Below are 66,657 nucleotides of genomic sequence, written 5' to 3'. Positions count from 1 at the left end.
ACCAATGGAAGTCTCTCAGCTATAATTCCTAACCTAGGTGTAAAAACCACAGGTCATCTCCCACTACCACCTTTGTGATCTCATCATTCCCTTGTAAATCAAGACCCTCTAACCATGAGGGTGTGCCCCTGGGTGGCCTGAGGGGCTTTGACCAGGCACCAAAGGTGCCCTGGGCCACCCGGCTACAGGCACCCGTGTGGGTCAAAAAAACCCTAACCTCCAGGATGGGGTGGTCCTGGAGGCCCACTGAGCCTCCCTCTCCCAAGGGAGCCAGTGGACTCAGCTGTTAGTACCTGGGCTGTGGTTGAAAAGCCTCCAAGCAGGGGGTCTTAAAGGCCTACCACAAGAGCCCCTCTGCGCTCCCCCCAGGGCAACACGCAACCCATTTACTAGTATTTCTTTTTGTTACTGTTATTTCAGCGGGCAGAGTGCAATTCCTAGTCCCTGTTTAAAGGAAAGATAAAGGAGGAGCCATAAGCATTGTGTGGTGCAGTGTTAAGTTTTGCCACTTGGGACACCTGCATCCAAAATGGGAGAACCAGTTCAAGTCTCAGCCACTGCACTTCTGATTCAGCTCCCTACTAATGTGCCTGCAAAGGCAGTGGATGTTGGCTTAAGTATTTGGGTCCCTGACACCCTCCTAGGTTATACAGTTGTACGTGTTTGTGTCTGTCTACCTTTCAAATAAAGTAAATTCTGTCTCCCTTACCCCACGTTTTTTGTCAGTAAGGGAGACACTCTCACAAAACTCCCTATAAATACAGCCATGTTGGCCACATTGTGCTGTGTCATGCTTAAAACACTTTTTAAGAAGATTTATTTATTTTTATTAGAAAGGCAATTTATAGAGGAAAAAGAGAAAGATTTTCCATTTCTGGTTCACCCCCCAAATAGCTGCAACTACCAGAGCTGAGCTGATTCAAAGCCAGGAGCCAGGAGCCATTTCTGGGTCTCCCACACAGGTGCAGGGTTCCAAGGCTTTGAGCCATCCTCAATTGCTTTCCCAGGCCACAAGCAGGGAGCTGAATGGGAAGTAGAGCAACTTGGGCATGGATCTACACCCATATGTGATGCTGGTGCTTTGAGGTTGAGGATTAGCCAACTGGACTATTGTGTTGGCCCTTTGCTGACTTCTATCTCCTTGAAATACATTCCTGGACACCTGACATCATCCTCTTTTAGCTTTCTACTTATTTTCCTAGAGTAATCCTTTCCCATTTTCTTTGCCAGCTTCTTGTCCATTACCCAACTCATAAAAGATAAATATCTCAAGAGTTGGTTGTGAAACCACTTCTCTGTCTCCAGCCAGTTTTTCATAGGGGTACCATTCATATTTTATGTAAAACATTTCTTCATTGGGCAGGATTTCCTGTGCATTACAGAATGTTTTATATTCCTTGGCCCTACCTATTAAATGCCAGTGATATCCCCTGGTCCCACCAGTAAATGGGACAATTTAAATTGCCCCAGACAATCTCTAGATAAGTGTTTCTCTAGGTTTAGAACCATCTTATGCCTCATTTCATATTGCCTGACAGTCCAGGACCTTAAATGCCATATATATGCTAATGTTCAGACCTCTCTGGCCCAAATATCTCTTATGAAATTTAGACTGCCTCTAACCATCTACATTTCCATTTGGATGGCCCACTGTGAAAGCCGAGTGTTTCTTTAATGAATAAATGATTTATTTATCAGACCCCTCTGGTCTAAAACTGAATTCTTAATCTTTTTTGCCTATTGCTCTCTGTGGGAAACATGGAAATATGTTCAGTTTCCACTTCAAGAAGTGCAAGTGACCGCCTACCTGTGAGGAGTATGGTTAGCTGACAGCTTCCAACTGTCACCTGCCTTGGGTCCACTTTGGTTTTAAAGTTAAAGCCACCCTTTTCCTTGGGGGTGGCCTGCTTAAACCATATTCACCTTGAGTCAGGTGATTCTTTTGGATCTGGTCCTGCAGAGACCTCCTCTGACTGGCAATGTTTGCTCTTGACCCCATTGGGTCAGCAGAAGTTTGTCAAGTTTGTCTCACTGTCTGAGGACTGCCCCTGGACACTTCTGCTTTATTTCCCGTCACAGACATTATTTCATAACAAGCCAGTTCATGTTCTGTAGGATCCTAGAAGAAGAAGTGAAGAGGATACAAATTGAAGCATTAAAAAGTTAGAATTTCCCCACGATGATTGAGTCTACACAGGCATACATCTCTCCCAACTATATAAACAATATTAAAAATAAAATAAAATGAGAAAGAAATTGAAGAAAATTTCCTTAACACCATTCCCCTCTCTTGAGTACCAAGAAATATATTATGGGACAGAGTTGAAATTAGCTAGCACTCTGGTATTGTGCTTCTTTCATTTAATCGTAGCCTCCAGAAAAAGTTTCTCAGCTGAACAACAATAACAAAATCAGTATTTTCTTGGGATAAAGGAAACCAAATAATTGTTTGAATCAGGTTGAGCAATATCCTCTTGAAGGCAGTGGCAGCAATAATCAGACGGGGTTTCCATGGGTACAGGGTGGTCTTAGGGGTGCAGGTGATGGAATGCGTGAAATCTATTGAGCATCCTTGCTCTAGCACCTTACACCCATCTGAACCCTTACATTAACTTCATTCTTCTGAGCTCAAGTTACTAATAGAGAACTGAGACACACCCTCTGCCCTTGATACTGTAGTAAACATTAAGATATTGGGCTTTGCAGTCAAAATTCAGGTTAAGATGCCTGTCTCCACAATGGATTATCTGAGTGCATTTCCCAGGCCTGGCTCCCGAGTCCAGCTTCCTGGCAATGTAGTCATGCATGGGAGGCACCAGATGATGCGCAAGTAGTTGGTTTCTTACCACCTACATGGGGAACCTAGATGATCCCAGCTCTGGCTGTTGCAGGCATTTGGAGAATGAAGCAGTACGTGGGAGCTCCTTCTTCACCTGCCTCTCTTCAAAACAAAACAAGAAAGTTAATGAACCAGGCATCCTCTAATACTTTATAAATAAATATTCATTTAGTCTTCAACAACTCTCTGAGACTGACCTATGACTACTTCCATTCTTCAGATGAGGAAGTTGTGGTGGAAGGAGGTTAAGTTGCTGGTTGGAGGATATTGCCTAATAGGGGTGGTGCTGCGTTCTTAATCCAGGCGGAACAGCTTCCTTGTACATATTCTTAAGCACAGGATGTCATCTCTCGGAAAGGTTCCCTCATTTGGCACTTATTAAACATTGACTCTTCCAGAAAATGCAGCTGGCCTAGAGTTAGATCTAACTAATTCAAGGCCAGACACAGTAATAAGTGATAAATGTCCAGTTGTGAGATTTATCTGGTTGAAAACCCAGTGTTCTTTCCCTGGGCAATGAGGTGACTGCAAGTATACTCTCTATTAGTACTAACATTGTAAGTTTTGGGTTTTACTTAGGTGAGGTAGTATTTCTTTCTTTTTTTTTAAAGATTTATTTATTATTTTTTTTTATTGGAAAGGTGGATATACAGAGAGGAGAGACAGAGAGGATCTTTCCTCCGATGATTCACTCCCCAAGTGAGCGCAACGGCCAATACTATGCCTATCCGAAGCCAGGAGCTTCTTCTGGGTCTCCCGCGCGGGTGCAGGGTCCCAAAGCTTTGGGCCATCCTTGACTGCCTTCCCGGGCCACAGGCAGGGAGCTGGAAGGGAAGTGGGGCTGCTGGGATAGAACCGGCGCCCATATGGGATCCCGGGTGTGCAAGGCGAGGACCTTAACCACTGCGCCACCGCGCCGGGCCCGGTATTTCTTTTTTAAAGATTTATTTTATTTTTATTGGAAAGGCAGATATACAGAGAGGAGGAAAGACAGAGAGGAAGATCTTCCATCTGATGACTCACTCCCCAAGTGAGCGCAATGGCTGATGCTGTGCAGATCCGAAGCCAGGATCCAGGAACTTCCAGTTTTCCCACACAGGTGCAGAGTCCCAAGATTTTGGGCCGTCCTCGACTGCTTTTCCCAGGCCACAAGCAGGGAGCTGGATGGGAAGTAGAGCTGCTAGGATTAGAACTGGTGCCCATACAGGATCCTACCCTGTTCAAGGCGAGGACCTTAGCTGCTGGGCCACGCCGCCGGGCCCGAGATGATATTTCTTAATGAGTCTCTAGGAATACAGGATATTTCTAGATCTCATTATCAACATTCCTTTTTCTGTATGATTAAACAGACTTTATTAGTTTATTAGCCGCTGTTTTTTCTTTTTTTCTAAAGATTTATTTTGTTTTTCTGGTTCACTCCCCAAATGACCACAGCAGCCATAGTTGGGCCGATCTGAGGCCAGGAACCAGGAGCTTCTGCTGGGTCTCCCACATGAGAGCAGGGGCCCAAGGACTTTAGCCACTCTTCACTGCTTTCCTGGACTACAAACACAGTTTTCCATTCATTTTTTAAAAAAGATTTATTTATTTTTATTACAAAGTCAGATATACAGAGAGGAAGAGAGACAGAGAGGAAGATATTCCGTCCAATGATTCTCTCCCCAAGTGAGCACAACGCCTGGTGCTGCACCGATCTGAAGCCAGGATCCAGGAACTTCCTCCAGGTCTCCCACATGGGTACAGGGTCCCAAGGCTTTGGGCTATCCTCGATTGCTTTCCCAGGCCACAAGCAGGGAGCTGGATGGGAAGTGGAGCTGCCGGGATTAAAACCAGCGCCCATATGGGATCCTGGTGGGTTCAAGGCAAGGACTTTAGCTGCTAGGCCACTGCACCAAGCCCCACTAGAACTTTCTATAGTGTTGGGATGTGATATCTTATGATTTGATATGAACAAGGGTTATGCCACTAACATTTTCTTTTCTTTTTTTTTTTTTTAAGATTTATTTATCTTAAAAGAGTTACAGAGAAATTTTTCATCTGCTGGCTCACTTCTCAGATGGTTACAATGGTCAGCGCCGGGCCAGACTGAAGCAAGGAGCATCATTCAGGTCTCCCACATAGGTGGCAGGGTCACAAACACTTGAGGCTGTCTTCCATTGTGTTTCCCAGAGCATTAGCAGGGAACTGGATTGGAAGTAGAGCATCTGGGACTTGAACTGGCAAGTGTATGGAATAGTAGCATGGAATAGTAGCACTATACCACAGCACTGGTCCCTCTCCTACACCATAATCTTCAGGATTTCAAGTGCCTTTACTATTTTATCTCTCCATCAGAGCTGGTTATTTTCCTGATAGTTCCTTCTTCCATTAACCCTTTAGTGGAGGCAGAGTCAGACAGCTTTTCTGATGTTGATAAGGTAGCTGGGTAGAAATTTGGATTTAAAGTACGTGGACAAGTATCCTCTTCCTCACTTTGAGGTGCTGGTCTAAGTCTGTTTATGAATGATGATAACTCTTCTTGGAATCTAGAAACTTGAGAGTTGCAGTCCTATCTCATCCACTTACCTGAGCATGGCTAGCATGTATAAGACACAATGTGCCAATCCCTTTTCTATTAATTTATTCTGCTCTATGTAGAAGGGTATTATACTATTTCTAATTTCAGGCAAATAAACAGAAGCGCAGAGTATTTCAGTCACTCACCACAAGTTGTGACAGGGTGAAAAATTAGAGTGAGTGCCTCCAACGGTAACCAGTTGGGTTAGAATGGCCCTCTTCCTCTAAGAAGAAGTAGGTCCTGGGAACCGAGGCCCATGAAAAGTGGAACCAATTTCCAAGAAGCTAAACTGCAACTATAACTATAGAATTACTCTTCTTGGCTCTAACCTTCTTATTGTAGCTTTTGTATCCTTGCTTGCTTGCTTGCCAGCATAAAGGTCACCAGAATGTGTTTTTTGTTTGTTTGTTTGTTTTCCTTTAAAAGCTCTGTGCCCTGACAGCTTGGGGCTGTCTCCTTTAGACCTGTTCTGAGTGGGAACAGTCAACAGCTGGCTAATAAAGACTTCCCAGAATCCAGATTGGCTTCGGTGGTGCACCCCATAATGCAAGTCAAACAGTCAAGGGCTAGGGAAGTCCAGTTTTTCAAGATAGGCAGTCTGAGGCAGCATGAGTTCACTTCACCACTGGCAAGTACCACTTCCTGCTGTCAGGGACCTTCTGTTCCAGCCCACTTCAGTGTCCATGAGTAAAAGTACTGTGGTTCAACCAGCTGTGGCTTGAGGATATTTGAAAGTTATCTTTACTGAGCATGAATAAACTTCCCCCTTGGGATTGTTTAGTATAAACAAGGTAACAAATATCCACATAGTAAGATCTAATGCAATGTAACAAATAGTTACAGTGTATTCAGCACCATAAAGCAATCCAGAGGTGATGTAAAGTATACTAGAAGTATCCAGGAGGGATATGTGTAGATTATATGAAACTCCAGGTCATTTTATGTAAGAGATTAGAGTATCTCTAGATTTGATAAGAGAACCAACCCTCCCTGACCCCCAACGGGTACCAAACTGTGGACTGAACCAACACCTAGTGTGGCAGATTCTATACTGTTTTTCTTTTTTAAAAAAATAGTGTAAGTTATCTAGTCTTAACGAACATTAAAGGTAGAGAAAAATGCCATTTTTTCAGGCAAAAAAAAAAAAAAGGTATTAATTAACCTGTTCAGCTTTGAAACTTGCTTTGGGTCGTGCCCCAGGGTAGCAGGATAAGCCTCCACAGTTCCACCCCCTGGAAAAGATGCCAAGGACAGCTCAAGTCCCTGAGCTCCTGCATCCATCATCAGGCCAGCCCAGTTATGGCTGATGCAGCCAGCAGAGGAAAGCTCTGTCAAACAAAACAAAACAAACAAAACAAAAAACCTATTTTGAGGTTCCAAAAGGTTCTGGAAGCCTCAAGGTACACTCATCTTCGTTCCTCAGTTTCCCTGTCTTCAACGTGAGGAGTTTGGAGATGTCACCGTGGTACTGGGTACTGGGGGAGGAAGTAGCACTAAGATGGGAAGTCTGAAGATGGGTGCAAACTCCACTAGGGAAATGGGGTTGGAGTGCGGTCGCAAACGCGTGTGATTCCCGACAAAGAGCAGGTCCAGCAATAGGACCTGGGCGAGGCCTGTGGAGTGAGAGGGCCTGGTAGCCCCTCTCACCACAGGAGCTGGCTGGGAGGAGGCATTCCAGGAGCACCTCGCCCGCCCAAATCTTGCTCCACAGGATTCTCCAGCAAAGCCAGGGAAGGAAGAGGCGCGGCCTGACCACGCGCTCGCCGAGCGCCACGTCCCTCTTGGCTGAGCCTCCCCGAGGCTTCCTCCAGCTCGCTCCGTGCGCCGCCCACCTCTCGGCTCTCTAGAGGGGCAGCTTCTTTCCTTCTGCCAATCGGCGCCCTCCGCGATCCCGAGCGCGACCAATCCGCGGCGGCCTGGGGGCGGGGACTGTCGCCATGGCAGCCAGGGGGCGGGCGCGCGGCGGGCTGGGGGCTGGAGAGACAGGTCTGTGCGCTGGAGGTTTTCAGCGGGCGGAGCCTGGGGAGCCGATACCCCGCAAGGTAAGGCCGGGGGCTCGCGGAGCGTGACGAGCAGCGAGGCTGCGGTCCCGGGCGGCTCCAGAGATGAGGTTCAGGTCTACCCTGGCCTGCCAGGGCAGAGAGGATGGCCGGGGCTGCACAGTGTGCTGGCACTAGGGAGGGGTCTCAGCTCGGGACTGAGGCGCGGGGTCCCCTCCTCCGCCTCACCAGCTGCAGGGCGCCCTGGCTTTCTTCAGGGTTGCTAAGGGAAGGGGGCTCTTGGCGGGTTTCAGACTAGGTAGGCAGAGGACCGAGACCCAGGCGGGGTCCAGCTTGGTCCTGGCAGATCGATGGGCGAGGGAGGAGTCCCCTGGTGAGGAGGGTGCATGCACCCATGCCGGGCTGATGCTCAGGACCCCCGGTGCCGCGAGACACAGCTAGGCCTTTCTGCCGCTGCTGTGGAGCCCTGACACTTAAGAGAAAGTTCGCACCGTCGGAGTAGGCTTTTCCCTAAATGGCAAATTAGGCGCAAGATGAGCTCTTTCAGCTTCTGGAGATGAGAAACATTTTACTTCCTTGTTGCACCTGCTAAATGTTACTGAGCAAATGTGGTTAATGTGGTTGCTGGTGGTAACTGTTTCAGAAGGTAGTTATTTTGCAGAATCAGAGAACGGTGGGGAGAGGAGGAAAGACAACATTTGGGGGAAAGTAGAGAATGAGCTTGACTTTGGGGAGAGAGAATCTTTTGAAATTCTCAGGTTCCACTGTACTCTCAAGTTCTGTAGTGAGCCCTTTACACTACGGAATCAGCGCTACCCTCCAAGCCTTTTATCTTAGGCTCTGCTAAGTCCCTGGATGAATCAGAATACTAGGCGACACGTTGTTATCTTGATTTAAAAAGGTCAGAAATGAAGATGTTTCTGATAGTTTTGTTGGAGACTGTGGCCTTTTCTTAAAGGGAAGTTTAAAGGATTGATGGGCTAGTGTTACTGGGGAGTATAGATCTGGACCAGACAACCTGTACCTTATTTTCTGACTTGTTTATTTCTTTAGTCTTTGCCTTGTGAATCCTCTTAAGTGATGGGATTCTACTGATACCAGCTGCCTCTGTCTTGGTCCTCATAGGAATGGCCTACGGATTCATCCTGATGTCAGCTGAGTGTCTAATGAAACTTGAACAAGTTCCAACTGTTGAGCAAACAGATGTTTCCACACATGTTCTTCAGTTAATATGGTTGGAAATTAAAATAAAATAAAGGGAATTTAGAACTTTAGAGATCAAATCTAAAATAGTATCATTTGTTACTGGGGTAAATAGGAGGATGTTTTGCTCAGTTTAATCTCCCAACTCTGTGGTCTTACTTTCCTAGAAATTTGCTTATTTCTCCATGCGGTTACTCCACATTCGCTATCTTAATTTCACCTTTATCTTCTAATGGTCTGATTTCTATTGTGTTTGCCTTTTTCTGCTTATTGTACATATTCTACACTTTGTATACACCTTTTCTGCATGCTTTTAGCCAAGGTGTACTTCAGTGAAAGTGAGCATTTAGGGAAATTAGGACACTTTGCAAAACACTCATTCATTTTGGGCAGTAATACAGAGTCTCAATAATATGGTCAATTCCAGTGTTTTTTGAGGGTGGCTGGGGTGAGGGATTTGTGTTTTGTATCTCAATGGATATACCAATCTAGTTTTATGTTATTTAGAATAATTTGTTTTAAAATTACCTCCCAGCCTTCTAAGGACCCTCTTGATGACTGGGATATGTAAAATATACCTGAGTATGACTTAATAGAAAGAATCAAAGGTAAAATTTTACAGTGTGTTGAAAATTATCTTTAAGGCAGATATTGTGAAACATTGAGTTGATGTTACTTGACGTGGTACATGATTAGCTTTTCCTAAAAGACTTGAAAGAGGAAATTCACCATTTTCATATTTATTAATATGTGAAATTAGTTGTAAGCCCTAATGGGGCTGGCACAGTGACTCAACAGGCCGATTCTCTACCTGCCAGCGCCAGCATCCCATATGGCCCTTGGTTTGTGTCCTGGCTGCTCTAGGCCATTGCCCTGGCCCAAAATAAATAAATCTTAAAAAGAAAAACAGGTTTCTAACAATTTCAGAAAATTTACCCAAAGATAAACTTCAATCACATTAATGAGTTTTAGTCTGAAATTTAAAAAAATTGACAGTATGGGTGCATTAGAATTTCACAAGTAGATTCCAATTCTAATTCCAAGATCTAATGATCTTGGCCAGGGATCTGGCTAAGTCGGTGAACTTCTTTGTGTTTTTTCAAAATGTTCTGTAAGTGTAAAGGCTGAATTAGATTTGCTCTGAGACTGTTGCTGGTCTAAGAACTCCCTGATTCTAAAAATTCTAAAGCAACCTAATAGAAACTGAGAAAGTAGTCCCATGCTTTTTTCTCTTTTTTGTTTTGCCAGAGCTTTTTAATGTATTGTATTTAAGTTATCTGAGATATAGTAAATGTAAGTAATGGAGACATGCAACTTTGTTAAATGTTTTTTAAATGATGAGAAACTATCTATTCTTTATAAGCCTGTTATCAAGGGTATTACAATCTATTTCAAACAAGGCTCTGTGATAGGAGTGGCAATTTAATGTTCTGTGCCATAACACCTGCAACCTATTATTCATACTGCAAAAAAAAGATAAAATAGTTTCCTTGATTTGTATCCTTTTCTAGTGATGTGGACATCAAAGATGCTAAGTACAATACTCAGGCTTCCACTGGACAGGTTGGAGCCAAGCTCAGTTGGTTGCGTACCTGATATTTTGTTTTGAACCTCACATCCCCATTGACTTTTATTTGCAAAGGGAAACATGGAGTTGGGCACCAGGTTACCTGTCGCTTCTGTAGTGCTGTCTTTGAGAAATTCAGAAGCCATTTATTTTTCTCTTTTTGCCATCAGAATTATGATACTGACAATAAGGAAAAGCAACCCAATTCTCTGGTTTAGGGTAATGCCTTAGGGAAGGAATCCCAGCTCTCTTGCCGCAGCTGAGCTTTGATGGCTGAGGGGAAGATGTGTTCCTGTCTTATTAGAAGTGCTCACTTCATTGGCCTCTGGCTTCCTCAAGGCCTTGCCCACGGTGATCACGGGAGAACTACCATAAAGACTTTCAAAATTAGTCTTGCTTTTCAAGATCTATAACTTTGTTTCTAGAACAGATTTTTATATATGTGTGTGTGTGTATGTAGTTCATGTTCAGAATAAGGACATTGCTGTTTCTGAGTTTTTATTATTGTCTTACATTGTGCAAGTTGCTTTGGGCACCTCTTTAGTTCTGACCTGTGAAGAAGTAATAATTCAGATCTTATGGGAAGGAAACTCAAGACCCAGAGAAGTAAGCAGTTTGTGAGTAAAAGGGAAAATCTGCAGCTGATTTTTTTCAACTGTACTGTGTTTACAAGTCATATACCTTTCCAAAATAAATTGTATATATGATCATTTCTTCTGCATACATGACTTTGTTGAATATAGTATCTAAAAATGAACATGTAAGTTTTTAAAATTTGTAAATACTACATTGTTAACTTATTTAAAAAATGGGGGGAGAGGAGTTCCCCATCTGCTGGTCCATTTCCCAAGTAATTTTATTTATGTATTTATTTGAAGATTTATGTATTTTCATTGCAAAGTCAGATATACAGAGAGGAGAGACAGAAAGGAAGATCTTCCATCTGTTGATTTACTCCCCAAGCGGCCACAATGGCCGGAGCTGTGCTGATCCGAAGCCAGTAGCCAGGAGCCTCTTTCAGGTTTCCCACACAGGTGCAGGATCCCAAGGCCTTGGGCCGTCTTCGACTGCTTTCCCAGGTCACAAGCAAGGAGCTGGATGGGAAGTAGAGCAGCTGGGAGTTGAACAGGTACCTATATGGGATCCCAGTGCCACTGAGTGGAGAATTAACTCACTACACCAGCCCCTCCCCAAGTGATTTTAATAGCTTGGGCTAGAACAGACCGAAGTTATGAGTCTGAATCTCCATCTGGGTCTCTTTCATGGGTGCAGGGACCCAAGCACTTGAGCCTTCATGTGCTGCCTCTTAGGGTGTGCAGAAAGGTAGATTGGAAATGGAATGAAGGCTTGGGACTCCAATATGGGATGGAGGCTTCTCAAATGGCAGCTTCACTGCTGTGCCGAACCTCTATCCCAGAGAACATTAACTTTAATTTACAAACTGTGGGCCCAGCGCGGTGGTGCAGTGGTTAAGGTCCTCGCCTTGAACGCGCCCGGGATCCCATATGGGTGCCAGTTCTAATCCCGGCGGCCCTGCTTCCCATCCAGCTCCCTGCTTGTAAGGCTTTGGGACCTTGCACCCGCGCGGGAGACCTGGAAGAGGCTCCTGGCTTTGGATCGGCATAGCATCAGCTGTTGCGCTCACTTGGGGAGTGAATCATCGGACGGAAGATCTTCCTCTCTGTCTCTCCTCTCTGTATATCTGCCTTTCCAATAAAAATAAAAATAAATCTTTAAAAAAAATAATTTACAAACTGCTTAGAAGTAATTGATTATGCTTACTAATAAGTTTGCATGTAGGCTAGTTGTCTATTTTACAGTTAGGTGGTGGAGTTCATAAAAGAACTTACATTTTGTCTTATTGATTTTTGTGTCAAACTGGGACCAAGATTAATTTTTTAAGTGGTGATGAGAATGAAGAAAGATGCTAGTTATAGATTTAACAAGAAAGATTACCCTAAATTTTGAAATCTCATTGCTGATAAAAATAAGCCTTTAATGTTTACTTCTTGATTATTTAAGAGTTAAAGTATGGTAAAACTTGGTTATAGTAAATCCGTCTGATTATTCTCTTCTATGACTGTATTTTCTAAATCTCTCCTTCCCACTGGAATCTAATCTATGTTGGTCTACTTGCACATCATGAAATTTTGGTACTGTTTCTTGACATACTTTGTGATAAATGTTTGCACTGTTGTATCACATTATCATTCTTCTAAGGCTACATTTATTTTTATCTTTTTTTTTCCCTACTCAGAACTTATTAAGAGTCAGTTTCTAAGGAACAGACATTGGACTAGCAGCCTCCTCATTGCTGATTTCATCTTGTGCAAGTCATCTTACCTCTCTGGATCTCAGTTGCCTCATCTGTGAAAAGGAGATAACAATTCTGTGCGTGTCTGAAGGTAAGAACTCAGTTAAGAATCACATTTGTTTGGGAGAAAACTAACAAACTTCTACCACCAGTGACAAGGCACAGGAAGGAAAAAAGCAAAAACAGACTCAATGGTTATTTACACACTTACTTATTTTTTTCATGTAAGAGTTCTTGAAGGAGGCTGTCAAGGACAGGTGTAGTGGCTCCATAAGCTTCTTCCTGTTCTTTGATCTGCTATTCCTAAAGGTACAATCCTGGTTCTTACAGTACAAGGTATCTACGAGAGCTCTAACTATCACAGGCAAGTTCCAGGCAGCAAAGCAAAAACAAACAAAAGCCATAACCTCTCTTATTAAGAAGACTTCCTGAAGCAAATCCCTGGCTACAAGGAAACAGGGAAATGCGGCTAGATGCATGGTTACCCTGGAAAAAAAAATGGGCTTTTGTTATTGAGGAGGAAAAGAAGAGTTGGATATTGGCAGGAACATACACGTCTCTCACAAAGCATGGAATTTTTCCCGAGATTTGTAGGCTATGATAACCGTTCATAGAACTTTCAGTAATTTGCCATGGCAGAGCTTTAAGTCTGATAATTACTTGCAAAAGAAAATAATCTTCCTCTAATATATTATATATCTGTCTTAATTTGTATCCCATAATTCATTAGAGAAGTCTGTGTCTTATTGGGGATCTGTTGTGGTTGTTTCAGAAAGCTATTCATAAGTGCACAATAGACTATTTTTTGGTACAATTTATGATTATGTTAACAAGCGCTAACATTTATTGAGACATATGCTGTATGCTCAGCCCTAAAATGACAGAAACAGGTTATCCTAAAGGTATCACGCATGTATTCCTTAGGAAATAAAATTATATTGAAAAATGTGAATCATCTCCAAGTTTGTTTAACTTTAGTATGATTACAGGTGGCCTTTTACTTTTTTAGCTACTTAAAAGTATTTTTTAACTACTTAGTCATTAAGTGTCTTGAGAGTTCCTCTTATTACCAGCCCTCGGTTTTCTTATTTAAGCACATCAATGTTTTATTTCCTCATAGACTTTTTTTTTTGTAACGATTGCATTTCTCATGTGAAATTGCTCAGTTGTCACTAGACTTATTAAAAGAAAAAGAAAAAAGTCAAATGACCTGAAATAAGTAATTCTGAGAAAGGCTAACTGAAAATCAGGGACTAGAACTTGAAGTGGGAGAAATTTAAGATTTAGTTTTCCCTTTAGGATGTGTTTAAAATTGAGATAAAGAGTAACTTAACATTTTAGTTCTTAAAAAAATTTTAAATCTTTTTAAAATATTGTTGACACAGTTGAGAGGGATGTGTGCTCATGTGGGCTTCTGATTAGGATGGTGAGGATCATGAATGGAGGAAGGCGGGGGCCAAATGTTTTAATTTTTGTTTCCCTTCCTGTGTCTGCAAGGGAGGAAAGGGAGGAGGGCTGCTGCTTGCTGACAGACTACATCAGCACCCGGGATGGGGGATGGTCATTTGATGACACCCAAGAGACTCTGATGTGGGAAGAGTGTTCGAGAGTGTGACTTGAGTGGTTTCAATAGTTCTAAGAAGTTGTTGGTTTCGTTGATCCAGGGTTGACAAAATCTACCTTAGTGCATCCACAGACCCAGGAACATGCTGCAAAGGTTGGCCAGGAGAACTTTCCATCTTCTGATGAGGCACTCAGTGTCTCCTGCTGGCCTAGACGAGCTGGCTATCATATGTGGTGTCCCCCCCCCCCCCCCCCCGTTCCTCCATGTGCATCTGGGCGTGCTGGCCACTGCAGAGGCATCAGCAACTGAGGAGGTCCAGTCCCAATTCATGCACTCCAAGGTTGGACCACACATCCTCTGATTTTCCCTGACCAGGGTGTGAGTCAGCAGTCCAGTCGGGGAGTACCCCAAGGAATCTTGCCTGGGGTGACCTCAGACTTGACTCTGTAATAGCACAGAGGTGAGCCCACAAGTCCCCTGTAGAATCTACCCTCCAGATCCTGTTTCCTCGTGGGCTTGTAGGTGCTGCGGTCCCACTGATGTGGTTTACTCTGCACTCTAACACTTGCAGATGGATACTGTGCCCCTCAGTCCCAGCTTTTACATCCCTCATCAGGTGGCAGGTGATGCTATTTAGCCCAGCCCAGGTGTTTCATGTGGGTAGGCACTTTGGCCTGACCAGACAGACATGCCCTCCAGTTCCCCCTGCCCACCTTGTCCTATGTAAACTCTCCGTCTTAGCTCCCTGGCTTACCTGTGAGTGCAGTGACCTTGTCAGTGGAAGACCCCAGAAATCATTCCTTCCGTGTCACACTTGCTCTCAGCTATTCATGCTCCAGTATGTCCCCAGACCCCCTTCCCTGGGCAATCTGCGGCACTCGCCCCTCCCCCCTCAATCTGGAGGCCGGGGTGGCATGTCCCCACTTGCAGTTCCCCGCCTAACACACTTAACTTAAAAAAAAAAAAGTTAAGCAAGTATTCTGGCACACTGGTATAGTAACACAAATTTAGCATTAACCTAGCCCAGAATGCCTCCCAGCTACTGGCTGCTTTTCTCCCAGCAGTGTAACATTTGTTTAAATACAAACTAACCTAGGCAGTTGCTATAGCTAGGGACGATTTTATTTCTACAAAGTATATTTGAATTGTTTCAAGATTGTGCATGTTTTTCTGTTACCATGTAGAGACAAAATATTATAATTGATTTATTTCTATGCCTCTATTTCATTTTTACCCCAATCTGGAACCATAATAAAAAAATTATCAGGAGCCTTTTGGCTGTAAAAACAGCCTAATTTTGTTTCCAGGAGGCAGTTAGCATTCTAAATCACCTGTATACCATTTAAATAACTTAATTTTTTTTCAATGGACAGAGAAAAGTTCATGCTGTGCATTTGCTTTGTAAACAGATTGCATTTGCTGATTGAGTAACCTACATCCACACTAGATTGAAACCCTTTGAGGATAGGGAACATGTGTCTCTCACTTCACTCTGTCTTCTAGTATATTACTAGGTACAACATAGGTCTCTGCGTAAATGAATGTCCAATTATTAATGTATGGGAGATTAGAGAATGTGTGCTTACATTCAACATTATACTAAAGGGAAAGAGCAAGAGGAAGGGTTGAGGGAAAGAGAGAAAGACTGTGAGAAGAACAGAGGAAAGACTAGTTTCAGCTTTTTATTTATTATTTATTTATTATTATTATTTTTTAAATAACTTTGTATTATATGACACAGCTTTACAGGTACTGGGATTCCCACCACCCTGCCACAACCCTCTCCCCCATGGTGGATTCCTCCATAGTTTCCGCTTTTTGAAAAGATTATTTGCTTGACAGGAAGAGTGACAGAGAAAGAGAAGGACACACATACACATATGGAAAGAGAAAGAGAAATTTTTGACCGTTGGTTCATTTGCCAGATGCTACAACAGCCATGGCTGGGCCAGACCAAACACCAGGAGCCAAGAACTCCACCAGGCTGTCCTATAAGGATGGCAGGAGCTCACGTACTTGGTGATCTTCCACTGCCTTCCCAGGCACATTAGTAGGAAGCTGGATCAGAAGCAGAGCAGTTGAGGGCCTGGCGCGATGGCCTAGTGGCTAAAGTCCTTACCTTACATACACCGGAGTCCCATATGGGCACTGATTTGTATTCAAGCTGCTATACATCCCATCCGGTTCCCTGCTTGTGACCTGAGAAAGCAGTCAAGGACAGCTCAAGGCCCTGGGGCCCTGTACCCGTGTGGGAGACCCAGAAGACGCTCCTGGCTCCTGGCTTTGGATCAGCTCAGCTGCAGCTGTTGCAGCCATTTGGAGAATGAATCAGTGGATGGAAGATCTTTCTCTATATCTTCTTCTCTGTAAATCTGGCTTTCCAATTAAAATAAATCTTAAAAAAAAAAAAAAAAGAGCAGTTGGGACTTGAACCCCACTGGATATTGGATGGCAGCATACAAAACAGTGGGTTAATTGTACCACAGTGTTGGCCGTGGGTATTTGTGTTTAAGCTTTTGCCTATGACCATTTTTTTTAAAAAAGATTTATTTGTTTTTATTGCAAAGTCAAGAACTCCATCTTGGTCTTCCATGGGGGTGGAAGGAGCCTAAATTCTTGGGTCATGTTCCATTGCTTTCCCAGCTACAGTAGCAGGAAATTGCACTGGAAGTGGAACAGCTGGAACTTGAATTGGCACTCTCTGTGTGGATGGGATGCCAGCATTGAAAGTGATGACCTTTGCTGCTGACCTACAGTGCCAGCCTGGATTTGGGATTTCATATCCGTCTAGTTTAGAGAGTAAATGGTCAGCCTGTCCTGGCTCAACTCAGTCTACTGGTTCAGCCCAGTTTATCTCATCTCCTCATTAATCTCTTTTTAAAAATAATTAAAAGGAAAGAGATGAGGTTTTCCATATAATGATTCACTCCCAAAGTGGCTGCAACAGGAGGAACTGAGGTGAAAAGCCAGGAGCCAGGATCTTCTTTCTGGGTCTCCCACATGGGTGCAGAGGCCTAAGGACTTGAGCCATCCTCCACTGCTTTCCTAGGTTATAAGCAGGGAGCTGTATTGGAAGTGGGGCAGCCAGGCATCGAACCAGCATCCATAAGGGATTCTGACACGGAATGCAGAGGATTAGCCTGATATGCCATGTTGCTAGCCTCAGGTCTCTGTCTTTCTTATGGAAGAAGAGAGTAAGGGAAAGAAGAGGTTGGTCTTACCCAAGAATGGAGGCAAAGTAGGTCAGTTTCATTTTTTTTTTTTTTTTTTGCTTCTTTTTACCACCCATCCCTCCTGCTTTTGTGCTTTTCAGTGTATGAAAAATGTGTAAGCTTATCGTTGACACTTTTGACATTATCTTGGTGTTTAAAAATATTTATTATCATTAATTTTCTACCTAGTTCCATTTTTTGTTGTTGTGTTATGGTAACAGTTGGCATTTACTGAGGACTTATTAAGGAGGATAGTAAAGGCTTCAGTTAATTTGTCCAGATTATGTCTAGAATAAGCATTAAAAAGATGAGAAATTAGTGGAGGAGAAAAAGGACATTCAAACATTTCCCAGCAATTAATAAAAAAGCAAAGATGAAGTGAGAATATGTACTAAAGAGTCGGGTTAGGGCCCAGTGTGTTAGGCTAGTGGCTAAAGTCCTTACTTTGCATGTGTAAGGATCCCATATGAGTGTTGGTTCTAATCCCAGCTGCTCCACTTCCCTTCCAGGTCCATGCTTGTAGCCTAGGAAAGCCGTCGAGGATGGCTCAAGGTCCTGGGACCCTGCATCTATATGGGAGACCCACAGGAGACTCCAGGCTCCTAGTTTTGGATTGGCTCAGTTCTGGCCATTATGGCCACTTGGGGAACCAGCAGATAGAAGATCTTCCTGTCTGTATCTCCTTCTCTCTGTAAATCTGACTTTCCAATGACATAAAATAAATCTAAGTTTTTTTTTTTCAAAAGTCAGGATTAATAGAAAGTTTTAAGAAGTTGGCAGATTTCAAAGAAGTCAACATGTATTCTTTCATTGACTTAAGAATCTTCATTAATATCAACACAGCCTTGTATGCAATGCAGAGACGAGACAGCTAAGACACTGAGCTTATACAATTACATTTTGTATTTATTGAAAGACTTCTTTCAATATTAATTTAGATATACCATAGATTCTTGCAACATTAATTTTATGCACATACACAGAAATTAAAGTGAAGTAAATTGGTTAAAGCAGTTCTAGATGATTGTTTTTGGTTTAATTCCCTTTTTTTTCTTATGCTGAATTTTTTAAATATTTAAAAAAATTTTTTTAATTAATTTATTTAAAAGGCAGAGTTACACACACACAGATAGAGAATTATGGAAGAAGGAGAGCTCTCCATCTGCTGGTTCACTCCCCAAATGGCTGCAAGGACTGGAGCTAGGGCAGTCCAAAGCCAGGAGCCCAGAATTTCTGGGTCTCTGGCTCAGAGGCCCAAGCACCAGGACATCCTCTGCTGCTTTCCCAGGCACATCAGCAGGGAGATGGATCAGAAGTAGAGCAGCTGGGACTTGAACTAATGCTCATTTGGGATGGCAGCACTGCAGGCAGTGGCTTTACTTGCTCTGCCACAGCACTGGTCCCGATTTGACTGCTTTGAAATGACTTCTTGAGTTGAGTTGTGTGACCTGTGTCTTCCCATGCAGCATGTTAGTTAGACTGGATAGAGAACTATGTCTACTCACTTGGTGAAGACCCACTTGTTTCTTTGTAAGAAAAAGTAAGACAGTTATTTGTAACATCAAATATTTGTCTCACTAATATCTAATGGTTAAATTCTAGGCTTGTAAAAAAAAACACTTCATTTTAATGTTAATTCATACCTTCATCTTTTTAAAGCCATTTAAAGTGTTAATTACAAAGAAACCTAAAGTTATGGCAATAGGAATAATTGTGATAAGGTCCAGATATGTGCAGGTAGAGAGATTCCTGCTGTTGCTACTTGTCCAACCACAATTTTAATATTCCACTTATTGAAAGACACCCCTGGTTTCTGAGATGTTAAACTGAGGAATTATGTGTCTTATAATTCAGCATAATATCACTGAAGGTAATTATTATATATAAACAGAGAATGTACTCCAGATAGAAGGCAGAGATGATCAGAAATGATAAAAAAGCAATAAATGTGGTGAGGGTGTGCATGGATAAGTTTCGATATGCATATGTATGTATACTAGCATGCTAATGAAAGGAAAACTGGATTAGTCAGATGATATCAAATAAAATAGGGGTAGAGCAAGTTGGGATATAAAGGTCACTCAAATGTCATAAAGGGTTAAATCTACCAGAAAGCTAGAAAATCTCAGATCTGTCAGAAATCATAGTGTAAGCTTTGCATATACTTTTCCAGCAATGGTAGAAGAGGCAGATAGAATTAACAATAGAACAATAGGAATAATTATGAAATATTATAAAGCTTGTTTTAAAAGGTAGTGATTTTCAACTTATGCTTTTTCCTATCTTCACATTTTAGTTTATGAGCTTGGATTTTTGCTCCATTTTTATTCCTTAAAAAATTGAAGAATGATTCACACATTGTAAAATTCACCATTATGGTATTTTTTTTTTTTAAAGAGCAATCTGTTTATTTGAAATAGAGGGACAGAGAGAGGAAAGGGATAGGTGGAGAGAGAGGTCTTCCATCTGCTGGGTCACTCCCCAGACGTCTGTAAAAGCTGGGAGGTGCGCCTGCTGCCTTTGCTAGGCACGTCGGACTCCGCCTACTGCTCTCCTGGGTGGTCGAGCTGGGGCGGAGTCGGGGGGAGGGCGGACTGGGAGTCCAGCGACCTAACCCTTCGCGAGCGGGCCTGGACGCGGAGGACGCTGGATGCAACGGCCACCCCATGCCCACCACACACGGGCCACAGCTGCAGCCATGTGGTATGCGGCCTCAGGGCGGCCAGCGCGCCATTTGGCGCTAGGCTTCGCCTGCTGGACGCCCTGCCAGGGAACTCTAGGATTTTCGTTAGTAGATATGATGGCTAGACAGCTCCTAGCTGAACCTACAGTGTTTCAGGGACGTGAATTAATCGTAAAGATTCCCATGGACAGTAAATCCTCCTCAGATAAACCTGTGAATAATACTGTCCCAACCGAAGTGTATTGGTCAATGTTAAAACCTTTTTTTACACTTTCAAAACTTTGTGTTCATCAAGAATGAGGCAGAGAGCAAAGAAATCTTCCATAGCCTTAGAAAGTGTGAGGAAGACATATAGGGTAACTTACCAGGAAAATGAAAGGTAACTTATTGGTAATAGGCTCAAAACAACATTAGACAACATTTAAACTACAAAGACATACAGGGGGAACTAAGAGCAATCCTGACAACCTACCAACAGGACGACATATGCAGAGCAAGGATTGACCCCAGAATGGAGCACGAGGACAGGAAGAGGCCTGTATCCCACACCTGGAGACTCCATAAACCCCACCAAGGACTATCAATACGGGCACCAAGGACTGCATCCCAACTGCCGAAGAGACCACGGGGAACTGGAACACCTTCGGAGCATGTGAACTCAGAGGGCATCCCTCCCGAACTGGATCTACTACACGGGATGAAAGAAGCCCGAAACCTTCCTCGGGGGATCCAAGGATGTTGGAACAACAGCCAGGAACCCAGAGTGGTCCTCAGAATCAAAAGAACAGTAAACTCCCTTCGGGACTAAGGAAAGAAACTTTCTCTTGTCCTTACTTAGTTCCAACGTTGGGTCTCCACCCTCTTTGCAATAACTGTCAGGGTTGCTCCAGAACCCCCCTCTAAACACACACACACACACACAAACACACGCACATTTGAATAGACAGAGAACAACAAGGAAAGTTTGGTCAGTATAGACTCAAACATACTTTGCTAGGTAGGACACAGAACAAGAACACCTCACCAAGATGCTGAAGATTTCTCTGCTCACTCCTCCTATAACGGTTATGTACCTTATATTGGGAAATGTTAATGTTGGGGCTTTTGATTGATTGGGTTTACTCTGTTGGCTCTACCTTCAGACCAGAGAAGGTCTCACCAAAAAGCCGTTGAACATATCTGGGCAATAATATGAAGATCACAATGCTTGGTATATGCTAGCAATGAAGGAATCTCAACTGAACTTGAACTGAGTCACGCAACACGGTAGAGGAATCTATCATGGGGGGAGGGTTTTGGGAAGGGTGGTGGGAATCCCAGTACATATAAAACTGTGTCATATAATAAAAAAAATAATAATAAAGAGGAAAAAAAAAAGCTGGGCTAGGTCACACTGTAGCCAGTTCAGCTTAAGTGACCCCACTATCCAGCCCACACATAAGTTGGTGGGAGATACTTCCTGTCCTGCCAGGTCTACTCCCAGCCTTGGTTCTCATGTTCACCGGTGGGAGTTGCAGCACATCAGAGAGGTACCCACAGTTTCCCTTATAGGCTCACTCCCAGCCCCAGATCTTGCTCTTTCCTGATGGTTCTGCAGTCTAGCCTGACACGACTTGCCCCCATTCCCAGCACTTGTCAGCTGATGCTGCAACAGTGCCTGACCAGCCTGCACTTAACTCTGGCTCATGCATGCTCCAGTAGGTACAATACTTAGCCCAGCCTCGCTTTTTCCCCAAACTAGTTCACATGCAGGCCAACAGGAGTTGTAGCCCTGCCTAGCCCAGTCCCAGTTCTCATGAGAGCAGTGGCTCAGCAGGGGAGTCTTCATTGCCTTTCTAGCAGGCTTGCCTGGCTTGCTGCCCCTCAACCCTAACACCTCAGGAATTTTTCAGCAGGTATTATAGCCCAGCCTGGCCTGCCCCCCAGTTCCAGCTCATGCTGGTGGGTGCTGCAGCACCCAGCCAAACTCCAGTCCCAGCCCTAACGTGAACTAGCTGGTGTTGCAGCCCATCCTGGTTCTCACGTCTGGCAGTGGGTGTTATGAACTAGCACAGCCTGGCCCACCCCCAGACTTGACCCACATGTATGCTGGTGGGTGCTGTAACCTGGCCCAGTCTGGGTTATACCTGCTTGCTCTATCAATATAATATGTTTTTCAGAAAAATATTGTTTTAGTCATTCATTTGAAAGGCAGAATGCACACAGACAGAGAACAAGAGAGATCTTTTAATCGCTAATTCACTTCCCAATTGTCTGCAGTGCTGGGCCTGGGCCAAGCCAAAGCCAGGAACCTGGAACTCCATCCAGATCTTCCATGTGTGTTACAGGGGCCCAAGCACTGGGGCTAACCACCATCTACTGTCTTCCAGATACAGTAACAGGTGCTGCATTGAGAACAGAGCAGCTGGGGCTTGAACTGGCACTCACAGGATGTTGATACAGGTGGCAGCATTACGTGCCTAGTTACAATGATGGATCCAACTGGCAGTATATTTTTAAACTGGCAGAATCAGATGTTGCAAGGCATTTATAAATCATATGCCTTGAGACCTGCATTATGGTATAGCAGGTTAGGCCTTCACCTGCAACATTCAAGTCCTGGCTGCCCTGCTTCTAATCTGGCTCCCTACTTTTACACCTGGGGAAGGTAGTGGAAGATAGTCCAAGTGCTTGGGCCCTTGTACTCATATGGGAGACTCAGAAGAGGCTGCCAGCCCTGGCTTTTGTGGCTATCTGAGGACTGAACCATTGGATGGGAGATTCTCTGTCTCTCACCCTCTCACAGATAAATCTTTAAAAAAAAAATCATATGCTTTGATCATTTAATACAGTGGTATGAATGTAATCAATTTTATTAAAATCTTTTTTTTAAAGATGTATTTATTTTACTTGAAAGTCAGAGTTACACAAAGAGAAGGGGAGAGACAGAGATCTTCTGTCTATTGGTTCACTCCCCAAATGGCTGCAATGACCAGAGCTGGACTTCTCTGAAGCCAGGAATCAGAAGTTTCTTCTGGATCTCCCATGTGGGATCGAGTTTCATCACCACTGCTTTCCCAGGCCATAAGCAGGAAGCTGGGTCAGAAGTGGAGCAGGTGGGATGCTGGCACCACTGGCGGAGGCTTAGCCTACCAGTGACCACAATTCTATCAATATTTTTGATGAAGTAACAACAACAAAAAAAAGCTATACTTCATTCAAAATAATTAGATAATAGAATATTAAGCCTTGAAAGAATATTAAAATCTAGTTAAATTTCCTTTAGAAATTCTTTTATTTTTACTAGTGAGAAAACTGAAGCTAAGAAAGTTGACTGCTCTGCAATCCATAGCTAGTGATTGATGCAGCTAGAGTTAAAATATAGATCTGGATTTAATTCTGCTTCACTATAAGGTGTGAAACTTGGTTGTTTTTTGTTTGTTTGTTTGTTTGTTTTTTTCCCCACATCGAGCCAGAGTAGAGATAAGCATTCTGTTTATCTCTGGTTTTAGTAAATAATAGAGCAAAGGGACAGTATGGTTTCTATAGGGCAGAAGTTTTCAAACATCAGTGTGTGTGAGAATCACCCAGGGCCTTGATCAAATACTGCTCTAGTCTCTGATTTAGAACATCTGGAGCAGCGCTGGAGAATTTTTGTTTATGACGAATTTCCAGAAAAGGCCAATTCTGCTGACCTAGGAACCCTACTTTGAGACCATACTTAGAAAAGTGGTGAGGAGCAGATTCTTTATGCATCCGATTGGGTTAAAAAAGCCTAAAGGCTGGTTGAGGCCTCCCTTTATCACCTGCAGTTTCAGGTTTCTGTTCCACATGCTGAGTGAGAGAAATGTGGAAATGTGGGGACCTGGATGAAGTTGTGGACCCTGGAAATTGGCTATTGTGGCCATTTGGGAGTGGACTAACAGATGAAAGATCTTTGTTTCTCCCTGTCAATTTTGCCTTTCAAGTAAATCAATTAAAAGTTTTCTAAAATTAAAAAAAAAAAAAGTAGTTGGGTCTTAGAGCAGTCGCTCCCAGGTGTAAAATATGGCTCTCTCTCTGTGACTTAGTGCTATGACTAGATTCAGGGATGTGTGTGTGTGTGTGTGTGTAACTAAAACAAAGCAATTACTGTGGAAAACAATCTGGTGTTATCACTTAAAGCTGAAATACAGGTACCCTGTGTTTATTCTGCTGAGTGATAAACTAGGCCTAAAACTGCCATAGGAACCCAGAGGAATGGATACATAGTCAGAGTAGCAATGTTCATAATACTTCCAAAATGGAAACAATCTGAACATCTTTTAACAAACAGAAGGGATAAATAGATTGTGGTCTCTTTGCATAATGGAGTACTATACAGCAATGAAATTGACTGAACCACTGCCAATCACAACAACGGACAAATCTTAAATGCAAGACAGGCCAGACACAAAAGAATATATTCTATTGTTTACATAGACACACGACTCATAAATATGCTACCTGTTCCAGTTAGAAGTAGACCACAATAGCATAAGGGAGTTCTACTTGCTCCATATCTATTTGTTCTTTATATACATTACAAATATTTCTCTATGGCTGAACAGAAGATCTGAATCTAAATGTAGTTGATAAGTCTTTTTCTGCATAGTTACAGTTTGGGGGTTTAGCCTAAGAAGCCTCAAGTCTCTTTGTGTCCTAGAAGTCTTATTTCCTGTTTATACAACTGATATTCCTCTAAAGTTGACCTTTCTTGGCATATGAGGGAGAGGTCACATTTCACTGTTTCAGATGGACCTTGGTCAAGTAGCACCGCTCAGGAGAGCTACTATGACACGAACAGGGCCTATCTATAAGCATGTGCATCTATTTCTAAACTCAGATTATGCTCCATTGGTCTGTCTACCCCTGTACTGCTACCACACCATCTCAAGGACTATGGCTTTAAAATAAGCCTTGCTATTTGGTATCAAGAATGTTTTAACTGTTCTTGGGCTCTTCCCTTCCGTATCCTTGAGTTCCTTAGGAATCCCGTTGGAATTTAGATGCAGTTTTAGAAATGATATCTTCACAACAATGACTTATCATTTTTGAACCCACTATGTTCTTCCAACTGTCGGTGTCTTGTAAGGTGTCTCACAATAACATGTTCTAATTTTCTCATTAGAGTTCTTAGATATCTCATGATTTATTTCTTAGTAAATACAGCTTCTTAAAGCAAAGGTATGAGTTCTCTGTACTTGAAATTGAAGAGAGCATTTAGTTTAGAAGTTTGCTGTTTAGATTTAACTGAATTAATATAAAAATGTTTAGCATACTCCTTGTTACATAGCAAATACTCTATAGATGGTTTATATTGTTATTCATAATAAGCTTGGAATTTAGTTAGATGTGTGTGAACCATAAAGTCAGAACATGTTTTAGAGGGACTGGCACTATAGCGTAGTAGACTGAGCCACCACGTATGATGCTGGCATCCCATTTAGGTGTTGGTTTATGTCCTGGCAGCTCCACTTGCAATCCTGCCTGGGAAAGCAGCAAGGGATGGTTCAAGTCCTTCCATCCCTGCATCCACGTGGGAGACCCAGAGGAAGTTCCTTGTTCCTAAACTTGGATTGCTACCATTCTCTCTAACTCAGATTTTCAAAAAAGATGAATCTTTTCTTTTTCACTTTATTTATTTATTCTTTTGATAATCTTACTTAGGGTACAGGTGAAAAGCTACAGGAAAGTGGGTAATATCATTGTTTTCTCACTAGTTTCATCTTTCTTTTTTCCTTGTATCTGGGGTCAGGGGAGAAACACAGGGAGAAGCCCCGCTCAGCCTCCTTCCCATCCCGTCCCCAATGTGAGGTACACTCCAAGGGTCCTGCTCAAGCAGTTTTGATAGTTCAAAAGTTCTGAGTTGCTGTCAATCTCACCGTTCTAATCGTGATGAAATCTCTTCAGAATCCACTGGCTGACATAGTCCTTCATGGTTGGGCTTCTGAAATCAGCAGTTCAGTTGGAGGGATCTGCAAAAAAACTTCATCTGAAATGATCCTAGACCTGATTCTTGTGTGAATTTGCCAGTACAGGGTCTGGCACAGTCTGTTGCCCCAATCAGCTTATGCACATGTTGGTTGTTTCAATTACTGGGTCAGTTCTGTTTCCAGCCCTGTCTTCCACACGATGGTGTTTTAGTCCAGCCTGATCCTGCCCACTTCATACTCGGCCCTCACGCAAACCAGTGGGAACTGCAGCCTAGTTGGGGCGACTACCCTGAATCTTTCTTTAAAGGTATTTTAGAGTAGGTTTTGTAGTCATTTTGTGACTTTGCCGCTTTGAGATGGTGCCAGGGGGCACATCCACACACATGCATGATTGCACACGTACACATTCATGACCACAAACACATTCCTCTCTTGGCTTGCTTTCTAATGCATGATAGACTTGTTAGAGGAGTAAAAGAGCTGCAGAAATGTCAGTAAGACATTAGGAAAGCAAAGAAATCAGACCCATATTTATTGTTGATGGGAAAGTAAAGTGGTGCAGTTGCCTTGGAAAACAGCTTGGCAGCTCCTCAAAATGTTAAACAGAGCTGCCAAATAGACTCGACACTTCTATTCCTAGGTATATAGCCCAAAGAACTGAAATCATACTAACATAATAGTTTATTTTAAAGATTTATTAATTTTTTTATTGGAAAGGCAGATTTACAGAGAGGAGGAGAGACAGAGGTAGATCTAACATCCAATAGTTCATTCCCCAAGTGGTTGCAACGACTTGAGCTGAGCCAATTCAAAGCCAGGAGCCCAGAGCTTCTTCCAGGTCTCTCATGCTAGTGCAGGCTTTGGGCTGTCCTTGACTGCTTTTCCAGGCCACAAGCAGGGAGCTGGGTGGGAAGCAGGGCTGCCGGGATTAGAACTGGCGTCCATGTGGGATCCCAGCACATTCAAGATAAGGACTTTAGCTGCTATGCTATTGTGTCGGGCCCTAATACAATAGTTTTAACACAAATGCTCACTGCAGCATTATTCAAAATGGACCCAAGTAGAAAGAGCACCACTCTGTCAACTGATGAATGGATAAAACACGTGGTGTATCCCGACAATGGAATGTCTAAAAGTGGTGAAGAGGAATGAAGTCCTGGTGCAAGTTATAAATGATTGAATCACAAAGACAAAGTGCTAAGTGGAAAGAGCTATATACAAGAGCCCACACATTGTGTGGTCCTATTTGTATGAAATGTCCTAAGTAGGTAAAATTTACAGATGCAATGTAAGGGAGGAAGGTGGGGAGCAGGGAGAGAAAGGGAAGTAACTGCAGATGGGTAGGGTATTTCTCTTTGGGGTGGTTAAAATGTTCTAAAATTAAATAGTAATGGTTATATAGCCTTGAGAACATATTAAAAACATCAAGTTATGCAATTTTAAAAAGTGGTTGTGCCACTTCTCATCCAGCTCTCTGTTAGTGGCCTGGGAAAGCCAAGCAGGTTCAAGTACCTGGGACCCTGCACCCACGTGGGAGACCCAAAACAAGCTTCTAGCTTCTCATTGGCTTAGGCCTGGCCATTGCAGCAGTTTAGGGGAATAAAGCATCAGATGGAAGGTCTTTTCCTCTCTGTCTCTCCTTCTCCCTATAAATTTGCCTTTCAAATAAAAATAAATACATCTTTTTAAAAAAGACATTCATTATATTTCAAGGCAAAAATAAAACACACCTGTGTGTATGGTGGGCATGACACATGAATGAGAAATAAACCTTACTTCTCAGGAAAAAACAGCTGCGGGGGAAGACGAGGTTATTTATAGTGGGATGATAATTTATAGAGACATAAATTATCCTATCAGATATTTCATGATGCATAGAATTCCATCACGAACTCCCAAAGTTAGCATAATTGAGCCAATGTCTTAGAACATTTCATCATGAAAGACATTTACTCACAATGTTGGAGTCATGGAGAATAGTGGAGGTCAGGGTTGAGTTCACGTAGAAACCACCTGGAAAGTTTAACCAAAACAAATCCCTGAGCCTCTTCCCAGAGCTCTTGGGTATAGCCTGAGGAAGTTCATTTCTGACAAATTCGCAGGTAGTCTGAGAAGTCTGAGAGCAAAATTTTCAGTTGCATCATTTTTTTAAAAAGATTTATTTATTTATGTATGTATGTATTTGTTTATTTAACTGGAAAGTCAGATTTATAGAGAGGAAGATCTTCTGTGCATTGATTCACTCCCCAAATAACTGCAACAGCCAGAGCTGAGCCAATTGGAAGTCAGGAGCCAAGAGCTTCTTATGGGTCTCCCAAATGGGTACTGGGTCCTGAGGCTCTGGACCATTCTCAACTGCTTCCCCAGGCTACAGGTAGGGAGCTGGATGGAAAGTGGAGCACCTGGGATATGAATCAGCACTCACTTGGGGTCCCAGGACATACAAGGCAGAGATTTAGCAAATAGGCTACCATGTAGAGCCCAAGTGGGTGAATTTAAAAAAAAAAATCTATTTGAAATTCATAACAGCAGAGGGAGAAGGAGGAGAGGGAAAAGTTGAGGGAGAAGGTGAGGAGTTGGGAGGCAGGTCTTCCATCTCATGGTTCATCTCACAGATGGTCACAAGAGCCAGATCTGAGATGCCAGACAAAAGCCAGAATCTTGAATTCCGTTCTGATCTCCTGCATCTGTGGTGGTGTCTCAAATACTTGGGTGATCAACAAGTGCTGTCCTAGGTGTGTTGACAGGAAACTGAGTGGGAAGGAGAGCATCTGAGACTTGAACTAGCACTCCCACATAGGGCCTGGCATCACAAGATGCAGCTTAATGAGCCGTGCTCTAACGTGTGAATTTTATGACATGCAAAATGGATCTCAATAAATATGCTACAAATCTGGTTTGGAAAATGAACACCGTTTGATCCCATTTTCCATGAATTTTTGAAGCCTTGTTGGGTACAGTTTGGGGTTTCTTATTCTCTTTATTTGACACTTTTGTTATTATCTAAATGTAGTCTCATACCACAGGAGCAGATTTAATTTTGGCTAAAAAATTTCTCCTTTAAACATTGTCTTTGGTATGTTATATATTTTTACCCTTTTTGTAAAATTTTTTTTTTGTTGGATTGAGCCTCTTGAAATTGAATATATTAATGTGACATGGGGAATGCATGTATATATTTACAGTATGTTATGCACTTCCCCTTTATTTCAGATGAGGTGGAGGACCATTGTACCCCAACACTGTGTTCTCATGGTTACATGTCTGCTTACTGCCTTTGAAGCTGTGCCTATAGACATAGACAAGACAAAAGTGCAAAATAGTCAACCTGTGGAAAGCGCCAAGATTGAACCACCAGTAAGTAAGATGGGAGGAAATGCATCTAAGTGGAGAGAATCGTGATTGCAACTAAATGAGATGAAGCAAAATGAAATTATAACTAAGTAAAGTAGAATGGGACATTTATCACTGAACTAGTGCTATTATTTATTACAAAATTGGACATTTAGAAAACATTCCTTAAATAGCACTGAGAAAAGTATTAGACAAACATATGCTGTTTCATATTATTTACAGTTGTTAGCATGTAGAAGAATTAATACAGTATTTTTTCTAAAGTATGTGCAGAGCTGATCAGCTCAGAGAGCAGTGGGTCTCATTCAGAGAAGACAGATGGACACCAGGGAAAAAATCAGTTAACAATATGACTTAAATCCTCAAGGTGTAAACTATATAGAAAACCTACCGGGCCCGGCGCAGTGGCGCAAGTGGTTAAGTCCTCGCCTTGCAACCCCGGGATCCCATATGGGCGCCGGTTCTAATCCCGGCAGCCCCGCTTCCCTTCCAGCTCCCTGCTTGTGGCCTGGGAAAGCAGTGGAGGACGGCCCAAAGCTTTGGGAACCTGCACCCGTGCGGGAGACCCGGAAGAGGCTCCTGGCTTCGGATCGGCATAGTATCGGCCCGTTGCGCTCACTTGGGGAGTGAATCATCGGACGGAAGATCTTCCTCTCTCTCTCTCTCCTCTCTCTGTATATCCGCCTTTCCAATGAAAAAATAATAAAAATAAATCTTAAAAAAAAAAAAAAAAAGAAAACCTACCTTTATGTAAAAATAAAACAAGATACTTGTTTTGTATATAAAACTCTTTGAAAAATATACATTTTTCGTTATAATGATTGAAATCATCAAAGTAGAAATGTCTCAATGTCTCAGTGCCATTTTGGTAGAAAATGTTTTTCAGATTGGAATCTTTAGATCCGCATACACACAACTTTCAGAAATGTCATTGTTTGCTTCTTGCTTTGAAGGACACTGGACTTTATTATGATGAATATCTCAAGCAAGTGATTGATGTGCTGGAAACAGATAACCATTTTAGAGAAAAGCTCCAAAAAGCAGATATAGAAGAAATAAAGGTAACTGTAATTAAGTAATTAACAGTATCTGAGCCAGATAAACACTGAGCTGAGTCCTTGGGATGTAAGATGAGACTCATTCCAGTCATTAAGGAGTGTGCGCGAGAAAGTCATGCCCAGAAAGACATGATTAGGATGGCTATGTGGTGAGTGTAAACTGTATTAGACGGATATAGAGGACAGACACAGGGCTCACGATGGAGCAGTGGGTGAGGGAGGAAAGTCAACCTCCCTGGTAGAGATTATGCCAACATTTAAGGTGTAACCGAGAAAGGGGATTTGCTTGTTCTAGACATTTCCTGTAAAAGTAAAAATATACCACATATCTCTTCTGTCTGAAGTCTTTGCCTCAGTGTAACATTTTCATGCTGTACGTGTGTCAGCATTCCATTATTTTTCGTGACTGAATAATATAGCTCTGTAGAGGGATTGTATATTATGTTTTTATCATTGTTTCTAAATATATATTTATGGGTCTGGCACAAGAGCCTAGTGGCTAAATTTTCACCTTGCATGCATCAGGATCTCATATGGAACTGATTCTAATCCTGGCAGCTCCACTTCCCATCCAGCTCCCTACTTGTAGCCTGGGAAAGCAATAGAGGACAATCCAAAGCCTTGGGACCCTGCACCTGCATGGGAGACCTGCTCAACTCCAGCCATTGTGGCCGCTTAGGAAGTGAACCAGCAGACAGAATATCTTTCTCTGCATATCCCCTCTGTAAATTGGAATTTGTAATAAAAATTTTAAGAGAATTTTAAAATTTTTATTTATTTGAAATCAAAGTTATATAGACAGAAGGAGAGATCTTCCATCCACTGATACTCTCCCTAAATGGCTGAGTCAGTCAAATGTGGCAGGCAAAAGCCAGGGACAAGGAGTTTCTTGTAAATCTCCCAGGAGGGTTCAGGACCCGAGCACTCGGGCCATCTCCAACTGTTCTCCCAGGTGTATTGGTATTCCAGCCAGGGCTTGAGCTGGTGCCTGTGTGGGATATCTGCATCGCAGGAAGAAGCTTAATGTGCTACACCATGATAGCAGCTCCAAAAAGAGCACATATAAACAAGTATAAAAGAAAAGAGATACACTTTTTAAAAGATTTATTTTTTGTATTTGAAAACAGTGTCAGAGGCTGGGAGAGATTATATAATATCATCCATCTGTTAGTTCAGGATCTTGGCCACAGCTGCCAAGGCTCAACCAAGGCAAAACCAGGGGCCTGAAACTCCAGCTGGGTTCCTCGCTATGAGTTGCAGGGGCCCAACTATTGGACCATCTTCTGCTGCCTTCCCGGGCTTGTTAGCATGGACTCGGATTGGAAATGGAACAGCCTGCACTAAAAATGACATTCTTATGTCAGAATCTGGTATCTCAAGCACACATTGTGTTAGAATGCTGTCCCCCAGAAATGCTCTTGCTGTCTTTTTACATAATAACAAATTAACCTAAATTACTCCAAAGTATTTTATTTGGTATACTTTTTGTTATAACCTTATCTGTAATGTGTTGAATTTCATCTAAAAATGGAATGTTACTGATAAAATTAACTTTTTTAATGAATAGAGTGGGAGATTAAGCAAAGAACTGGATTTAGTAAGTCACCATGTAAGGACAAAGCTGGATGAACTGAAAAGACAAGAAGTGGGAAGGTTACGGATGCTGATCAGAGCTAAAATGGATTCCGCTCAAGGTGAGTGCTAAAAAAAGGTAAGAAAATGTCAGTAGTTGTTTGCTGAACTCAGTTAACATTTTTTAAGATTTATTTTCATTGGAAAGTCAAATTTACAGTGAGAAAGAGACAGAGAGAAAGATCTTCCATCCACTGATTCACTCTCCAAGTGGCTGCAATGGCCGGAGCTGAGCCAATCTGAAGCCAGGAGCCAGGAGCTTCTTTCAGGTCTCCCATGCAGGTGCAGGGTCCCAAGGCTTTAGATCATCCTCAACTGCTTTCCCAGGCCCCAAGCAGGGAGCTGGATGGGATGTGGAGCTGCCAGGACACGAACTGGTGCCCATTAGGGATCCCAGCACATGTAAGGCAAGAATTTAGCTACAAGGCTGTTGTACTGGGCCCAAATTCAGTTAGCATTTGCACATGACATGCTCTTGTCAGAATATATTTTTTTTAAAGATTTATTTTTATTGGAAAGGCATATTTACAGAGAGAAGGAGATACAGAGAGAAAGATCTATACGCTGGTTTATTCCCCAAGTAGCCACAACAGCCAGAGCTGAGCCAATCTGAAGCTAGGAGCTTCTTCCAGGTCTCCCAGGTGGGAACAGTGTCCCAAGGCTTTGGGTTGTCCTTGACGACTTTCTCAGGCCACAAGCAGGAGCTGGATGGCAGGTGGAGCAGCTTGGATTAGAATTAGCTCCCATATGAGATCCCAGCACATCCAAGGCGGTAACTTTGGCCTCTAGGCTACAGCATCAGGGCCTCTTGTCAGAAATTTATATTAGTAATTATTTAATGGTTCTTAGTTTGTAAAATTGAATTAATTTTGGAGTAGGTAACATTTTTATAATATTTAAAATAAAATTATTAGTCTTAATGACATGAATGAAAAGTAGTGAAAAAAGCCATTTCATTTTTGAAATTAGTTGCTTATATTATTTGAAGGGCAGAGAGAGACAGTGGATGGGGAAAGACAGGAAGATCCCTCAGCTCCTGGTTTACCCTCTAAATGCCTGCAGCAGTGGGGGCTGGGCCAGGTCAAAGCCAAGGGCTCAGGACCCGGTCCTGCTCTGGGTGACAGTCACCTGCTGCCACTCAGGGTTCACGTTAGCAGGAAGCTGGAATCGGAAGCAGAGACTCACATTCAGGTGCTTCAGTATGGGATGTGTGCAGCTAAGTTATAATAGGAAAATAACGTGTCAGGAAATCCAGGGAAAGCAGAGATCGAAAAGCTAGTTGGGATAATTTCATACATAGAAACATGGTCAGAGAGAACCAGAGTTCTATAAGGAAATTCATCAAATCATTAAAAGATCACATTAACATTACTATTTAAACTATTTCAGAGCATTGAAAAGTAATGACTGCATTCACATTACTGTTATGTATTGATGCCAAAGCCAAGTTATTGCGTTTAAAAAGAATTCTATGTCATAGTAAGTTGGTTAGTTTCAGGAATGCAATATTGATTTAATATTAGGAAATGCAATGATATAGATTATCAAATAAGAAGCCGGAAAAAACTTTAAAATTTTGATATAGCAAGTTGATAAGTCACAAAGTCAAAGGACAGATGATAAATTGAAATAAATATTTGAATCTTGTTTTTTTTTTTATGAAAAAGAGGAGAGGGGAAAGAGAAGAGAGAAAGCAGTCAATTTTCTGTCTATTGGCCACCAGGCCACCAGGGGGAGCCTAGGCTGAAGGCAGCATTCAGGAACTCCATCCTGGTCCCTCAGTTGTATGGCAGTGTCCCAAATACCTGGGCCATCTTCTGCTGCCTTCCCAGGCTTTTTCATATGGAACTAGAGTGTAAATGAAGCAGTAAGCATTCAAACCAATACTCTAAATTTATGAGAGGCTGGTGTCACAAGGAGCAGCTTAACCCACTGTACCAAAGCAATTGCTCTGAAATCCTGTGTTCTATGAGAAAATTAAATAGCTTTAAAGTATATATTTTGGCGGCTGGTGTGGTAGCTCATCAGGCTAGTCCTCTGCCCTGTGGTGCCGGCATCCCTTATAGGTGCCAGTTCATGTCCTGGCTGCTCCACTTCCTATTCAGCTCTCTGTTTTTGGCCTGGGAAAGCAGTGGAGGATGGCCAAAGGCCTTTGGTCCTTGCATGCACATGGTAGACCCAGAAGCTTCTGGCTTTTGGCTTCACATTGACTCAGCTCTAGCTGATATAGCCATTGGGAAGTGAACCAGCAGATGGAAGACCTTCTCTAGGTCTCCTTCTCTCTCTGTAAAATCTTTCAAATAAAAATAAATCTTAAAAAAAAATCCTTTAGAGTCCAGTGCAGTAGCCTAATGGTTAAAGTCTTTTCCTTGAACACCCCAGGATCCCATATGGGTGCCGGTTCTAATCCCAGCAGCTCTACTTCCCATCTAGCTCCCTGCTTGTGGCCTGGGAAAGCAGTCAAGGATGGCCCAAAGCCTTGGGACCCTCTACCCATTTGGGAGACCTGGAAAAAACTCCTGGCTCCTGGCTTGGGATTGGCTCAGCTCCAGCCGTTGCAGCCACTTGGGGAGTGAATCATTGGGCAGAAGATCTTCTTTTCTGTCTCTCCTCCTCTCTATATATCTGCCTTTGCAATAAAAATAAATAAATCTTAAAAAAAAAAAATGTAAAGTATATATTTTGAAATACATAGATCTTTTAAAAAATGATCTTATAAGCCATCCATATGATCATCCTCATATGTATAGAAAATGCATCTAATAACATTTAATATTGTTAATTTTTGAAAAGGTAAGGTAATAATTAATTAGTAAATATTGCTGTAATACAATTAGTTATCTCCTGCTCAGTGGCTTCATATTTCATAGGGTAATTCTAGTATAAGAATACTGTGAAGAATTTATTGGAAAAAATTATGCATGGCTTCACATTTACATAAATTTACCTTTTTTAAAAAAAGGATTTATTTATTTTTATTGGAAAGGCAAATTTACAGAGAGCCGGAGAGCCAGAGAGAAAAAGATCTTCCATTTATTGGAAGACAAAGATTTTCTGTGTGTTGGTTTACTCCCCAAATGGCTGCAGTGGCCAGAGCTGAGTCAATTCAAAGCCAGGAACCAGGAGCCAGGAGCTTCCGCTGGGTCTCCCACATGGGTGCAGGGGCCTAAGGCTTACAGGCCATCCTCCATTACTTTGCCAAGCCTTAGGCAAGGAGCTGGATAGGAAGCAGAGCAACCGGGACAGGAAATGGTGTCCATATGAGATGCTTGTGCTTGGAGGTGGAGGACTAGCCAGTTGATTAGCCATCATGGCAGCTCCTAAATTTACTTTTCAGTTCAATTTTTCTATGCATGTTTTAAAGTACCCAATATGTCTTCTGACTAAAATCAGGAACGAGATAGTAATGCCTTCAGTAAGCACTGCTAGTTAGCATTGTTTTGCAAAGACTTGCCAAAACAGTTATACAAATGAAAAAAAAAAAAAATCAGGTATCATAATTGAAAAGGAGTTGAAAGCCATCTGTATTTGTAGACTATGTATACTTGTAACTCCCAAAATAATCAACTGAAAAATTTACTAGAAACAGTGTCATTTTGATGAATATTTTTGGTGTCTCATAATTGATCATTTACAGTTTTTTTTTTATTTCATTTCAGGTACAGGCATGGACCACCAAGCTCTTTTAAAACAATTTGAGCATCTAAATCATCTGAATCCTGAGAAATTTGAATCCACAGATTTAGACATGTTAATCAAAGCGGTGAGAATATTGCCAAATGAAATTGTGTTTCTTTTATTTTTGAGGTTTTACAATATGGTGGCTAAACTTGTAGAAGTACAATTTTTGTATGATCTTCCCAGTGTTTTTAAAGGGAGATAACTTAGTCTTTGTTAGCATAGAAATTAATAAAGACAAATAGGTTTATAATTCCGTATCAACAATTCCCAAACCTCTAAGTCAAACTTGACCTGATTTAACCAAAATTATAGTGATGCTATTTGTAGTTTTTAATTAGACCACTTAGTGTATTTATACATTTTTTTTTGTTAAAAGAATACTAATCTGTTTTATTACAGACACCACAAGGATGTTCCAATAAATGGCATATGTGCCATATTTCTAAAAATCTAGAAAATTCTGAGGCAGACATTTGGTAAGCAATTAAGATGCCACTTGGGATGCCTGCATCCCATGTCAGAGTGCCCGAGCTCAAGTCCCAGTTCTGCTTCAGATGCCAGCTTCCTGCTGTTGTCATCCTGGGAGGCAGCAGGTGATGCCTCGAGTGGTTGGATTCCTGCAGACAGGAGACCCTGACTGGGTTCCTGGCTCCTGGCTCCTGGCTCCTCACTTTGTCCTGGCCCGGGCCTGGCTGTTGGGTGTTTGAAGAGTGAATGAATGAATGGGGAATCTCTTTCTTTCTCTCACTGTCTTTCAAGTAAAATAAGTATAAATAAAATAGAAAATTCTGAAACACATCAGGATTCAGAGATTTTATATTTAATAAAATTTATCTGAAAGTAGGGGAGATCAAGAGTGAGAGAAAGCAAGCTATGTTCCACTGATGTGTTCACTTTCCAAACGCCCACAACAGCTGAGAGTAGGTCAGGCTGCTGGTTTCAGGGATCCTGGGTAAGAGTTTGTGTACCTCTCTCAACTAAGAATACAGTTACCAAACGAGATCTTGTACCTTGGCAACTACAGTTACGTGGTTAGCAACCATTCTCATTTTTTTTCATACAGTACGGATTGATAACAGCCCCTTCCTTCTACTTTCTAAAATCAACTTTTGTATTATTTGTTTATAGGGAAATTCCTAAAGTTGAAGCTAGCTTTCAACTTTTGATTTCTTTCAGTGTCTACATCCCTGGTAGTAGTAATGACCAAAAGACAACTGTGGAATTACATTTCTGCTGTCCCATTCCAGTGTTTTGTTTTGTTTTTGGTCTCCTCTCTTTAAAGAGCATGCTGTATTTGAGAATTGCGTTATTTGTATTTATGTTTTGAAATACTTGTCTGTGTGTAGCTTAAGTGAATGATTACGTTCTAGGCAACAGCTGATTTGGAGCACTATGATAAGACTCGGCATGAAGAATTTAAAAGGTATGAAATGATGAAGGAACATGAAAGGAGAGAATATTTAAAAACACTGGATGAAGAAAAGAGGAAAGAAGAAGAATCAAAATTTGAAGAAATGAAGAAAAAGCATGAAAATCATCCCAAAGTCAATCATCCAGTAAGGATTGTGACTTTATGAAAAAGTATTTAATTAGATACTGCTTTGTACCAACAGCAGACTTTTTTCATAAGTTATTAACACTTGAGTCTTGATTCTGAATTCTGTAAAGTTTCTCAAATTCAGATTTGATTTTTGAATCTGTATATATACGTATATATATACTTTGTTTTGAGCAATTTTCCAACATTGGTTTACAGGGAAGCAAAGATCAACTGAAAGAGGTATGGGAAGAGACGGATGGACTGGATCCTAATGACTTTGACCCCAAGACATTTTTCAAATTACATGGTAACAGATTTGATACAAATATTAACATTTATTTCTAGTGCTTGAAAAATTATGTTTACTTTAATTGACTGATTTCTGACAAGATTTCCTATTGAATCTTCCTGATAGTAAATGTGTAGAGCCTGTCTGTAGAGTATTGATAGTCCACTGCTCATCCAGGATGAAATAGTTCAGGTCGATAGCTGTGGTTTGGTATTTCTTTTCCTTTTGAGTCATTGCATGTTTCACTACAAGCTTCTTTGTCAATATAAAGTCATTCTGAAACTAGCTAGGTTGTATTTAACAGGCTTTATTACACAATATTAAGATTTATTTTATTGGTAGAATGTTTGCTTTACATATTTGGAGAAAAATAGTTCAGACATAAATAAACTTAAAATAGGGATCCATTCTTAAAAAAGAATCTTTTTCTGTACCATATGCCTTGGCCTTTCATGTCAGTGTCAGTTTTACAAACTGTTTATGAATGATTGCATTTCAGTTATTTATTTTTAAGGCCTTAAAGTCCATTTCTGCATTTGTAACGCTTAAATTTTAGATGTCAATAATGATGGCTACCTGGATGAACAAGAATTAGAAGCCCTGTTTACTAAAGAGGTAATGTGTTTATCAGGTACTCAGAAGTCTCTTTCTGTTGCATTCTTTTCTTTCATGTTGGTTTTAAAATTTTCATTTTAGTTGGAGAAAGTGTATGATCCTAAAAATGAAGAGGATGATATGATAGAAATGGAAGAAGAAAGGCTTAGGATGAGGGAACATGTAATGAATGAGGTATGTTTTAAAATTTTATGTTCTTTCTAGTGATTATTCAAGTTTTTGCCATGAATCTTATAATAGGATGAAAAATAAATGCATACTCCAGATACTTAACTGAATTTTGCATTTTTGATCCAGAATGTTATTCTAGAGTCCCTTAGTATAAAAATGTTATCATTAATTTAAAAATATTTAAAGAGCTTAAGATGTGCCTGTCTATCAGACAAAAACATTTTTTGACAGTGAGAAATACTAAAGTTCTGTATTTGGTACTTTAAAAACCTGTTAGTCTTTAAAATAAATCCCAAATCCCAATACCTTAATAGACTGTGGTAACAAATATTTATTTCTTGTTGGTGTCTCCTGAGCTTTAGGAATTGACAGCATTTAAGTGTTGTAGAGCTAGGCTGGCTTTGCCAGGTACTATTGTGGCTGACCTTGAAATTTCTAGAAGTAATCCCTAAGGGTACCATCAGAGATGTGATTGACTTAAGCCAAATCATGCCATAGTATTTAAGACTTAGGCCCAACTGTGGCCAGCTGACGTACATCCCCTTAAATTTCTGTGGCTAAAGCAGAAGGATGTGTACCTCCCAAGGGATGTCCCAGCTAATTATGTGATTGTAGGTGGGGTGCATGAGCCTATTACAGAAGGGAGCAATAACTTGGAAATAATAATCTGAAGTGTCACAGAGTCCTAGCATTTTAGTGCCTGTCCTTATCAAAGAAACTGATCATTTTTGCAATTTGGCTTATCCAACTCAATTTTTTCTCCTACTTCTTGGATCTCCAAACAATGATGCGTGCTACTTGTTCAAAAGGCCATAAGTGGTGCCCTTTGCAAAAAGAAGTGATGATGACCTAAGCACATTGTGTTGACTCCTGAGTGAATCACCCTGTTCTGTTTGAAGCAGTGGAATGTGTCCTAGAGATGAACCTGGGGAATAGACTAACTGGGCTGTGGACTCCACATCAGTCACAGGAGCTTGTTGTCAGCTCACCCTCTGCTCACTTCCTCACTTCTCAGTCTTTCACTTCTCCTTTTACCTTATGACACTTCCATTTCCTCTGTCTCCTCTGTCCTTGATTCTGATTCTACTGCGAAAATAAATTCAATCAAGGGAGTTACTTCATCCTCCTACTACTAAATCTGCCCACCAATCTGTCTGTCAATGCCTTTGTTTTGCCTTGCCTTCTATTCCCAGATACACTATTGCTCTTCCTATTGGAGGCCCTTTCCTGCACTTCTGCATTAGATCCCATTCTAAATCTTCTATTCAAGAACTTTCCCAGCTGTTGTCCTCCCCCTAACACTATTGCATCAGCATTTTCACTATATAGAATCATTCTCGTTAAGCAGAAAACATGCTCTAATGTCTTCTTCCTTACAAAATCTCTAGTTACTCTGCACTCTTCTGGTCCCTTTCAAACTTTGTATCAAGTTGCCTAGTCTTCCTCTCCCTGTTATTCTGCACCTTTCATTTTCCCCCTGGTCTGTACTGAATGTGGCTTTGCCTCCACCATTCCTTTGAAACTTCACCTTCCAAGGATCCTCCATCTTGTCATGTTCAATGGACTCGTCTTCCTTGACTTCTTTTTTTTTAATTATTATATTTTTGACCATCTTTACATAGCTAATTAGGGTAAAAAGGTTCAAGGGCTATAGGAAAATGGATAAGAGTATTATTTCCATGTTTCCTTCATGTTTAAAGGGGGGTATTAAGGGAGAAGGCCCACCCAGTTTCCCACCCACCCCAGGTTCCAGATGTAGGGCGTGCTCCGAAGTTCTTGTTCAAGTGTTTTTGATGGTTCACCAGTTATGAATGCTGCCAATCTTGCCACTGCAAGCACTATGAGGTCTTTGAAAAATCCACTAAATGACATAGTCCATCATAGAGTCTCTGTTTGCCCTGTATTTTGCTACCAACATTTAGCTGAGATGGTTGGTTGACCTTTTCTGTCTTCTGTTTTTTCTTGGTTAGGGTTCTGAGTCCAGCATTTTGATTGGGGAAATCTCCAAAGAAACTTTTTCTGAGGTGTTCCCAGACCAGATTCTTGTATGTACTAGCAAATACAGGGCCCGGCACGGTCCATCAGTCCAATCAGCAGGTGGTTGCATAGTGTTTGCTCAGTCCTGCCCAGTCCACCCTGTTCCATTACCAATTGACACATTAGCCAGCTGTTGGAGCTACTATGCCCAGCTTGTCCGACCCCCAGGTCTGAACCACATGTTCACCAGCGGCAGCTATGACTCGTCAGGGGAGTTTCCCAATTTCTTCTACTTAATCCACTCCCAGACCTAGTTCTCATACATGTCATTGGGTTTTAGGCCAGGTTCTGGCAAAGTCTGGCCAGGAGGCTGCTGGAAGTTTAAACCCCCAGGCCCAAGGTCGTGTCCCTCCCCCATCCCATTCACCACTCAGTGAGGGTGGCCGGTGGGCCCTGAACCTGCCCAGTCACAGATACTTCCCCCCTCGGTGTACTCACTCCGAAGGGAGCAACGCCCAGAGCCCAGGCAGGCCCGGGGACAGCTCACCACATGCACGTCTGGTGGCTGTCGTCTGGGATCCAGGCATGAGATGCCCCCCTTCCTTGACTTCTTAACCTGTGTTGGACACGGTGACTGCTTCCCTTGTTCTTGAAGTACATCCTTCACCTGACTTTTGGAACACCAGAGCTCCTTGTTTCCTCATGTGTCACACACCCAATCTTCCCAGTTCTCTTTTGCTGACTGTCCCTCTTCTTCCTAAGTTCTCAGTGTCACAGTGCTCTTGGCTTAGCCTTCTCACTTCCTTAATTCTTTCCCTAGGTGACATTGTAGTTGCCTGGGTCTTTTTTTTAAAATTTATTAATTACATTGCATTATGTGACACAGTTTCATAGGCTCTGGGATTCCTCCAACTCCTGCCCGTACCCTGCCCCCATGGTGGATTCCTCCACCTTGTTGCTGTGTTACAGTTCAAATTCAGTCAAGATTCTTTCATTGCAAACATATACCAAGCATAGAGTCCAGCATCTTATTGTCCAGATAAATTCAACGGTCCCTTGGGGAGACCATTTCTGGTCTGAAGGCAGAGCTGGCAGAACATCATCCCGATCAATTAAAAGCCACAACATAACATCAATAACAATTTACAACATTATGGAATTATTTGACATGGTATTGAGTAACCAATATGTTAAAAAAAATGCAAGTTCTTAACCACTTCCTGTGACTAGTTCATTGACACCTTAAAATGGTTGTAGAGTACTATTCAGCTGTCTCCTGTCTATTTTCATTTTAGTATTTAGCAGTTTATAGTGTTAAAGCATGATTTTGCTGAACTTGGCAGATTTTAGGATAGTCTAAACTGGCTTATAACTCTAACAAGGCATACGTCAACAGTTTAGGTACAGAGCAGTTTCAGGAGGGGTGTGCAGAGAAATCTTCAATACCTTAGTGAGGAGTAACTAATCTTTGTGTCCTACCTAGTAAGGTATGTGTGAGTCCACACTGACCATTTCCTGGGTCTTAATGTATGTGCTACATGCTAGTAAACTAAAACAAAAAAGATGTTTGTCTCCAGCTCTCTGCTTTCCCTAAGTTCCACACTTCTATCTGGCATTTCCTCTTGCTGTATGATCCATATCTTCTCCTTACACTTCAAACTTGAAAAAAGCAGTTTCTCTTTTGGAATGGTTGTTTTTCATGCCCAAACATCTGCCTTTGAAAGATTATACTTATTATAGTGAGAAAAAAAACAGTGTTGGCACAGCCAATTTGATCAGCTGACTCAAATGTGATGATCAAATATTTAGGTATCTTTTTATCTTCCAAATCGAATTGTATAGAAGAGAAACATATCTTTTCTGATTCTATTAGGGTGTTGAGCGTTGTATATTTTTTCCTCTAGTTTCTGTGGGTGTTAGGTGAGTCCTAATGGCTATGTGTTCGTGTAGTAACATCTGTTAGAAGACAGTTACTAGTGTGTAAGGAATGGAAGTTAGATTTATTCTGTCTGACATTTGTGTTTTCCTTCAATCAGGTTGACACTAACAAAGACCGATTAGTGACTATGGAAGAGTTTTTGAAGGCTACAGAGAAAAAAGAATTCTTGGAACCAGACAGCTGGGAGGTAATAGAACCTACTTCAAAGGGGTTGGATGGTTCAAGAAATTCTACATCAGACTTTTTTAAGTTTTGTTTTAAGTTTTGTTGTCCCCCATTATGTTGTATGTCTGTTTTGGCTTTCTAAATGAAATGGAAATGTCACTGTAGTTGAGCATTCCTAATCGAAAATCTGAAATGTTCCAAAACCATTTTGAGCATGATAGCAGACAAGGAAAATTCCATGCTTGACCTCCTATCAAAATGCAGGTACACTAAAAACATTGAATAAAATCATATTCAGGATCTATGCATAAGGTGATGAAACATAAATCAATTTTATCTTTATACTTGGATCCTATCCCCAAGATATTTTATTTTGTATATGCAGAGATTTCAAAATCAGAAAAGACCTGAAATCTGAAATACTTCAAATCCCAAACATTGCAGATAAGTGCTACTCAACCTGTATAAAATAATGAACTTAATTTCTTGGAAAGATTGTAATAGTTGATAGCTTATTTGTAATCAACTGTATATAATTGGGAAACTTTTAAAAGATATATATTTTCCAACTATAAAATAGTTTTCATTGTTGAAAATTACAGGTATAAGTACTATTAAAGAATAAATTAGAAGTTAATTCTACTCCTCAGAAGGAGACTATATATTTTATGCATTACATTATGCCAATTTGGATTAGAATTCACTTTGCATTTATATTATGTGCATGTGTGTATGACACACCTTAAATAAGCGAGCAGTGTGTTATCCCACATTTAAAAAATGCATGTATATTCATATTTATGCTTTTAAAAATGGCTCCACATTGTATAAATGATTCTGCATGTTCATGAAATGCTTTTTTAAAATTTAATATCTTTTGTAAACATTTTCCAATTTCATTCTTCAAAAGTATTTAAGAGATACTACACACGCAGTTGTATAGGTATGGCATGATTTATAGCTTCATTCCTCTAGATATAGATGTTCTAGGTAAATTCCACTATTCTACTGTAGTAGATAACTCTGTGATGACCACCCACTTATTTGTACACATTTGTGGGCAATATATGTGATTCCTTTTTTTTTTTTAAGACTTATTTATTTTTTATTGGAAAGGCAGATACACAGAGAGGAGGACAGAGAGGAAGGTCTTCTGTCTGATGGTTCACTCCCCAAGCAGTTGCAATGGCTGGAGCTGAGCCAATCCGAAGCCAGGAGCCAGGAGTTCTTCCAGGTCTCCCACATGGGTGCAGCTGTCCTCAACTGCTTTCCCAAGCCACAAGCAGGGAGCTGGATGGGAAGTGGGGCTGCTGGGATTAGAACCGGCGCCCATACGGGATCCCGGCACATTCAAGGCAAGGACTTTAGCTGCTAGGCCATGGTGCCAGTCCCATGTGATACCTGTGGTTAAATCTCAGGAATAAAGCCATTGTCAAAACTGGACATATTTAAAAATGTTTTTCATTATATCTTAATTATAATTATGATCTTTCACTATATGTATTTTTATGTGATTATATGTACTATTTCATCATATATCAATATATCTTATAAATTGCTCCAGAAGATTATGCAGTTTATATCATAGTCAGCTCTAAATAAATGCATTCACAACTTTAAAAGAATAATAACATTAAAGCAAGAATATTGTCTTCTACATAAAAATGAATAGACTGTATTTAAGTTAGGTTTTCAGTTGTGCTAAAAATAGTATGAGATAGAGAGACCAACTTTGCTGGTTTACCTAGAACTTAGAGATCCCCATAAAATAAATGTTTTATTTTTTAAAACATTTTGTTAAACATATTTAAAAAACATTTTAAAAAACATATTTTTATTTTTTATTTTATTTTATAAAATAAAAATGTTTTATTTTTTAAAAAATAATTTCATTTACTTTAATTGGAAAGGCATTTACAGAGAGAAGGAGAGACAGAGTGATCTTCCTTCTGGTTACTCCCTAAATGGCCACAGTGGCCAGGACTGAGCTGATCCAAAGCCAGGAGTCAGGCACCTCTTCCAGATCTTCCATGTGGGAGCAGGGGCCCAAGTACTTGGCTCAGCCTTCACTGCTTTTCCAGGTCATAAGCAGAGAGCTGGATGGGAAGCAGAACAGCCAGGACATGAACTGGTGGCCATATGGATTGCTGGCACCACAGGGTAGGGGCTTAGTGTGCATGTCACTGCACCGACTCTGGAAATGTTCACTTCTAAAACTGAAAAGTTCTAAAACTGAAAAGTTCTAAAATTGAGGACAGTTGGCTGCTTTCGTTTAGGACCAGCCTGCTTTTGTTTTGGGTATTTTTTTTCTAACAATGGAGTATTTTATTTAACTTGTTTACATTTATTTATATGAGAGGGAGAGAGAGAACTGCCATGCACTGTTCACTCCCCAAATGCCTGCAGCTGCTGTGGCTGAGCTTGGCTGAAGCTAGGAGTGTGGAACTCAGTCCAGGTCTCCCAAGTGAGTAGCAGGAGGCCATTTGCTTTTCCCAGGCTCTGGCAGGGAACTCCATTGTAACTGGAGCAGCTGGGACTTGCACTAGCACCGATGTGTCATTGTCAGAGTTGAAGGTAACACCTAAAGCTGCTACACCATAACACCAGCTCCCCTCTTACTCCCACTGCCTCATTTGAGTTTTTGTTTAATGTTTGAAATATTTCTGGATGTTGATTAAGAATGCTAAGATTATATGAATCTGCCTTCTCTTTAGTGTATCTAGTAAACTAGAAGGTCAATAAATAATTATGTACTTTTAAATTTTGACATAATTTCAGAGTTAAAAGAATAGGCTAGGAATTCATAAATAACTCTTCACCAAAATTGCCCATTTTACTACATTTGCTTTGTCTTTCTTTTTTCTTTCTATTTCTTGTTAATCTCTTTCTTTGTGTGTGTTACCATGTAATTATATATGTCTAAGTGTATGCTGATGTCATAGATGTATATATAATTTTTTTGAGCTGCTTAAAAGTAAATTGCACATGATGCTGTTCTCACCCTAATACTAGAGTGTACATTTCTTGCCAATAAAGATTTGTCTTCCTAATCATAGTAAAATGTCCAATACACACAGCATACTCCTCTCCCATTGACTTCATTGGTTTTTGTCAATCTCCTGAGGGACATTCTTTGTAACAAAAGAAAGACCATGTCAGTATTGAAGTGAGTTGCAGTGTCTTTTTAGTCCCCTGTAATCCAAAGCAGTTCCTCGGTCTTCATGTATTTTTCCTGGCATTGATGTTTTAAAGAGATCAGGCCAATTGTGTGGCAGAATATCCCTTGGACAGTACAGAAGAGACACTCGGTGGATGGTGTCTGTAGGCACATGCTTTGATGTGGCCCGTAGCTGACACTGTTAGGTTTGATTGTGTGGTTAAGGCAGCGTCTACCAGATATTCCTATTGTAAACTTGCTGTTTTGCCTTTTAAAATATTATGTAGAGGTCAGCATGACAGCTCAATAATGATTAATTAATTCTCCTCCTGCAAGCACTGTCATCCAAAAAGGGCACCAGTTCATGTCCAGCAGCTCCACTTGCCATCTAACTCCTTGTTTATAGCCTAGGAAAGCAGATGACCCAAAATCTCAGGCCCGGCATGGTAGCCTAATGGCTAATGTCCGTGCTTTGCTTGTGCTGGGATCCCATATGGGTGCCCGTTTGTGTACCAGCTGCTCCACTTTTCATCCAGCTCCCTGCTTGTGGCCTGGGAAAGCAGTAGAAGATGACCCAAAGCCTTGGGATTCTGTACCTGTGTTGGAGACCTGAAAGAGGCTCCTAGCTCCTGGCTTCAGATCAGCTCAGCTCTGGCTGTTGTGGCCACTTACGGAGTGAACCAGCAGTGGAAGATCTTCCTGTCTGTCTTTCCTTCTCTCTGTAAGTCTGGCTTTCCAAAAATAAATGAATCTTTTAAAAAGATCCCTTAAAAATCAATGTTTTTTAATTGACCTAATAATTGTCACTATTTTGCCTCTTGTGATTTAAAAAAATGTGTGTTTTAGCCCATCTTTAAACCAGAACTCCAAATCAGCTTTAAAAAAAGATCCACTCAGCATAATAAAAAGCATTTTCTGAAGTATTGCTTTTCTTTTTTTTTTTTTTTTTGAATTTTTTTTTTTATTAACATTGTATTATGTGAAACAGATTTATAAGCACTGGGGAGTCCCCCCGCCCCTCCCACACCCCTCCTCCCATAGTGGATTGCTCCATCTTGCTGCATAACCACAGTTCAAGTTCAGTTGAAATTCCTTCATTGTGAGCATGTACCTAGCATAAAGTCCAGCGTTTTATTGTCCAGATAAGTTCAGTGGCCTCTTGGGGAGACCTTCTCTGGTCTGAAGGTAGAGCTAACAGAGTAAAGTTCCAGTCAGTTAAAACCCCCAACAAAACATCAGCGTCGATATACAATGTTATGGGATTAATTGGTATAGTGTTGAGTGAACAATATGTTAAAAGAAAAAAAAAAAAAGTTCAATTCTTCCACACCTCTTGGTTTAGACAGTATCAGTGACAGGTTCAAAAAGTAACAATCAACCAAGCATAAATTACAGGTTAAATCCAGGCAAACATTAGATGTCTGACATAGTATTGAGTAGACAATATGTAAAAATTACATGTAAGTTCTTGATTACCTTCTACAACTGTTTCAATGTCACCTCTTCAATTGAGGTGTGTAACGATTTTGGGGGGTGTTGCAGAGAAATCTCTCATACCTTGCTAATGAGTACTTGTTTATGTTCCATCTAATAGTATATGAGTGAGTCCTTGATGACCTATCTTTATTGTTCTTTGGTTATCTCATCCTATTAGTGTGTGTATATGAGTGTGTGTGTAAGTGTGTGTGTGTGTAGTGGGGGAGGGGGGTTTAGGAGGAGCCTTGTTGGTCATTATAGAGGGTGGAGGCCCAGAGCTGAAACTAGATAAGGACTGGAGAGGATTCCTCCCCCACTGTCCCGCCAGAAGTTTATTGATCTTCTGGTTCTGATGAGCAATCGTGGTTCCTAGTTGTTGTTCTGATGTCGTTGGTTCCTATGTGGAAGGACTCGGGCTTCTTCCATCTCGTGTAGTTGGTCCAAAGAGAGGGGGTGTCTGTCATCTGGGTTCACGGCATTCGGAGGCATTCCAGATCCCCGTGTTCTCTTTGGCAGTTGCGTTGACGTTCTTGTGTCCGTTCTGATAGACCTTGGTGGGAGTCCGGGAGTCCTTATGGGTGGGGGATAGGCCTCCTCCAGTCCCTCTGTTCCGCTCTGGGGTTCTCCCCTATTCTGTGCATATGACCACTTGTTAATAGACTGTTTGGGTTGTTCCTAATTCCCCTGTGTGTCATTATAGCTTTTGCTGTTGTCTAATGCTGGTCTGGATCTATCAACTTTAAGATACTTATCTAGTTCCTGCAGGTTACACTACATGGATTCCTAGCTTTTTCAAGGGAAATGAGAGATTTCTCTGTGTTCCCACCCAGTTACTGTGTATCGTAAGGAATTGACATTATATTGGGAGTTACAATCATTCGGAACTTATGGGGTGAAACCATGATAGCAGTAGATTCGTCTGAGGGAGATTTACAGCCGTTGGAAATCTTTAGGATTGCTTGGTGTCCCCAAAATGCTATAGCTTCAGCATGAAGCCGTCTTGAGCAGCATAGAGAACCAATTTCTCAGGGCTCCCTGGCCGGGCGGCCAGCAGGCAAAGCGTGGCGCCAACTGGCGCACTGGCTGCCCCGAGGCAGCCTTCCGAGTGGGCGTGAAGACTGCTGGTTGCATTCCGGGAGACGAACTTGGCCGAGCCTGGGGGCCCTGGCAGCAGCCATGTTGCCAGGGGTCACGTCCCCGAGCGTCAGCCCCGCCCCTCTTCCCGGCCCGGGCTTGGGTCTAGCCACGCCCCTAGCGCCACCGGCCCGAGTGTCGGCTAGCTGTACCTGTGCTCCCACGCTAGGCCCGAAAGGGCCATGCGTGGGGGGTCCAGCCTCCCCGAAGCAGCCTTCCGAGTGGGCGTGAAGACTGCTGGTTGCATTCCGGGAGACGAACTTGGCCGAGCCTGGGGGCCCTGGCAGCAGCCATGTTGCCAGGGGTCACGTCCCCCTGAAGCATTGCTTTTCTAGCTATGTGAATACATAATTATTTTCTCGAGGTTAGATATATAGATTATTCCCAGTTTAATGGTTTTTAAAAGACATCATGTCATTATAAATACATTTTTATGAGCAAAACTTTTCACGAGTGTAGAGTTGTTTTACAGAAGTGCTTTTCCGAAGCATTGTACCATTCAATAGAAAATGAATATACTTTTGTTTAAAAAAAAGCGCACATTGTGAGATTATACTTTGAGAACAGCCTGCACTGATGGTGCTGGCCAGAATCAGTTGTCACTGTGGTGACATGATGATCTCATCTTGCTTGTGTCACAGTCCGTTGGTTTTCCACTGCAAGGAAAAGCTAGCCTTTGCCACGTGTCTATTTTAGTCGGTGAACTCTAATCCTTTGCTAGCATTTATCCCCATGCTCAGATGGCCCCAGGTTTGGCCAGTGTGAGTTTTTTTGAACTGACTTTTATGCACTTTAATATCTCTGTCATTCTTTGAGGATGTCCTTACTTTTAGTAAAATAAGTTCAAAGTTCATCTTGTTCTTTATTTGTCCCACCTGTGGAATCAACCATTTTTCCTAGGAGCTATAGAGATTGATTTTACAGACCCAAATCTGAGCCCTCAGTGTGTCCCTTGCTACTGGATTGTCATAGCTTCCAAGGCCTTTCAGATGACAGAAATAAGGAATGAAAAAATATATAATATGAATAATATATAAATAATAAATGCAAATATTTGCTGTGTAACTAGTATCTGTCATGTTAATGTCTGCATTGTATGTGCATATACATTTATGATGCACACTTAAACATATTTACTAATATATACCTTGTGTATACCTTGCAACTTTTATCAACATTTATCATAATTGGGCCCGGCGCGGTGGCGCAAGTGGTTAAGGTCCTCGCCTTGCATGCCCGGGATCCCATATGGGCGCCGGTTCTAATCCCAGCAGTCCCGCTTCCCATCCAGCTCCCCGCTTGTGGCCTGGGAAAGCAGTCGAGGACGGCCCAAAGCTTTGGGACCCTGCACCCGTGTGGGAGACCCGGAAGAGGCTCCTGGCTTCGGATAGGCATAGCATAGGCCGTTGCGGCTCACTTGGGGAGTGAATCATCGGATGGAAGATCTTCCCCTCTGTCTCTCCTCTCTGTATATCCGCCTTTCCAATAAAAATAAAAAATCTTTAAAAAAAAAACATTTATCATAATTCACGAGTGCAATAACCAATATCCCTCATTTCAGTTCGACATCTCAGATTGTAACATAACATTCTTTTACTCTTTCTATATTTCATGTAAAACTTAATCCTATTATCCACAAAAATATTTTGCATATTTGCTCCATCCTAGATTTACGAAGAGTTGCAAAACTTATGATACAAAAGTAAGAATTACTATTTGTGTAAGCTTTTTTAAACTTTTTAATCTGAGGGCATATAGTACAAATACTATGAGCAAAAGTGCCTTAAATTGGTCCCTTTTCCCCATCTTCTTTTGTGAGTTATCTTATTCATTTGAAATAAAGGTATTATTTATTTGCTTCCATTTTTACGTTCAGATATTGAGGTTTTCCTGTCCTGTGGATCTTATTTGATTTTGTTAGTGTGTGAAGCAATAATCAGTTTCCAAAAAGTCAGTCTGTACCAAGAAAGAAGCAGAGAAATTTTATTCTTTTCTCACTTACTTCTGTTAGCTTTTGTTTATTTTTTAAAGATTTATTTTCACACTTCTATCAAAGCCACAGTGACACAGAGAAGGATAGGTTTTATTCAGTTTGTTGATTCACTCCCCAAATGATTACAGCAGCCAAAGCTACGTTAGGCTAGAGCTGTGGGCCAGAGCACCATCTGGATCTCCTGGGTCCGTGGCAGGGCACAAGTACTGGGGCATCCACCACGGCTTTCACAGGCCTGCTAGGGAGCTGCACCTGAAGTAGAGCAGCTACAACTTGAACCACTATTCCAAAATGTAATGCCAGTGTCAAAAACAACAGTTTAAAGCATTGTACCACAATGCTGTCCTCATCCTAATCTCAGTAGTCTCTAGATTGTCCTTCCTGGTCCTTTCTTTGTAAATAAATACGTGAATATATGCTTACTTATTTCCCCTTTCTTACACAAAGGTTTAATATTATAGAATTGATCATGGAATTTTGAAGCTGAATCAGACTTCAATGATTTGAGTTCAGCTTTTCACCTTGTGTCCGGCTTCCTGATACTGTACCTGGGAAAGCAGCAAAAGATGCCATTTACATGGGAGACCTGGGTGATGTGCCTGGCTCCTGACTAATCACAGGATTTGGAAGCTGACTCGGACTTCATTAGTTTTTTCTTTCTTCCTAACTTCTTTTTAATCCTCATTTCTTCTTTTTTTCTTTTAGACATTGGATCAGCAACAATTCTTTACAGAAGAAGAACTAAAAGAGTATGAAAAAATGATCTCTTTACAAGAAAATGAACTGAAGAAGAAAGCAGATGAGCTTCAGAAACAAAAAGAAGAGCTCCAACGTCAGCACGACCAGCTTCAGGCGCAGAAGCAGGAGTACCATCAGGTCGTTTCTGGCAAAGGGATCCTGGCATAAGCCGGATACTGGATGCTTTGCTGAAGACCTGTGCTTTGCAGTGTAGTATTTCAAGTTACTATGAGCTAATAGCATTTTATTTAATTACTTTATTTGACAAGCAGAGAAAGAGTTTGAGAGAGACAGAAAGAGCAAGAGTCAGAGCTCTCATCAGCCAATTCACTTGCAATGGTCAGGGCTGGACCTGAAGGAAGTCAGGAGCTGGGAGCACAGTCAGGTGTCCTCGGCGGGTGGCAGCAACCCAGTTACTTGGGTTCCCACCGGTTGCCTCTTCGGACACATATTTGCAGGAGGCTGGAATTGGAATGTAGCTGTGACAATCCAAGCAGTGCAGTATGGGATTCCGGCATCCCTAGCTATGTTGTAATCTCCAGAGTAAGTGCCTCTGCTGTTTTAAATCATGGCATTTGGTAAAATGCTTTGTTCACTACTAATTTCAATTTTTAAGAGTTTGAATATATTCATTTTAGAAAATAATTTCATATAATTTCATATAGTAATTTCATATACGTTATCAAAGGTCATTCTTAAGATAGGAGACAGGCTGGCACCATGATGCGGTAGGCTTAGCTTCTACCTACAGTGCCAGCATCCCATATGGGTGCCAGTTCAAGTCCTGGCTGCTCCACTTCTGATCCAACTCCATGATTACGGCCTGGGGAAGCAGTGGAGGATGGCTAAGTCCTTGGGTTCCTACACCCATGTGGTTTACCCAGAAGAAGCTCCTGGCTCCTGGCCTGGGATTGGCTCAGCTGCAGCCATTGTGGCCATTTAGGAAGAAAATCAACAGATTAAACATTTCTCTGTCTCTCCTTCTCTCTGTAACTCTGCCTTTCAAAAAAAATATTTTTTAAAAAGCGAAATTTAATTTTAAGTCTTTTTCCATTCACCAGGTTGTACAGCAGATGGAACAAAAGAAATTACAACAAGGAACTCCTCCATCAGGACCAAATGGAGAATTGAAGTTTGAGCCACGTATGTAACTTTGTTTTCTTGTATATAAGTATGAGAAAATAAACCATTGTAAATTTAACTTCCTATTTCTATAAATGTAATTCAATTTCAAATCATTAAGGTTTGTATTATTTTGTATATACTCATAGAAACAGAAAAATTTGCAATATAGAAAAATCAAAAGAGCCTTTCAAAATTTTTATGTATCAACCATTTCCAATACTACATAATGTGATAACCATATTTGTGGTGAAAGGAATTATTTCAGCATTACTCATAATTCTTTGTAGTCAATTATAGTCATCATAGCAGAGAATATCTTTTTAAACTGATTATATGTGACTAGCTAAGTATAATTTTAAATTGGATATTATATATATATGTAAAAATTATTCAGAGTAAAGGAAAATACCTTTAAAATGAGACTATATATATATATATTAAAAGATTTATTTTTATTAAAAAGTCAGATATACAGAGAGGAGGAGAGACAGAGAGGAAGATCTTCTGTCTGCTGATTCACTTCCCAAGTGGCCACAATGTCTGGAGCTGAGCTGATCCAAAGCCAGGAGCCTGGAGCCTCTTCCGGGTCTCCCACATGTGTGCAGGATCCCAAGGCTTTGGGCCATCCTCGACTGCTTTCCCAGGCCACAAACAGGGAGCTGGATGGGAAGTGGGGCTGCCAGGATTAGAACCAACGCTCGTATGGGAACCCGGCACATGCTAGTTGAGGACTTCAGCCATTAGGCTACTGTGCTGGGCCAAGACTATTTTTTTGAATAGACATTTGAAGTCCAAAGTCAGTCAGAACTTGAAAGAAAGCTGTTAACATCTGATTCATCTTTTTATGTCCTGTTCTTCTTCTTTGCTCAAGTAATATTTTAAAGCATTTTTTGAATAAAGGAAAGTGCCTTTGAAACAAGCATGTATTTCTTTGGATATAGATATGTAAGATTTGAATTTTACCAGATCAAGAAAAAAACAAAGTCATGTTTATACCTTCTTTTTTTTTTTTTCTTTGTTTTCCTTTAGTGATTTGATTAAGTGGCTTTATGCCGTGTTAAGGGGAAACAGCAGTAAGTGAGAAAGCTCTGCCGGTTGCTTTTAAAATAAATAGTGCTCACTCACAAAGATAAATATTCTTTCATGGGTGCTTATCATCTCTCTCAATAATGTCTTTTTGGTATTGACAATTCTGGAAAAAAAAAAATGTTTATTCCCTAGTGCTCCCTGGAAAATGTTCCTTAGTGTAGCAGCCTTCTGTGCTACAGATTCTGAAAAACTTTTGTTACCACTTCAGGTCATCTTTCTTTCACATTTTTACTCTATACTTTATTATATAAGGTTAGGTTATGCTACACCTAACAGAAAAACCAAAGATAAAAGTGATTTAAACTACAGGGGAGTTGTTTCCTTCGGCATAACAGAGATCTGGAAGTAGGGGTGTCTGGGTTGTGTGAGCCTGGCGCATGGCTTGGTTTTCAACTTTGCTTCACTCTTGTGGTCCAGGCTTGTTTCTGGAGGTGGTGGGGAAGGGCAAAACCCAGGGGACTCAGCTACTTTCTTGAGATAACTCTCCAGAAGCAGCAGCAATACTGAATTTCATCTTCAGGCCTGAACCTAGGAGAGAATTCTGTGTGTCCATCTAAAAGCTAGGATGGCTTTACTAAGGAGAGAGGGGGGATATGGGTAGACAGACTTCAGTGTTTTCACTCCAGTCAGCCTCACTGGCTGCTTGACTGTTTATGGAAATGCTTCTGATACTCAGCACTCACTCGTCCCATCCCAAAGAGGATCCATCCAAAGTCTACTCCATCACCACACATGAGCACGAAGCTCATACTATCTAGGTGTCATCCTATCCAGCATGTTAAGGATGGTCTCCTACAGTCTAAAAACAACTTCTCTGTCCCAAGAGCATCACATGAATCATGTGTTAGGTGTAGGACAACTGAATTCAAGTTGAATTTTGGGGAAAATTCAAAAATAGTGATTACTGTTTCATCAAAATCAAAATGTACTGCTTGCTACTAATCATCCTTTGGTATGATATTTTCTGTCCCTGATTCATTCTTCTGAAATTTTCTCCACATAGTAAACATCTTTTTTTGTCATCTGACTCATGTGTTAAATATAGGCCCTTCTTATAGGCTGGACAGTGTTAGAAGTTCACTTCCTGTTATTGTGGTCCTGTTAGCAGCTACAGGCTGTTACAAGCCACTTCTGGATCTGTATTATTGTTTTGTTTCTTGGCCAAGTGAATTCTTAAAATTTAGTAAGCTTCCAAACTGTCTTCTTCAATCATTTTTGTAAATAATCACAGTTTTTAAAATTTTTAATTTTTAAAAAGATGTATTTATTTGAAAGGTGAAGTTATAGAGAGGGAGAGGCAAAGGCAGAGGCAGAGAGAGAGAAGAGAGATTTTCTATCCACTGGCTTGCTCCTGAAGTGGCTCCAGTGGGGTGGTCCAGGCCAAAGCTGGGATCTCTGGGTTTCCCCTAGGTCTGTAATATGACCCAAGCACATGGGTTATCTTGCACTGCTTTCCCAGGCACATTAGTAGAAGGCTGGATCAAAAATGGAATACTCCATGATGGGTGCTGGCACTGCAGGTGGTAGCTTAATGTGCTATATGCCACAGTGCTAGTCCCCAAAGACATCTTTTTAATGTAGTTTAAATCACATCATTTTAAACCAAGAACCCTGTCAATCCCCTGCTGGCCTCTGTGTCCAGAATGGACACACACAGTACCTACCTGAGAGCTTTCAGACTCTAGACTTGGCTTGGATGGGGATGGTCTGGACTGGTCTTTGCTCCAGGATGGCTTCTGTTACTTGACCAAAAATTGTTAAGCGAAGGTTCTTGAGAAAATGTGACAAGGATTTAACAGCTTCCTCAGAGCCTTAAGACTGTTTCAGGTTGGAGTAGCAGAGCCTTGATTTTAAATTATTCAAGGCTCATGATTTGGGATTTTTGTCAGTTTTTGTTGTCAGCAGAGAGCAAATCCTTTGGCAAAGTTATATTGCCTTCCATCTTTGTAGAATTAACATTGGCTTGAGTCGCATTTCTCTTGTAAGACTTTGCTGAAAGTGACAAGAAGCAGCTAGTGTATTCTCACCATTTTCTCTGATACCTTGTCCTCAGTCTCATTGCCCAAACACCAGTTACCTCAGTTAAGTGAACCACACCATTTTAAGTCCTTTAGCACTTTCTGTACCTTTCTTCTAGTTATCTAATTTTGTACAAGTCAAGATTCTTGGTTGGAGGTAACAGGATCTTCTTAAAGAAGATCCTTATGTTTCCTTAAACAGAAAGAGGTTGGTTAAGGAATCTAGGTAGGATGGGGAAAAATAGACACAGGCTGAGCTTCTAGGAGCTGCATTGTAAGAGTGAACTGCCTGAGGAAGTGCTGTCTCTGAATCGACCAAGAAGCTGCCTGCCAGAGGAAGACATGAACAGTTGCCAGCTCCAGAACTGCAGCACCTCTGCCACGCTTGTGCAACTCAAGATGGATACCTCATGTCCTGTCTCTTTCCTGATGCATCTCGGCACTGAGTGAAGTCTCAAGTGAGTATGCCTGATTGATTAGACCAGTTCCGTCAGAATCCCCAGCTACAAGGGAGGGAAATACTTTATAGAGTTTGACTTTCCCACCTCTTTGATACAGGAATACATAATAAAGGGTGTTGAGTTAAACCAATCTACTGTAATACCTCATTGTGCAACACTAACTTTCTCTTTTTTAAAAAAGGTTTATTTTGGACCCGGCACGGTGGCGCAAGTGGTTAAAAGGTCCTCGCCTTGCACGCCCGGGATCCCATATGGGCGCCGGTTCTAATCCCAGCAGCCCCGCTTCCCTTCCAGCTCCCTGCCTGTGGCCTGGGAAAGCAGTCGAGGACGGCCCAAAGCTTTGGGAACCTGCACCCGTGTGGGAGACCCGGAAGAGGCTCCTGGCTTCGGATCGGCATAGTATCGGCCCGTTGCGCTCACTTGGGGAGTGAATCATCGGACGGAAGATCTTCCTCTCTGTCTCTCCTCTCTGTATATACGCCTTTCCAATGAAAAAATAATAAAAATAAATCTTTAAAAAAAAAAAAGGTTTATTTTTATTTGAGAGGCAGATTTACAGAGAGAAGGAGAGAGAGAGAGAGAGAAAGATCTTCCATTCATTGATTCAGTCCTCAAATAGCCATAACAGAGCTGAGCTGATCCAATCCAAAGCCCGAAGTTTCTTCTAGGTCTCTCATGCAGCATCCCAAGGCTTTGGGCCGTCCTCAACTGCTTTCCCAGGCCACAGGCAGGGAGCTGGATGGGAAGTGGGGCTGACTGGGATTAGAACATGAATGGTGCCCCTATGAGATGCTGGCTCTTCAAGTTGGGAGATTAGCTGCTTGACCCAAGGCACCTGCCCCACATTTCTCTTAACATTATAATTTTTGAATTCTTAATCCTTATATTACACATTTTAAAATCATTACTATATATAGCTTCAAATGTAGATCATAATTTTGTTTATTTATGCATTTCAAAATTAAAAGTAACACCCTGTGAAGGATTCTTATACACAGGTTTTTTTTTTTATTTTATTTTTTTAATTTTGACAATCCTTACAAATTCAGTTGGGGTAAAAAAGGTTCAAGGCCTAAAGGGGGATATAGAGGGAGAAGCCACACCCAGTTTCCCACCCACCCTAAGTCCCAGATGTGGGGCATGCTCTGAGATACTCGATCGAGTGGTTCCAATAGTTCACCATTCATGGGTCGCTGTCAGTCTCGCCACTCCAAGCACGATGTGGTCGTTGAAGAGTCCATTGATTGACACAGTCCCTTCTAGAGTCTCCATTTGCCCAGTATTTTGCTGCCAACAGATAGCTGAGGTTGTTGCTTGACTTGTTCTGTCTTTTCTTGGTTAGGACTCTGAGTCCGGTGTCTCGAATGGGGAGATCCTCAAAGAAATTTTGAGGTATTCCCAGTCCAGATTCCTGCATGTTCTAGTAGCATAGGGTCCGGCACAGTCCATTGCCCCGATCAGCTGGTGGTTGCAGTTGCTGGGTCGGTTCTGTCTCCACCCGTGTCTCTTGCAGTCCCGCCTGGTTCCGCCCTGGACGCACTTGTCCCTCGCACGTACCAGTAGGAGTTGCAGCCCAGTCAGGGCGGCCCACAGTAACCCCAACCAGGCCCACCCCCTACCCTGGCTTGCCAGTATGTATGGCATACTAGTCCAGTCTGTCCCAAATACCCTTCTGATCATATACTTACCAACAGGTGTTGCAACCTACTTCCATCCAACCATCTCCTCCTACCGTCCCTAACGGATATTGTTGGGTGTCTGTCTAGCCACCCCAGCCCCTGTCCTAGTTCCCATGCCCTCCCGTGGAAGGTGATGACCCACGAGGGAGGAGCCCACTATTTCCCTCCCAGGTCGCTCCCATTCCAGTTGTGCCCTCTCCAGTTGGCCCTGTGGTTCAACTCAACGTGTCTAACCCTTTGTACCAGCTTCCGCCAGCTGGTGCTACAACTAAGCCCCAACAACCCTCACCAACTCTGATTGTAGCTTGCACCAGTGGGAATAGTCAGCCCAGCCTAGTTTTCACCCAATCTGGTCCACATGAGGTGCACAGGTGCTGTGTCCCTGCCTGGTCTGGTCTACCCCCTACCCAGCTCACGCTCCTCAGTGTAAGTTGCTGTTCAGCTAGGGAACCTCCCCTTATTCCCCTGTCAGCTCTGCCTCCTCCTTTCCTGGTTCTCACGTGTGCTAGTTGGGTGCTGCGGCTGCATCCGGCTCAGGCTACCTCACCTTGGCATTCCAACTTGTGTGTTGCTTTTGTCACGACCGGACCTGGTTCGACCCACACTCTGTTCTGGCGATCAGATTTACCAGTGGATGACATGAACAGATTCAGCCTGGTCTGCCCCCGACCCATGCCAAATGCATGCCAGTGGGACACTTTCTATGACCTCTTGGCTGTTACCTTCCATGTTCCTTGCGCTGACCTGCGGGGTCTATGTCCTGCCAGAGGAGTTGCCCGAGCTCCTCCATCAGAACCCCTCCATGTGCCAGGTTTCATGCATACCAGAGGGTCCATGTGCCAGTTCGCCTCTTGTCCTAGCAGGAACAGTGGCCTTTCCTAACTGGCCATCATCCCATTCTGGTTCTTGCTGTAGAGTGTTTCAGCCCAGCCACGGTAGTCCATGCCCCCATATAGCTCGTATATGGCTCAGTTGAGGTTGGGACCTAGCCTAGTCCATCCCACATCCACCCTGGTACTCCAAAGCACCAGAAGGTATTACGGTCTGGCCGGGCCCGGTACGTCTTTCCCAATCCACATTTGTGCCAAGGGAGACGACAACTGTATCCAGACCTGACTGCAGCCCCATCCACCTGTCATGACCCCTGCCTTAGACACCGTGGCTCAACTCTGTGCTTAATGTGGATCAGTTGGAGCCAAAACCAAGCTGGGAATGTCCTGTGCTGCACCCTGTGTTCCAATCATGTTTGTGGACTAAGGTTTGCTTACTCCAAACATTCAGCTCTCAGTCCCACACATGCATTAAGGTTTCATGTCTCGGTTCCTGGGAATCACCAGAAATTAGTGTCTCACCTACGCTAACGCTGGTCTTACTTTTGGGTGTCCCAAAGCAGCTTTTTCATATCATCAAAAACCCCAGAGCTCGCCGCTGGGCGGACAGCAGGCAGAGCCTGGCACCACTTGGTGCACTGGCTGCCCAAGGCCTGGGCCTCTGCCCCCATCTTGTGACGGGGGTTGTGGCTGAGACCCTGACAGGGTTCCTTCCGGCAGAGGCGCCCCCATCAAGTGCCACCTCGATAGGGGGTTAAACCCGCCCCTTGTCCTGAGACTAGACCCGCCCTACCTGTCCTGCCACCAGCTATTGGCTGGTGGGGACAGGGGAGAGCCAGGATTTTACCCCTAGCTCCCAGCCGTCCCCCACGGGTACTTACCCACGGGGGGGCTTTAGGTGCTCCTGGGCCAGGATTCTTATACACAGTTTTAAAAACACTCACTCAAAACCCACTCAACATGATGATAATGCTATGTCTCTTTAGAGATGGAGAATATCTTTTTCTTTTATTTAAATTACAGATGATGTAGGAAAATGTTGGTGTCTTATGTCTATGATCAAGAAATTGACAGGACAGTCATTCTCATGTGGTGAACTGAGGATAAATCAGAAAGTAGCTGGAGACAAACTTAGTGCAGTTTCTTCAAGCGCTTGTTGGTATGAATAAATAATGCATGAATGTTAAACCATATATGTCAGAGTTTCCAGCACATCGTTATAATTTATATTATTCAAAAGAGAATTAGTAAGCTTGAAAGTTTTTCTAGACTTAAGGAATTCCAGTTCTTGTGAGTACTGGGCATTGATAAGTGAATGTTAATTTCAAAGAAAGTTGCAAGTAGCATTGGTGCTATGTTTATATCTTTTTTTTAAATTCCTTTGGCTATCCATCTTTGGTTTAGTTGATTCAATGATATGTACTATAAATTATTAATTTGGAGGCCTTTTTTGCAAGAATTTTCATGAAACCTGTGAATTTCAGAGTATTCTTAGGTATATGTAATTGGAGTTAAATTTTTAGAACATACTGGTTCTCTAGACAGTTAGGCTCTCATTAAAGAAAACCAGATCCAAAGTAGTGGTTTAAATGGTTTATTTACTTTATTTGAAGGAGATACAGATAGAGAGGGAGAGAGAAGAGAATGAGAGAGACACCTTTTGTTGCTGGTTCACAGATAGCTACAATGACCGGGCGGAGCCAGACCAAAGCCAGGAGTGAGCAGTTTTTCACTGGTGTCCAGTGTGTTGCAAAGACCTAAACATCTGTGCTTTCCCTACTGCCTTCCTAGGCCATTGGACAGAAAGTGGAACAGCCAGGACACAAACTGGCGCTCATGCGGGATCACTAGTGTTTCAGTTGGCGGTTTATCTGCTGTGCCACAATGCCAACCCTTTGTACTTTTTTTAATGAAGATTTTTTTCTCTTTTTTTGGGGGGGGAGGGGTTAACTGAAAAGGTTTATAATACTGTGTAAGCCTAAATACAAATATTTTTCTCATAAAAATAAAAGACAAAAATTTTCTTTTGGTGATAATATGGCTTTTAACGTAGCCCAGCTAGTAATAGAGGGAGTAAGAAATTTATTTTCCTTGGAGTAAAATTTTGACAAACTCGCTTCTGGGTAGTATTATTCATTTTAATTTCTGTTCTATAGCTATGTGATAAATCAAGAAAACGTTGGAACGGAGCCAGAATGAGGATGGCATTCATCATCTTTGTGCAGAAGTGGCATCTCTTGGAGAACCTTCTAGAGAAACCACCTCAACCTTAACCACTGGTGCCTCAAAATCAGATATTTAAAATTCACTTGTTTTTGTTGACATTGAAGGATTAAAATGTATTCAATAAAGTACAAAGTTCATTCTTTGTTCCTTGTGAGTGATGGCAAGATGGTAGCGGCAATCCTGCTTTTGTGAAATTTGTGGGGAAAAGTTTTCCTTGCTTTGAACGCACACATGCATAACATTGTCAACAGCTGTGAGTGATTTAACTTCCAAATGATTTTAAAGTTATGACATTTGAGACTGATTTAAGAGTGAAAGAAAAAAAAATTCAGTCTTATTCTCTTAGCACTCTCCCATGAACGAGTGTATCTAACATGTTATTTTTTGGTTCAGGTTTAGTCCATTTTAAATGTCTGTTTTCAGTGACATCAGCATGTGATCACATAATCAACTCCCTGTCAGCTCCCCCAGGGTGGAATGTGAAGCCGAGTGGAGCCAGGCCTTGCCTTAGATCAGCTCTCTACTTCACGGGCTGTGACCCCTCAACTGGTAAAGTGATGGGGATTTGCTTTGCGTTAGCATTTTATCCTTTCTGTTCTAGGCATTGCTACTTTCTAGATGTTCCCTTATCTGCATAGTGATTTATAGATATTATAGATATTTATAGCTATTATATCACTATAGATATTATAGTGATTTATTTTAAGATCACTTTGACCCTGTCCTTTAATTTTGTTCTCCAAAATCATACTAGTCCATTTTTTTTTCTATTTGCATCCTTTTTCAAAGATTAATTAACTTAATTGAAAGACAGGGTTAACAAACAGTGAGGGAGAGACACAGAGAGACAGATTTTTCATCCACTGATTGACTCACAGATGGCTTCAATGGCCTGAGCTGGGCCAGTCTGAAACCAGGAGCCTGGGGCTTCTCCCAGATCTCCCACATGGGTTCAGGGGCTCAGGCCTTACCTAGGCCATCTTTGACTGCTTTCTCAGGCCATTTAGCTGGAAGCTGGGTAGAAGTAGAGCAAACAGGATGTGAACCATCACCCATATGGGATGCTGGTGTCACAGGCGGCAAATTTTGCCCTCCACATGTCAGCACTGGTCCCCTTTGTGCATTCTTTTCTTTTTTTGTATTTTATTTTAATTTTTATTAATTTTTAATAGATTTAGTGTGGTTTACAGATACAATTCTAAGAACATTTCCTCTTTCCTTCCCTTCTCCCACTCTGCTTCCTTCTTTTCTTTTTTCTTTTTATAGTCTTTGAGACAACATACTTTAAATTTATATCACAGTAAAAATGCTTAATATTTTCACTGAATAGGAAGTTTAAGAAGTCAAAAGCAGAAACACCTTTGGCAGAAATAGACAATAGCTGTAAACAATTGAATGGTAAAATGACCTTTGCACTCATATACAATAAATTTTAAAATTATCGCAGATTATGGAAACTATTGATCTGACAAAGGTATCAGTTTTACAAAACTATTTGCAGCAGTACTGATACAACTTTAAAAATCTTTTTATTTTAGTTTTGATAATTTTTAGACATTTGATTATGGTACAAAGGGTTAAGGGCTAGACCATTGTTTGGACATTCTCTTTTTTTCTTCCTGTATCTGGGAGGAGGGAAGAGATAAGGAGAAAAGCCACACCCAGTCTCCCAACCAACCCTGGGTTACTGATGTGGGGCATGCTCTGAGGGTCCTGCTCAAGTGGTTTTGATTTTGCCACTCCTGTCATGTTGAAATCTCTCCAGAATCCACTGGCTGACACAGTTCACCTTAGTCTCCATTTGCCCAACTATTCACTGCCAAATCTTGGCTGGGGTTGTTGATTGATTTGTTCTGTCCTCCATCCTCTCTATGGTACCAGGTGTCCTCTGCAGGCTCCTGGGTACTGCTATATCCTCCATGTGCATCTGTATGTGCTGTTGTACTACTCCGCCTAAGCCACTGAGGAGGCCCAGCTCTGACACATGCATTCTACAGTCAGACTGTAGAAGCTGCAGTTCACTCCATTGTTGGAGTTCTGAGACTGGTGGTTCAGCTGGGCGGATTCCCAAAGACAACTCATCTGAGTGTGCATGTCAATATAGGGTCCAGCCCATTCTGTCGCCCAAATCTGCCTGTGTATGCACTGGTAGTTGCAATTGCTGGGTCAGTTCCGTTTCCAGCTCTGTCTTCTATGCAAACTAATGGGTGTTGCAGTCCAGCCCAATCCTGCCCACACAAACCAGTGGGAGTTCTAGCCTAGTTGGAGAGACCTGCAATAACTCCTACCAGGCCTGTTCCCTGCCCTGGTTTCTGTGTTTGCCAGCATGTATGGCAGAATGATCCAGTCAGTCCCACATCTCATTCTGCTCTTGTACATATCAATGGGCATTGAAGCTTAGTTCACCCAACCAGCCTCACTTTTCAGTCCACACTGGTCCCAGCAGGTGCCACTCTCCATCAGGCCATGCCTACCCCTAGTCCTGGTTTCCATGTTCACCAGTGGTAATTGCAGCCCAGCAGAGAGGTGTCCACTATTTCCTTCATGGGCTCATGCCTACTCATGGATCTTGCATTCTCCAGGTGGTTCTGTGGTTTAGCTTGACAAGTTTGTCCCCAGAGGCACCATCTGCTAGCTGATGATGCGGCAAAGCCCAACCAACCCACACCCACTCTGGCTTATGCATGTACCAGTAGGTACAGTCTACCCAGCCTGGTTTTCCCCAAATCCAGCTTACATGCAGGCCAACAGATGTTGTAGCCTTGCCTGCCCCCAATCCCAGCTCTTACACTCACTGGTGGGAATAGTGATCCAGCAGGGGAGCCCCCTGTAGCTCCCCTACAGGGTTTGCCCACTCTCCTCTGGGTCTTATGTGTGCTGGTTGGCTGCTATGACCCAGACTGGTATGGCCCATCTTACCTCGGCATTTGCCAGTGGGTGCTGTAGCCTGGCCCAACCTGGCCCACCCCCATTTCCAGCTCATGCTGGTGGAGACTATAGCCTAGTCATCCCAGCCAGCCCCCAGTCCTGGCCCTCATATGAACTAGCTGGTATTGCAGCCAGATCTGACATGACCCACACAGCATTCTGGCTCTTGGATTTACCAGTGGATGATATGATCTGGCCCAGTCTGGCTCATCCCAGACCTGAGCCAAAGATAAATCCATGGATGTCATAACCTGATCTGGCTGCTCCCTTTCTTGGTGCTTGTGCTCACCTGTAGAGACTATGTCTCAACAGAGTTGCCAAGCTCCTCCATCAGAACCTCTCCCAATACCAGATCTCGGGCACACTGCGGGGGTCCATAGGCCAACCCTACTCAGTCCACCTCCTGCCCTAAAAGGATCAGAGGCCTTTCCTGACTGGCCCTCACTCTGGTTCTTACTGTTGGGTGCTACAGCCCAGCCAAACCTAGTTCACACCCACACACAGCTCATGCATGGCTCCACAGGGGCAGAGACCTGGTGCAGCCCATCCTGCATCCATCCTGTTTCTCACGAGCACCAGTGGGTGCTGGAACCTAGTCCAGTCCTGCATACCCCAGACCCAGTCCACACCTGTGTCAAGGGACACTGTGGAAATGTTTAGACCAGACTGCAGCCCCCACGCTCACTAATGGGAACCACAACACAGTCAGGGTATCCCCGTTAGCTCCCCTACCAGGCCTATTCCCAGCCACAAATCTTGTGCCTGCCAGTGGTTGCTCTGACACAGCTTGGCATAGCCACTCACCTGTCTTGGTGTTTGCCTTGAGATGCTGCAGCCTGTCCTGGCCCAGCTTGCTCTCAGCCCCAACTCTTGCTGGCAGGTGCTTGCAACCCTGCTCAGCCTGCCCTCATCTCTGGCTCATGCAAACTGGTAGGCATGACAGCCCAGCCTGGCATGGCCTGCAATCCATCCTGGTTTCTGCACTTGCCAGTGAGGTATGGCTTATTCAGCCCTGCCCTGTCTGCCTCCTTCCAAAACCGACTCACACACTTGCTGACAGATGGAGCTACCCTGCCCAGCCTACTCAACACTCAGGCCTGGACCACTTGCTCACCAGCAGGAGCCATGAACCACCAGGGGAGTTTTCCAGTGCCCCTGCTCAGACCACTCCCAGACCCAGATCCCATGCATGCCAGTGGGTGTCAGGCCCTTATTCATTATGGTCTGCCCCATCCATCCCAGTTTTTGAGTGAGCTGGTGGATGTCGTAGCTTGGCCCACCTCATACCCTGTTTTAGGGTGCTTAGGCAGGTGCTGCAGCCTGGCCCTGCTTGCTTGTTCCCAGCCCCAGGACTGGAGAGTGTTGGTGAGTTTCATGATCATGCCTACCTCAGCCATCACCATTGCAACTCTTAAGCTATCCAGCAGGACTTGTAATTCCATAGGGTTGGGCCCACATATCCCCCACAGAATCTACCCCCGGACTTGGTTCTCTTGTGTGTTGATTGGTATCATGCCCAGCCTAATGTGACCAGTCCACTGTTCCGACACTCACTGTCAGGTACTGGGGTGTAGCCCTACCAGGCAGGCCCCCAGCCCTAGCTTTTGTGTGAGCTGGTATGTGGTGGTCAACATTGTTCCGTGCTAACAAGCCCATCTCAAAACTCCCATGTGGGCTGGTGTGTGGGTCTGACCCATAAAGGTCTTCTGGTCTCTCCCCTTCAACCACCAGGTCTCAGTCCTCCTGCTTACCTGCAAGTACAGCACACTTGTCGTTGGGAGTCTTTCTGAAATCATTCCTCACCTACACATGCGGTGGCCATTTCCCAAGGATGTCCCTCAGCAGTAATTCCTCTTCTGGACATGAATCCACAGGTCATCGCTCACCCTCACCTCTGCGATCCCCCAATCTCCCTGCAAAATCCACAACCCCAAGTACCCAGAGTACACCTGCAGGTGGCCCTGAGGCTGGGGGCCCCGCCTGAGTGGCCTCTGAGTTGGGTTGAGGGAGATGGCCCCTATCCCCACCCTTCCATGACACGATTTAAAACTTCTATCATTTTTGTGTTGTCATTCATTTTTTAAAGTTTTCTTTTTTTTTTTTTTTAATTGGGAAGGCAGATTTACAGAGAGAAGGAGAGAGAAAGATCTTTGATCTTTGATCTCTTTCCCAAATGGCCTCAATAGCCAGAGCTGAGCTGATCTTAAGCTAGGAGCTTCTTCTGGGTTTCACACGTGGGTTCAGGGTCCCAAGGACTTGGGCCATTCTTCTCTGCTTAACTAGGCCAACAAGCAGGGAGCTAAATGGGAAGTGGAGCAACTAGGACATGTACCAGCCATTGCAGGTGGAGGGCCAGTTGAGCAATCACACTGCCCCCCTGAAATTCCTTCTTGTTCGGTAACATTGAGTAAGACTCCGTGGAAATAGTGTCTCCAGTTTTTTCCCTAAATCTCACTTTTAATCATCTGTACATTTCTCTTGATGTGAGTTGTCTCTGTGTGCGCATGCCCATGTGCCTGGCACATGCAAGATGAGGACTTTAGCCACCAAACTACCTTGCCAGGCCCCTAAGTGGGCTTTCATTCCTCCAACAGTGTCTGGGCATTTCAAAGGAAACACCTATCTTGGAAGATGTTTTTCTGGGGTGAGTCACTAAGTCAGGATCCCTTTCCTCCGAATGAGAACACTAACATGGGGTCAGATGTGCAGCAGTCAGACACTGGGAAACATTCCTAGTTCAGTTCTCTGGCCCATCTGTTGTCCTCTGTATAATCCAGCAGACATTTCCAATTTATCAATAATAAGGAGACGGTGTTATTCAGTAGAGAAAGACCAGGACGTGAATTTGCTAAGAAATAGCATCAAATATTCTTGATCAGTTACATCTAGATGTTCTGAATTTTAATTGAGTCCTTTCCTCTCCTTTTCCATTGTCCTTATTTTCTTGTTTCTTTTATTTTTAATATTGTTTACATGGCTGAGAGGGATGCATGGCCATGAGTCCTCTGATTAGGTGGGAGGATCAAATTTAGAGGAAGGTAGGTGAGACACATGTTATAGTCTATTTTTTTTTTCCTCCTATGTCTGCAGGGGAAGAGAAAGGGGGCTACTCCTTACTGTCAAACTACATCAGCACCCAAAAATGGGGGAAAGTCCTTTGAGGACACCCTGGAGACTCTGATGTGGAGAAGAGTGTTCTGAGAGAGTGACTTGAGTGGTTTCAATAGGCCTGAAATGCTGTTGGTTTTATTGCTCCAGAGTTGAGAAAATCTTTCCAAGGTGTATTGGTTGACAAAATCCACCTTAGTGTATCTGCAAACCTAGGAACATGCTACAAAGGTTGGCCAGGAGAATTATCCAACTTGTTCTGTTTTCTATTCTCCAACAAGGCAGTTAAAGTACCCTGCTGGCCTAAATGAGCTGGCCATCATGTCCAGCATGTGCATCTGGGCATGCTGTTCATTGCCCAGGCATCAGCAACTGAGGAGGCTCAGTCCTGATACAATGCAC

General features: G+C 42.4%; 1 protein-coding gene and 1 long non-coding RNA gene across 3 annotated transcripts; both read left to right on the top strand.

Annotated features, from left to right (window-relative positions):
- Positions 1-7,347: 7,347 nt before the first annotated feature.
- Positions 7,348-53,861, top strand: NUCB2 (nucleobindin 2). 2 transcript variants are annotated; one of them, XM_040989036.1, is made up of 14 exons: positions 7,348-7,438; positions 12,424-12,571; positions 29,086-29,229; positions 30,180-30,287; positions 31,852-31,978; positions 35,576-35,679; positions 36,968-37,153; positions 37,354-37,444; positions 37,983-38,041; positions 38,123-38,215; positions 42,226-42,315; positions 50,759-50,929; positions 51,853-51,934; positions 52,946-53,861. In XM_040989036.1, the coding sequence occupies exons 3-14, from the start codon at positions 29,086-29,088 to the stop codon at positions 52,951-52,953; spliced, it is 1,263 nt and encodes a 420-aa protein (XP_040844970.1). In that variant the 5' UTR covers positions 7,348-7,438; positions 12,424-12,571; the 3' UTR covers positions 52,954-53,861. The 2 variants fall into 2 exon arrangements, with proteins under 2 accessions (XP_040844970.1, XP_040844971.1); XM_040989037.1 differs by lacking the exon at positions 7,348-7,438 and adding an exon at positions 7,607-8,297.
- A 643-nt stretch (positions 53,862-54,504) lies between these two features.
- Positions 54,505-60,223, top strand: LOC121162105. Its single transcript, XR_005884758.1, has 2 exons — positions 54,505-55,481; positions 60,150-60,223. It is a non-coding gene; the product is annotated as an uncharacterized LOC121162105 (long non-coding RNA).
- Positions 60,224-66,657: the final 6,434 nt, after the last annotated feature.

This window comes from Ochotona curzoniae, unplaced genomic scaffold, assembly GCF_017591425.1.
Source record: "Ochotona curzoniae isolate NIBS_2020 unplaced genomic scaffold, NIBS_Ocur_1.0 contig_517, whole genome shotgun sequence".
Taxonomy (NCBI): domain Eukaryota; kingdom Metazoa; phylum Chordata; class Mammalia; order Lagomorpha; family Ochotonidae; genus Ochotona; species Ochotona curzoniae.
Note: the sequence above shows the minus strand (reverse complement) of the source record. Positions and strands in the feature narration are given on the sequence as shown.

Coding starts and splice junctions, on each gene's coding strand:
- NUCB2 (XM_040989036.1), top strand. CDS start 29,086: ATGAGGTGGAGGACCATTGTACCCCAACACTGTGTTCTCATGGTTACA. Junction 31,979..35,575: donor TAAAATGGATTCCGCTCAAG/GTGAGTGCTAAA, acceptor ATTTCATTTCAG/GTACAGGCATGGACCACCAA. Junction 42,316..50,758: donor TGGAACCAGACAGCTGGGAG/GTAATAGAACCT, acceptor TTTTTCTTTTAG/ACATTGGATCAGCAACAATT.